General features: G+C 35.6%; 4 protein-coding genes across 9 annotated transcripts in view; 3 read left to right on the top strand and 1 right to left on the bottom strand.

Moving 5' to 3' along the window:
- Positions 1 to 9890, top strand: part of LOC141290531 (kinesin-like protein KIF1B) — a 15941-nt gene extending 6051 nt beyond the window's left edge. The window contains exons 6-16 of the mRNA XM_073822656.1: positions 2810 to 2924; positions 3022 to 3155; positions 3583 to 3644; positions 4770 to 4915; positions 5031 to 5273; positions 5739 to 5810; positions 5923 to 6023; positions 6114 to 6266; positions 6684 to 6876; positions 6961 to 7079; positions 9372 to 9890. Of these exons, the coding sequence (XP_073678757.1) occupies positions 2810 to 2924; positions 3022 to 3155; positions 3583 to 3644; positions 4770 to 4915; positions 5031 to 5273; positions 5739 to 5810; positions 5923 to 6023; positions 6114 to 6266; positions 6684 to 6876; positions 6961 to 7079; positions 9372 to 9414 (1381 nt within the window). The 3' untranslated portion in view covers positions 9415 to 9890. The remainder of the gene's footprint in view (positions 1 to 2809; positions 2925 to 3021; positions 3156 to 3582; positions 3645 to 4769; positions 4916 to 5030; positions 5274 to 5738; positions 5811 to 5922; positions 6024 to 6113; positions 6267 to 6683; positions 6877 to 6960; positions 7080 to 9371) is intronic.
- Positions 9891 to 14913: 5023 nt separating this feature from the next.
- Positions 14914 to 23347, top strand: LOC141291283 (6-phosphogluconate dehydrogenase, decarboxylating). Its single transcript, XM_073823460.1, has 13 exons — positions 14914 to 15053; positions 15317 to 15392; positions 15485 to 15664; positions 15757 to 15822; positions 15901 to 16019; positions 16093 to 16162; positions 16246 to 16380; positions 16557 to 16746; positions 18816 to 18946; positions 19187 to 19320; positions 19591 to 19690; positions 22582 to 22704; positions 22861 to 23347. The coding sequence occupies exons 1-13, from the start codon at positions 14962 to 14964 to the stop codon at positions 22978 to 22980; spliced, it is 1536 nt and encodes a 511-aa protein (XP_073679561.1). The 5' UTR covers positions 14914 to 14961; the 3' UTR covers positions 22981 to 23347.
- A 2295-nt stretch (positions 23348 to 25642) lies between these two features.
- On the top strand, positions 25643 to 27390 carry LOC141291691 (somatostatin-2-like). Its single transcript, XM_073823850.1, has 3 exons — positions 25643 to 26278; positions 26548 to 26726; positions 26925 to 27390. Exons 2-3 carry the CDS (start codon positions 26577 to 26579, stop codon positions 27117 to 27119), a joined length of 345 nt encoding a protein of 114 aa, XP_073679951.1. The 5' UTR covers positions 25643 to 26278; positions 26548 to 26576; the 3' UTR covers positions 27120 to 27390.
- Positions 27391 to 28499: 1109 nt separating this feature from the next.
- On the bottom strand, positions 28500 to 33579 carry LOC141290837 (TAR DNA-binding protein 43-like). 6 transcript variants are annotated; one of them, XR_012340228.1, is made up of 7 exons: positions 32937 to 33579; positions 32581 to 32744; positions 31252 to 31392; positions 30885 to 31055; positions 30724 to 30808; positions 29769 to 29915; positions 28500 to 29014 (listed from the first exon to the last, which is right to left on the bottom strand). XR_012340228.1 is itself a non-coding variant. In XM_073822968.1 (6 exons), the coding sequence occupies exons 1-5, from the start codon at positions 33175 to 33177 to the stop codon at positions 30332 to 30334; spliced, it is 1209 nt and encodes a 402-aa protein (XP_073679069.1). In that variant the 5' UTR covers positions 33178 to 33579; the 3' UTR covers positions 29085 to 29915; positions 30283 to 30331. The 6 variants fall into 6 exon arrangements, 4 of the variants coding, with proteins under 4 accessions (XP_073679069.1, XP_073679071.1, XP_073679068.1 ...); XR_012340227.1 differs by having other exon boundaries at positions 28503 to 29014; positions 30885 to 31070; XM_073822968.1 differs by lacking the exon at positions 28500 to 29014 and having other exon boundaries at positions 29085 to 29915; positions 30283 to 30808; positions 30885 to 31070.
- Between the last annotated feature and the right edge of the window lie 38510 nt (positions 33580 to 72089).

The following is a 72089-nucleotide window of genomic DNA, read 5'->3' as shown; positions in this document are numbered from 1 at the left end:
GAAAGAGATACAAGGATCTTTGAGGATGAGTCACCTGCACCAATCTCTTTCTGTTTCTCTCTGTCTCAGTGTCTGTTCATATAAATCGTACGCCTTTGCTTATAGTCATTACTGTGCTGTAGTCCTGAGTCACACACACGCACACGGCTTCCTCACAGTCTGCTTCAGCTCACACCAGATCACTAATAATGTAGCACCTGTCAACACTCTTGTGTTGTGTTCATCACTATGTGACACATCAACAAACTATTTAGGCAGAGATCTCCCAGCACCTTGTGATACAGCTGCCATTACACCTATTGTTTTTCACAGTGTTAGAGGAGATTGCCTGTCCATTAGCACCATCTGTTAGTTGAAAGTTTGTAGGCAGCATAAGTCATGTATTTACTCTGGTAGCCCGATGCTGTGATATGTGCACTTTAAAGTCAGCATGAAATCAATATTGCTTAATTAAGGTAAAATTTAAATGTGTTCATTTTAATAATCTTTCAGGTACTCTACTGTTTAAAAGTTTGGGGTCTGTAAGATCTTTTTTCTTTTATGTTCACCAAGGCTGGACTTATTTGATCAGAAATGCAGTAAAAATTGTAATATTGTAAAAAATTATTTCAATTTAAAAGCACTGTTTTCTATTGAAATATATTTTAAACTGAATTTATTCCTGTGATGCAAATATGAGTTTTCAGCCGTCATTACTCAGTCTTCAGTATCAAATGATCCTTCAGAAATCATTCTTATTTGCTGATTTGCAAGAAACATTTCTTATTATTACAAATGTTGAAAACATTTTATAATTTAGAAGAAACATGATAGATTTCCTCAAGATTCTGTGATTAATAGAAAGTTTATAAGATCACCATTTATTTAAAATATTTTTTTTTTAAATGCCTCACTGTCACACATGACTGTTTTAGTGTATCTTAGCTAAACACAAGTATGGATTTCCACTACTGAATAAAAAATAAAAAAGGTTATTGCGACTTTTTATCTCACAATTCTGACGTTTTTCCTCAGTGTGATACAAACTCGCAATTCTGACTTTTTTTCTCAGAACTGTGAGATATAAACTCGCATTTGCAGGCTATGAAGTCAGAATTTCAAGATAAAAATTAACAATTCTGACTCTTTTTTTTTTTTTTTTTTTTTTTTTTTTTTTTAGAACTGCATTATATAAACACAATTGTGAGTTATAAAGTCAGAATTGTGAGATAAAAACTAAAAACTTGACTTACGTTCAGAGAATTGCAAATTTATATCTCACAATTCTGACTTAACTCCCAATTTAAATTTGCAATTCTGAGAAAAAAGGTACAATTGCGAGATATAAACGTGCAATTCTGAGAAAAAAAAAGAACAGTTAAGAGATAAACTCGCTATTCTGAGAACAAGTCACAATTGCAAGTTTGTATCACTCAATTATTTGAAAAATAGCCACAATTGTGAGATAAACACTAACAAATCTGTGAAAAAACATCACATTTTCGAGTTTGTATCATGCAATTATGAGAAAAATAGCCATAATTGCGAGATATAAACTAGCAACTCTGTAAAAAAAAGTCACAATTATAAGGTATAAACTTGGAATTGTGAGAAAACTGTTAGAATTGCAAGTTTGTATTACTCAATTATGAGAAAAAAAGCCACAATTGCAAGATATAAACTTTGTTTGTATCATGCAGTTATGAGATAAATAGCCGTAATTGTGAGATAAACACTAGCAAATCTGTGAGAAAACGTAACAATTGCAAGTTTGTATCATGCAATTATGAGAAAAATAGCCATAATTGTGAGATATAAACTCGCAATTCTGTAAAAAAAAAAAGGGAAAAAAAAGGTCGCAATTATGAGATATAAATTTGGAATTGTGAGAAAAAAGTCACAATTGCAAGTTTGTATCACTCAGTTCTAAGAAAAATAGCCACAATTGCAAGATATAAACTCACAAATCTGTGAAGTCACAATTGCGAGTTTGTATCATGCAGTTATGAGATAAATAGCCATAATTGTGAGATATAAACTCACAATTCTGAAAAAAAAACTGACAATTGCGAGTTTGTATCACTCAATTTTGAAAAAATAAATAGCCGCAATTGCAAGATATAAACTTACAATCCTGAAAAAAAAGCCACAATTGTGAAGATATAAACTCGCAAATCTGTGAAAAAATATCACAATTGCAAGTTTGTATCATGCAATTATGAGAAAAATAGCCATAATTGCGAGATATAAAACTCGCAATTCTGTAAAAAAAAAAGTCAGTTATGAGATATAAACTTGAAATTGTGAGAAAAATGTCAGAATTGCGAGTTTGTATAATACACTCTTGAGAAAAAAGCCACAATTGCGAGATATAAACTTGCAATTCTGAGAAAAAAAGAACAGTTGAGAGAGATAAACTTGCAATTCTGACTTTTTTCTCACAATTTCATTGTTACAAAAAAGTCACAATTGCAAGAAGAACATTTTTTATTCAGTGGTGGAATCGGTTCCATATAAAAGTATCAGTTTGTTTAACAAGAAAAAAAATGGTTATTGACCCTAAATGTTTTAAACGGTTGTGTAACTTCACGATCCAGTCAATTCTTCTTCTGACTGAATATTATTTCTCTCAGAAATCTTATTACAAAACTAAAATGAGTTGTGAATGTCATTTCATGTTGTCTTTAAGCACATCCACACTCAAACACATGCATAAATAATAGTGTACAGCGCAATTAATCACTTCAGCACCAGTAGATATCTAAAGCATCCTTCCATGATTTCATATTTTTTCTAAAGCCTAATATTGAATGTGTTTCTTCCCGTTCAGGACGTTCTACCGGTTCGAGGCCGTCTGGGACAGCTCCCTGCACAACTCTCTCCTACTGAACCGTGTCACTCCATACGGAGAGAAGATTTACATGACCCTGTCAGCCTATCTGGAGGTCAGCCTCAACTTTTTTTTTTTTAAAAAGACTAGTTCTTTAGAAAGTGGTTTTACAATATCTAGTATTTACATGTGTGCTAACCACTCTCCTGCAGCTTGATCACTGCATCCAGCCTGCCATTATTACCAAGGACATCTGCATGGTCTTCTACTCCAGAGATGCTAAGATCTCTCCTCCACGCTCCCTGAGGAACCTCTTCGGCAGTGGTTACTCCAAAACCCCTGATTGGTAAAAAAAAAAAAAAAAAAAGTCTCTTTTACCACAAAAAATGTCAAATGTGTCTGAATGTTAATATACATAAAATACTTCTAGGACATGCTATACTCCATCGCTCCATCGTAAACTATTTTAAATAGCATTTTAGCAAGTCTTTTCAAATCTGGCCTCATATTAGGCCATGGAATATTTGCAATGTTAAATTAATTTCTTATACTGTAGGTCCATTTAAAATAATTAGTGAAGATAACGTGATTAAAAATGTTGAAAATTAAATTTCAGGACTCACTCTATTAAACATTCATATAAATTTTATATTCATATTCATCTTATGCATCAACTGTCTCAGAATGTGAGTCCTCTCCAAAAATGTGCTTTTTGTTCAAAAATGTAAGTAAAGACATTTTGTTAACAGTGTTTTCTGATGTTTCCATTACAGTAATAAGGTGACTGGAATCTATGAACTTAGTTTGTGCAAAATAGCTGACACAGGAAGCCCAGGTAAGATATTTCTGAAAATACTAACTCAATTTTTACTGAAAAACTAAAGTAAAAGTCAAATTGGGGCAGCCGTGGCCTAATGGTTAGAGATTTGGACTTGTAGCCCAAAGGTTGCAGGTTCGAGTCTCAGGTCCGGCAGGGATTGTAGGTGGGGGGAGTGAATGTACAGCACTCTCTCCACCCTCAATACCACGACTGAGGTGAGTCCCTTGAGCAAGGCACCGTTCCCCCAACTGCTCCCCGGGCGCCGCAGCAATGGCTGCCCACTGCTCCGGGTGTGTGTTCACGGTGTGTGTGTGTTCACTACTGTGTGTGTGCACTTGGATGGGTTAAATGCAGAGCACAAATTCCTTGTATGGGTCACCATACTTGGCCTCACTCACCCCCTTTCCTTTCCTTTCCTTCCTTTAAATTTTGAAATATCTTTACTATTTAAAATATCTGTTTTCTATTTGAATATATTTTAAAATGTCATTTGTTCCTGTGATTTCAAAGCTGAACTTTTATCATCATTTTTTTTAGCATCACATGATCCTTCAGAAAGCATTCTAATATTTCCTGCTCAAAAAACATTATTATATTAAAAAACAGCTGAGTAGATTTTTTTTTTCATTTTAGAATTGATCATAATTTTTTTTTATCAATTTAAAGCATCCTTGCTAAATAAAAGTATTAATATCTATAATTTCTTAATATCTATAGCTGACTCCAAGCTTTTGAATGGTATAGTGTATAATGTTACAAAAGCTTTTTATTTTAGATAAATGCTGATCATTTGATCTTTCTATTCATCAAAGAATCCTGAAAAAATGTACTCAACTGTTTTAAATATTGATAATGATAATAATAAAAATAAATGTTTCTTGAACAGCAAATCAGCATATTAGAATGATTTCTGAAGACTGGAGTAATGATGCTGAAAATTTAGCTTTGATCACAGGAATAAATTACATTTTAAAATATATTCAAATAGAAAGCAGTTATTTTAAATGGTACAAATATTTTTTTAATCTGGTTTTAGCAAAAATAAAATTGATGTTTTTCCAGTTTAGCCTGTGTAATGTTAGCAATTTTGCATATATGATATATATGATATATTGGGCCTGCTATATTGATATATTTCAGGTATGCAGCGACGGAGACGGAAGGTTCTGGATACATCTGTGGCGTATGTGCGTGGAGAGGAGAACCTGGCAGGCTGGAGACCCAGAGGAGACAGTCTGATCCTAGAGCACCAGTGGGAGCTGGAGAAACTTGAGCAACTGCATGAGGTGAGGACCGAAGACAAAAGCTCATGATTGAGCACTGCTTGTGTTCATCCTCATAAGAAAATCTGACAGAGAGCGGTGATCTCCAGACCCTGATATCCATTTCTATCCTTGTCAGGTGGAAAAGACACGTCACCTGCTGCTGCTCCGTGAGAAACTGGGTGAGACAGCTCCACCCAAATCCCTGAGCGACTCTCTATCTCCCAGTCTGAGCAGTGGCACCCTTAGCACCTCCACCAGCATCTCCTCCCAGATCTCCTCCACCACCTTTGAGAGCGCCATCACGCCCAGTGAGAGCAGCGGATACGACTCCACAGACATCGAGAGCTTGGTAGACCGTGAGAAGGAGCTGGCCACTAAGGTGAGGAACCATTTAAGTACTAGAAATCTGATATTAGGTTCGTAAACAGATGGTTCAACCAAAAATAAAAAAATCTGTCATTAATTACTCTCCCTCATGTCGTTCCAAACCCGTAAGACCTGTGTTCACCTTCAAAACAAATTAAGATATTTTTGATGAAATCAGAGAGCTTTCTGATCAGCCATAGACAGTAAAGGTCCTACCACAATCAAGGCCCAGAAAGGTAGCAACAATTCAACTATAATTTTACGAAGCTACAAAGCTTTGGGTTCCATCAAAAATATATTAATTTGTGTTCCGAACATGAATAAGGGTTTGGATGACATGAGGGGGAATAATTATTGAGAGAATTTTCATTTTTGGGTGAGCCATCCCTTTAAATACTGTGTGCCATTTAAAGTCAAAAAGGAGATATTTCTATTTGATATTATTTTTATTTTCATAAAATGTGTGTGTTTATTGCAGTGCCTCCGTCTCCTGACACACACTTTCAACAGTGAATACAACCAGATGTGCAACAGCATCAGTGACTGCAAGGTAATCTGGACCTGAACTGTGAAAACCAACCAGTTTTGTATGAATTGGAGTACATACGCTTGAATCAATTAATGAATTAAAAAAAAAAAAAACTGTTTTCTGTTTCTTTCAGTTGTCGGATATCTCTCCTATGGGCCGTGATCCATCGGTCACCAGTTTCAGCAGTGCTACTCTCACACCCTCCTCCACCTGCCCCTCTCTGTCAGACTCTCGGTACGATTCAGATGTAAAATCACAAATGATAGGCTCAAAATATAGTCCTCTAAAATTTGAGTATCCTAAAACATCATCTGTCTTGTCCAGAACCCCTGAAGCTAACTCCCGTGCCACCAGCCCCTCATGCTCAGACTATGAGAACTTCCCCATGGTGCCCATTCTGGAAACCTCCTACCTGGCCCGCGCCGGAAAACATGAGTTCCTCAACCTTGTGCCTGATATTGAGGAAATGAGACCTGGGTACGAGTTTTTATCGGGATGAATTTGAACACTGAAAGGGAAATTTACCCCAAAATTACTCACCCTCATGTCGTTCCAAACACTTAAGACCTTTTAAGATATTTGTAATAAGGTTCAAGAGCTTTCTGACCCTCCATAAACAGGATCCATGGTCAAGACACATAAACATAGTACATCATTAAAAAGGTCCATGTGACATTTAACCGTAATTTTGTGTAGCTACGATAATACTTTGTGTGCACAAAGAAAATATTAGTGTGAGTAATTATTGACAAAATTTTCATTTTTGAGTGAAATATTCCTTTAAATCATTCATTTAAGCTGTTTTGTGTGGCAGGTTTTCTCAAATGGGGTAGCAGAGATGTTGTCATTATACAGTAATATGCTAGACTGATGTGTCCTTCTGTGTTTATTCAGATCTGTGGTATCAAAGAAGGGATTCCTCAGTTTCATGGAGCCCCGCTCCAACTCCTGGGTGAAGCACTTTGTGGTGGTTCGTCGGCCATACGTGTTCATCTACAACAATGACAAGGACCCAGTCGAGAGGGGAGTGTTGAATTTATCCACTGCCCAGGTGGAATACAGTGAAGACCAGCAGGCCATGCTCAAGGTAAAGCTTCACCCGGAAATCAACTGTTTTTCCTGTTAAATATGTTGGTTGAATGCCTAAATGTTGCTGTTTGATGGCTTGCAGACACCTAATACATTCGCCGTGTGCACCAAGCACAGAGGGATCCTCCTCCAGGCCAACAACGACAAAGACATGAATGACTGGCTGTACGCCTTTAACCCACTGCTAGCAGGAACGATAAGGTACATTCCAACCCAGAAACTTTTTTTTTGATTACCTAGAATTAACCTAGTCTAGTCTGGACCAAACCTGGAACACAAATTAAGATACTTTTGATGAAATCCGAGAGCTTTCTGACCCTCCATAAACCGCAATGTGACTACCATGTTCAAGGCCCAGGAAGGTAGTAGGGACATTGATAAACAAACTACTGTATTTTAGTGCCATGTTAACAAAAAAAAAAAAGATTAAAGTCGTAATATTTTGAGAATAAAGTCAAAATATTTAAAGCAAAAAACAAAACAAAAACAAAGCTTATTGCTATTATTGGGTGGCTGGCGCACTACAAATAGGCTTAATGAATGCAATTTCATTGCTACAATTTAATTCTCGCAATTTTTATTTCATTCTCGAAATGGTCAGACTTTATTCTCAAAGTTTATTTTTAACAATCAATTTTTTTTATTAATTTTTGAAACATTTTGAGTTTATTATCTGAATTTCGACTTCATTCTCAAAACATTTCGACTTCATTCTCAAAACATTTCGACTTTATTCTCAGAATTTTGACTTTATTCTTAGAATTTCTACTTTATTCTCAGAATTTTGACTTTATTCTTAGAATTTCTACTTTATTCTCAAAACATTTCGACTTCATTCTCAAAACAATTCGACTTTATTCTCAAAACATTTCGACTTCATTCTCAAAACATTTCGACTTTATTCTCGGAATTTCGACTTTATTCTCAAAACATTTCGACTTTATTCTCGGAATTTTGACTTTATTCTTAGAATTTCTACTTTATTCTCGGAATTTCGACATTATTCTCAAAACATTTCGACTTTATTCTCGGAATTTCGACATTATTCTCAAAACATTTCGACTTTATTCTCGGAATTTCGACTTTATTCTCAAAACATTTCGACTTTATTCTCAAAACATTTCGACTTTATTCTCGGAATTTCGACTTTATTCTCAAAACATTTCAACTTTATTCTCAAAACAATTCGACTTTATTCTCAAAACATTTCGACTTCATTCTCAAAACATTTCGACTTTATTCTCGGAATTTCGACTTTATTCTCAAAACATTTCGACTTTATTCTCGGAATTTTGACTTTATTCTTAGAATTTCTACTTTATTCTCGGAATTTCGACATTATTCTCAAAACATTTCGACTTTATTCTCGGAATTTCGACATTATTCTCAAAACATTTCGACTTTATTCTCGGAATTTCGACTTTATTCTCAAAACATTTCGACTTTATTCTCAAAACATTTCGACTTTATTCTCGGAATTTCGACTTTATTCTCAAAACATTTCAACTTTATTCTCTGAATTTCGACATTATTCTCAAAACATTTCGACTTTATTCTCAAAACATTTCGACTTTATTCTCAAAACATTTCGACTTTATTCTCAGAATTTCAACTTTATTCTCAGAATTTTGACTTTGTTCTCAAAACCTTTCAACTTCATTCTCAAAACATTTAGACTTTATTCTCGGAATTTCGACTTTATTCTCAAAACATTTCAACTTTATTCTCTGAATTTCGACATTATTCTCAAAACATTTCGACTTTATTCTCAAAACATTTCGACTTTATTCTCAGAATTTCAACTTTATTCTCGGAATTTTGACTTTGTTCTCAAAACCTTTCAACTTCATTCTCAAAACATTTAGACTTTATTCTCGGAATTTCGACTTTATTCTCAAAACATTTCAACTTTATTCTCTGAATTTCGACATTATTCTCGAAACATTTCGACTTTATTCTCAAAACATTTCGACTTTATTCTCAGAATTTCAACTTTATTCTCGGAATTTTGACTTTGTTCTCAAAACCTTTCAACTTCATTCTCAAAACATTTCGACTTTATTCTCTGAATTTCGACTTTATTCTCAAAACATTGCGACTTTATTCTCGGAATTTCGACTTTATTCTCAAAACATTGCGACTTTATTCTCGGAATTTCGACTTTATTCTCAAAACATTTCGACTTCATTCTCAAAACATTGCGACTTTATTCTCGGAATTTCGACCTTATTCTCTTTTATTCTCGAAACATTTTGATTTTATTCTCGAAACATTTCAACTTTATTCTCGAAACACTTTAACTTTATTCTCGAAACATTTCAACTTTATTCTTGTAATATTTCAACCTTATTCTCGTGATTTCAACTTTATTCTCATAATTTCGACTTTTAATCATGTCATTTTCATTTTTTATTTTTTAACATGACACTAAAATGTCGCCGTATTCCTCAAAATGTTCACTGATAACTTGTCTCTTTCTGTGTTTTCCTACAGGTCAAAGCTGGCGAGGAGACGGTCCAGTCTGATGAAGAACTGAACGAGCGTGCACACGCACAGAAATAGTGCTCATTTCTCTCTGTCTACCTTTACAACGTACCGAGTGTGTTAACACTTCTAAATCTTTGTGGTTCTTGACGGTTTCTCTTGTATGTAGACCTGTGGCTCTGTTCTCCTCTCCAGCAAATGAACTTTCAGTTCCTAAACACCAACTGTCCCCTACCTCCCTCCTTCTTCTCCCCCTCCTCCCCCTCCTCCTCCTCTCCTCTCTATTGTGTTATTGATTGGAATTATTCTGTCTTCAGTTTTGTTCTTTGTCATAACTGAACCTCCTTCAAGTAGCATGTTGTAATAGTCTATTTGTGTGTGCACGAATCTTCAGAGCAGGTTCTGCTTTCTCTTGAGTTACTCTCGTCTGTAAACATCATCCTTACAGTGTTGTCTGCCAGGAACATCGTACCCTCAGGAGAAAGTTGGTTTGAGTAAAAAATAAATATATTAGTAATAATGAAAAAAATATATATATAAAATATCACGTATTTAATAATAACAAAATCAACTTTCTCTAAAAGAAAATATACAAAACAGCTTTGCTCCAGATATTGCTAAAAAAAGATTTTTAAATGGACCAAAGCACTTGAAGATGCTTAATTTTCTAAACAAGACAGAAATTGACCCTTAACTGAATGTTACTGCAGTATTGGCTTAATGGATTTGCTAAATCACAGCAAGCTGTGATTGTCAGAACGTTGACCATGTACATACAGCCGTTTTCTTCACCCAGCCTGTTGCAATGTATTTGCTTGACATTAATTCCACATATCAAGGACATAAAACCTACCATTAGCAAAGTACAGTATGTAATCATAAGACATATAATACCAGGGAAAGAAAATGAAGATGGTGATGATCTCTCACATATCTCTCTTTCGGTAGCCTACAGGAGTATTCTGCTCAATTTAAACAATTTCCTCAGTAGATTAGGTAAAAAAAAATGGTGCAAAAGAATTACCTTTACACAGAACAACTGACCGAATGAATCCATTTGTACATAACGTTCAGGATTACTGTGCTTAACGCTACTCATTATGAGACATGATGCATTATGGGTTACTGTACTTGTTACTGTATTACTGAAAGACCATTTTCAGGGCTGCTTTAGCAAGAAAAGATCTATTGAGAGACCAAACGGTTGAGTGAGATATTAATTTAATAGTTTACGGTTACGAAATGAAGGATTGAATATTTGTGTGGTTTATTTTTGCTGTCAGCAGGATCCTTAAACCAGCCTTTATTCCCCTTGAGAATGAGCAGAATCACTTTTTAATATTATTGAACATTTACCATGTATCTATAAAAGCCAGTTTCTGCCACTAAATAAAACATAAATGTATTGCGACTTTTTATCTCACAATTCGGACTTTTTTTTAATCAGTATTGCTGAACTGTGAGATATATGATGATATAAACTCACAATTGCGAGTTGTAAAGTTAGAATTACATGATATAAACTCAAAATTGCAAGAAATAAAGACTTTTTTCTTGCAATTGCAAGTTTATATCTCGCAATTTATTTTTTCTCAAAATTGTAAGATATAAACTCGCAATTGCGAGTTATAAAGTCCAATTTTGAGGGGGAAAAAGACTGTTCTCAGAATTTAGATTTTTATCTCACAATTCTGACTTAATTTGTAATTGCGAGTTTATTTCTCAGAATCATGACTTTATTTCTCAGAATTGTAACTTTATTTCTTAGAATTGTGAGTTTTTCTCGCAATTTATTTCTCAGTTCTCAAAGTTTATTTCTCAGAATTGTGACTTCGTTTCTCAGAATTGGAGTTTATGTCCCGCAATTTTGACTTTATAATTCGCAATTGTGAGTTTATATCACTCAATTCTAAGAAAAAAGTTAGAATTGCAGGTTTATATCTTGTAATTTCAACCAGATTTCATGGCAGTTCGTACATATTTTACAAGGTGGCTAATTTAAATTGTACGTATTTTACGAGTTCCCCAATCCGCCACTAAAGCTACACATCACTGCGGTCTAGACAAATCGTACAAAATCGTACGAATGAGGTTGTACGAATTTGTACAAATTAGCCACCTCGTAAAATATGAGATAGCGGTGGCAATTCTGACTTTATAACTCGCAATTTTGAGTTTGTATCACACAATTCTGACTTAATTTCTCAAAACTGCATATTTATATCTTAAAATTGTGACTTTACAACTCACAGTTGTGAATTTATATCTCAGTTTCTCAAAATTGCGAGAAAAAAGTCAGAATTGTGAGAGAAAAAGTCGCAATTACTTTTTTCTTTTTTTATTCAGTGGTGGAAAAAGGCTTCCACATGTATCTCTACTGATTATCTTAACTTATTTTTATTAACATGTTATCAGTGTTTTACATTATACGACGGAAGACAAGAAGGGCACTTTTCCTCATTTTTATTCAGCTGTTGTTCTTCACTTATTTGAACTGACCAAGTTTGACCACTAAAACAGTTTCATCACTGTCGGTAGAAATTGGGCCATTTATGCAGTTCATTGCAGTGCAGTGTGCATCTGCAGTGAAGAAAAAGGGATGGTAGTGTTCTGCTTTTTAATGGTTTTGTTTTGAAATCTTTGCTCTGTGCGTTTGAAGACATGCAGTCAAGACACAAATGCTGAAGTTTGCAGTGATCTAGGCGAATTTGAGCACATAACAGTCCTCTGGCCAGACAACCAGCAGGAATTACTGTTGCACTGTCAGACTGATCACCGTCAATCCTTATGAAGTCAATTCTTGCTGCTCACCATAGACTGCATTTTTTCTTATTGGAGCGCTTTAGCGCATTTTCACAGGAAACGCATGAAAATGGCTCGGAAAGTCAAGTCCTTGGGTCAACCAGCCTTTAGGCCTCATCTGAGCCATTTGATTGTTACAGCATCTGTGAAAATGTTCAAATTGAATATTCAGATTCGGCACATAGTGTTAGTGAAGATTAGCGTTGATCTAATTACGTGACAAGTTTTTGACAGAGCAAAGGTTTTTGCCTTTTTTTTTTTTTTTTTTACCATCTTTGTTGAGTGGCTTGGTTGACTAATATTATATTCATAATGAATTTCATTAACTGTATTTATTGTTTTGCAATGTATATATTAGTTTGCAGCTCTTTGCACATGTGTTTATACAACTAACGACAGAACAAATAAAGCTTGAACAATGTTTTGGTTGTTTTCTCAAATGGAAACCAAATGGTTTTTGGTTGTTTTGTTTTCCTCATTGAAGTGGACTTTGAATGTACCTTGCGTTTCACTTAAAATTTACAGATGAAAGAAGAAGAAGAATATCTTAATTAGCGACTGACATTTTGCTGTGCTTCTTATTTCTTGAAGAATCTGAGCATGTTACAAGGGCACTTTTTCACATTTAATCTAGATATGAGGGCAGAGTTATGATGAGGCCTGTTCATTTTGATTTCTAACATCAGGGATTATATTTTCTTGGAAGTATAACATGTTTTGCTTTACCTTTTTGTTTTTTGTTCTCACTCATGCATTTTTTTCTCATGCTGCCTCTGAAGCAACCCTGGCATTACTGTATCACCCCATCAGATGAGATGAACATCATTCCCTGTCATTGTGATGAAACAACAGAAAACAGTTCAGCCGTGGCATTAACACTGTACATTATTTGTCAGATTGGCTTCATTTTCATACTTATTTTGTAAATATTTCATGTTGTATCGAACTTGGATTAAAATGTAAATATGTCTCCTGTATTTGTAATAATTATAATCCATTCGCTGTATAGCCTAGACGTGTAATGCATATATCTTAATTCTGTGTATGGTAATCTTGCACCATTGACCTGTTTAGTGAATGAGGTAAAAATAAAATTACAACCAGTGCATTAGACGAAGAACTGATCTTGTTGTCTTTCTTTCTCTTTTATCTTACCTACACTAAAGCTGGTTATTGTCTTCCAAAGGCTGTTTAGTTAAAGTGACATTTTGCTAGTTATATTTCATATAATATTACATTGTTTGACTTCCTAAATTGTAATGCCACACTAACTTGTTTGTTTACTTATTTTTAATTGTTGGTTTTATTAAATATTTTAACCTTTTGGCAAAAGCATCTAACTATGGAAGCCCGTTTCCGCCACTGAATAAAAAAATAATCAAAAGGTAATTGCGACTTTTTATCTCACAATTTCTCGCAATTGCGAATTTACATCTCGGAATTCTGACATTTTCTCAGAATTGTGGGATATAAAGTCGCAATTATGACTTTTTCTCAGAATTGTTTGATATAAACTCGCAATTGCGAGTTATAAAGTCAGAATTCTGAGAAATATCAGAACGGTGAGATAAATATTGAGTTTTTTTCTCGGAATTGTGGGTTTATATCTCGAAATAGTGACTTTTTCTCAGAATTTTAAGTTTATATCTTGCAATTACGAGTTAAGTCAGAATTAAGATACAAACTTGCAATTTTGAGAACATATCAGTCTTTTTTCTGATCTTTATAACTGGCAACTGCAAGTTTATATCTCACAACTCTGAGGAAAAAATTCACTATTTTGAGATATAAACTCGCAATTCTGAGAAAAAAAATATTATCTTGCAGTTCTGACTTTATTTCTCAGAATTGTGACTTCATGTCTCGCAATTCTGACTTTATAACTTGTCATTCTGATTGGAAAAGTCAGAATTGTGAGATATAAACTTACATTTGCTAGAGAAAAAAGTCAGAATTCAGAGTTTTTACCTTTTTTTTATTAAGTGGTGGAAACGGGCTTCCATATCTAACAAATACTAACCACTGAGTTGAGTAGAGTACCTAAAATACCACATTTGATATAAAATTAATATGCTATTAAATAATATTCCTATCGTATTATTTATGATTATGCCTACCTTTATATTTTACTTCTTTGAAGTGATTAAGTAACACATTTTTTTTATCACTTACATAAAATCACCTGTACTATCTATTTATAAATAACCAGAAAATGTACTATATGAAATAAAGTACTGAGCTATGAAGAAAGATAATCTTATAAATAATTACGTTATTATTATAACTACATTATAATATTATTACATTATAATTACATTATCTTGCAAATAATTACGTCAAATACTTATAACTCTAACTTATTTTTATCAGATAGTATTACAAACTCCATATTTAAAAAAAAGTAGTTATTGCATATCTATTTTATATGCAGTAACTTTAACAATAAAACTCGTTTATAAAGGTATACTTTTCAGAAAATAGTCGTTGCGCCTAAATGTAGTAATCTATTTAATAATTAATCAATTTGATGAAATTTCAGACCTCTTACGTACATCAGTACACTGATGCAACGGTTCATCGTCTCAGAGTTCATCGTCAAAAATATAATTCTAACCCCATTTACTTCATTCGACACCGTGGGGGAGGGACAAAACCAGACAGCCAACGAACAGCCTTCAATCTCTGCTCAGAGTATCTCCGCCAATCACAGATGGCGATAAGGATGACGCCACGACCACTGTGGGTCTGTCAGGCGTGTTCATTGGGAGTTGGCGTAGTGCTGTGGATCAGGCCGTGAATGAGGAAGTTCAGCAGAGACGGTGCAGCAGTAGTGAAAACCTTGATAGAAAGTGTCATTTTAAGACGGAACCAACCTTCAACCATGGCTCAGTAAGTATACATTTGCGTTTCAAACGCTTGGTAATGTGATATTAAATTTCTACAGCATATTTGAGTGTTTTATTATAATTAAATATAATATAGTGAAAGTTCTTGCACATTCATACTGATCTGTTCAAACACAGATTGTTAAAATCTATTCTATGTCATCCAGTCAGAATTACATTTTTCATAATCACTAATTTCAATAAGTTAGCTCTCTGTATTTAAATATGAATGTTCTTTCTCATAATCTCCATATTTTGTCTCCACAGAGCTGATATTGCTCTCATTGGTCTGGCTGTGATGGGTCAGAATCTGATCCTGAACATGAACGACCATGGATTTGTGGTAAGTCACTTTTTTTTTTCTCTCTCTCTCCTTGCAAAACCTATTCTGATTCACATCAGGTTTAAGATTTTACAACTTCTGTCATTCCTCAGGTGTGCGCGTTCAACAGGACAGTGTCCAAAGTCCAAGATTTTTTAAACAATGAAGCCAAAGGCACTAAGGTGATCGGGGCTGAGTCCCTCGAAGACATGGTGTCTAAACTCAAAAAACCTCGTCGCATCATCCTCCTCGTCAAAGCGGGACAAGCTGTCGATGACTTCATCGATAAACTGGTAAACATCACTATGAATCGACAGTCCTAGTCTTAGTTTGCCTTGTCACCCTGCCAGAGTGATCAAATAACCCATTTTTCCGTATCTTGTAGGTTCCTCTTCTTGAATCTGGTGACATCATCATTGATGGTGGAAATTCAGAGTATAGAGATACAACAGTGAGTCTGATAATCCAAACTTATGATCATGTGAGGTGATAACAGTACTTGATCTAAACATTCACGCTCCTCACATAGAGACGCTGTCAGAGCCTGAAGGAGAAGAACCTGCTGTTTGTGGGTAGTGGAGTGAGTGGAGGAGAAGATGGGGCTCGGTATGGACCTTCACTGATGCCCGGAGGACATAAAGATGCTTGGTGAGGACTTAAAGAAGTCCACCTAAAATGTATATGTGTGTATATAGAATCTAACTTTATTTTATTCCTTCAGGCCACACTTAAAAGACATTTTTCAGAGCATTGCCGCCAAGGTGGGCACAGGAGAGCCTTGCTGCGACTGGGTGAGTATTAGTTATCAATAGATAGATATGCATTTATATAGCTTGTAAATGCACTTCTCAGAATTCTTTGTATATTTGTGTAGGTTGGAGATGAAGGAGCAGGACATTTTGTTAAGATGGTCCACAACGGTATTGAATACGGTGACATGCAGCTCATCTGTGAGGCGTATCATCTGATGAAGGATGTGCTTGGTATGGACCATGATGAAATGGCTCAGGTTAGATGAAAAGTCCATGATGTTGTAATTCTTCCAATCCCCTCTATTGTCTCTTCTGTTTCCTTCTTCCTTATTTTGTTTGGATTGTGAAATACACTGCACCCTGTTCCTTCTGAAGGACTGTTTTAGTCTGCTTCCTCTTAAGACTAAATTTCTTTGTCTGGTTTGCCTGTCAGGCCTTCGATCAGTGGAATAAGACAGAGCTGGACTCTTTCCTCATTGAGATCACTGCCAATATCCTGAAATTCAAGGATGGGGACGGCACTCACCTGCTGCCCAAAATCAGAGACAGCGCCGGGCAGAAAGGCACAGGGAAATGGACGGCCATCTCTGCTTTGGAATACGGCACACCTGTTACATTAATCGGTGAGAGAGAGTCTTGCATAATTTCAAGTTTGGGTGTGTTTTTCTGTTGTTTTAGATATAGAGGCAGATATGTTAGTTGGCCTTAGACAAACATGTTGAATGAAGCGTCTCTTTAAGCAGCTTTGCAGTTCACCTCCTCAGCTCATGTGACATAAGCGGGATTTTCTGTTCTGGCCTTTGATGCAGAGCTCAACAATAAGGATGACCCGCTGTCCCAGGGCAAATGTGAAGAGTTTTGGGCTAGATTTGAAATGAGAAAAAAAAAAAAAAAAACTGATCTCTGTTAAGATCTGGTTAAACTTGTAGACTTCTGGATCACTCAAGGCACAGAAACCAGTTACTTAATAGTCAACACTGATGCATGTTTTTCTAAAGCTAGAAATGTACTATTTAAACAAAAACTGACCTGGCTTGATGTAGCTGTCACATCAGGACATGGGCTTGTATATGTAGTGTCAGTTGAATAGACAAAAGGCTGTTTGTGCAGCACTAAAGCGTGAGAGACCAGCTATGATTTGCAGGGTTGTAGAGGAGGGTTTTCTTTTCTCAATAGGCTGCATTCCAGTGCTGAGTTCACCATGACTGGCTGTTTTCCACTTGATTTTTTTTTTTTTCCTTCCTTCACTTGCCTCTTCCCTTACTAGTTTGCATTGGGCTGGGTGATAATATAATACAAAGTCATGCTGACTTCAGGGTTTTGCTTCCAGCCTCTAAATTACATCTACATGTTTGTAGATGTAGTAAGATCTGCTCTCACAATAGTCTGGCTGATTACTCAGTACACCGAAGAGCATTACGTTACCGGTGTCAACAGTGTAAGGGTGAGGGTCTGGTACCAGATATGAAGTACATTATGCATTGTTACTATAGTCTTGAAGACAAAAGTCAAATGTTTTTCAACAGTAAGATTTTTTTAAATTAAGATGTTTTTTTGAAGAAGTCTCTTCTGCTCACCAAGCCTGCATTTATTTGATCCAAAGTACAGCTAAAGCAGAACAATTTTGAAATATTTGTACTATTTCAAATAACTGTTTTCTATTTGAATATATTTTAAAATGTAATTTATTCCTGTGATTTCAAAGCTGAATTTTTAGCAGTCACATTGATCCTTCAGAAATCATTATAATGTTCTTAATGTTCTATATGTGATTTCCGAAGGATCATGTGACAGAAGACTGGCGTAATGATGCTGAAAAATCACAGGAATAAATTATGATTTAAAATATATTAAAAATAGAAAACAGTTATTTTAAATAGTAAAAATATTTCAAAATGTTACTGTTTTTGCTGTATTTTATACAATAAATGTAGGTTTGGGGAGCAGAAGAGACTTCTTTTAAAAACATTAAAAATCTCACTGTTCAAAAACTTTAGAATAGTAGTGTATATTACTGTTTTATAGAAGTCCTAGATAAATTTGACAAATAAATATCCTGGTCATATTTAATAATTCCTGGATTTGGAAAAAACCTTTGCATTACAGTATTGGGAATGTGAGGGAAAATGTGCTTGATTTCATGAAAATAATGTCTGGTAATACAATAATGTAGTTTTATTTTGGATAAATAAAAGTATTTAAATAATAATAATAATAATAAAATACAACAGTATATCTAAAATGCAAAACATATCTGAGTCACCAGATTGCATTAATGATAAATTAATACTTCAGTGCCAATTAATAAATTAATAAATTAATTTATTTAATTTTAGTTATTTTTTATTAGTTTAATTGATTTCTTTTTAAGCATGACAATTTATTTACTTTATTTTGATACATATTATTGATGAACACAGTAATAAAAAGAGAGTACATATTCATTCAGACATCAAGTGATTTTATCTTATTGCACAATTTTTTTTCATTTATATATAGTTATTGTGATCAGGTTGTTCTGTGTGGGGCCTGTCTGTCTCTGTCATGCTTGGACTATCTAATGTTTTAATGTTTCCTCATGTGGTCTCTCTGACATGGTCTAACAGTGATTATAATCTTATTATGCGACCAGAGATCCAGACTTTAACAGGAGATGACTGTCTGTGTTGTTTGTAATGTCTTTCATTCACAGGGGAAGCTGTCTTTGCCAGATGTCTCTCCTCTCTGAAGGATGAGAGGGTTCAGGCCAGTAAGAACCTCAATGGCCCCCAGGGTGTCAAGTTCACTGGAAACAAGGCACAGTTTCTCGAAGATATTAGAAAGGTGGGATATACTCGGTAAAATTTAGATCATTCAAGGTCCACTGAATTGTTTTGAAACATGCAGCATTATTCTGTGTTGACGAAATTAGAGCGGTTCCGTCTCCTTTTTTAAATAGCCAATAGCGTTTTGTGTATCTCACAGCTTGAAATGGACTTATCAGAACAATGTTCATGTATTAAGGTGCATCAGTTAATGGAGTTGTTGTTTTTAACCTAATGTTTATTGTTATTTCTTTTTCAGGCTTTGTACGCCTCAAAGATCATTTCATATGCTCAAGGGTTCATGCTGCTCAGACAGGCTGCAGTAGAGTTCGGCTGGTCTCTTAACTATGGTGCTATTGCCCTGATGTGGAGAGGAGGCTGCATCATTCGCAGGTGAGCAGGCTTTTCTCGCAGTGATTTAAAAAAAAATATATGCTACATTCAGATTGCTTGTCAGAAAAGGCTGTGTCTGCTGAAATACTCAAGAATGAAATCATACGAAACTTCATCCTTTCTCCACCCTGTCGATGTTGCAATTGTGTAAACAATAGGAAGTGGTGATATTGTTTGATGTAACCATCCCAGAAATGAGGAAACAGTTTGATTTTATTATCATCACTACAGATTAGTTATGATTAAAGGTCATGAATCTTTCATTCGCAGTGTTTTCTTGGGAAAGATCAAGGAAGCATTTGACCGGAACTCAGAGTTGCAGAGTTTGCTGCTGGATAACTTCTTCAGTAAAGCTGTACAGGATTGTCAGGTACAGGAAATGAGCCAAGAGTGGCCACAAATTGTGCTGTTTCCTGTAATAGTGCCTCTAAATATATAGAGAAATCAGCAGCACTAATGACAGACTGTTTATGTGCATTTATATGAATGTATATATACAGTGTCTCTAAAAAGTAATATCCACTTAGTGCCTTCCAAATATATATGTCCATGATAGCATATCCTGTAATTAGTGACAGTTTTATGTTATTTTTTTTTATATGAATTTAAATTATTTAAAGGGATAGTTCACCCAAAAATGAAAATTATGTCGTTAATTACTCGCCCTCATGTTGTTCCAAACCCATAATACCGTGTCCTAACTACACACAATGCCATGACACACGATAAAAAGAAAAACAAATGAATGAAGTCTTAAATAATAATCTTAAAGATAAAAATCTTTTCCATGTTAATTCGAGTTTTTGTCCTAACTAGCTGTGATAGCGACACTAAATTTCTAACTAAGTTTCTATTTCCATGACACTGGAATGCCAGGAACAACAACAAACTAAGTGACAGTGATAATCTCAGTTGCTTTAATGTTAAAAGTGTTTAATGTGAGTTTGGATATAATATTGCGTGACATTTACAGCCATACTGAAAGCAACAACAGATAGTTTACCTCAGATCTTGAAAATAAGTTAATGCGTATTAATGCAATTAACGTACGTTAAAACTGCAAACCCAGTGTGAACCAGATGGTATTAGTCACTCAGTATGTAGTTTTAATACCGTTAAAAAGGTTTAATATTTATGAATTAGATTAAAAACATGTCCATTTCATTGGGAGTGCAGTGCGCTTCTGAATGGCTGTGATATTTGAGTGATTCTGTCACGCTGCGCTGTCGTGTTGTGTCTGGTGTGGACAGCCAAATTGCTTGTCGCTGGAATCTTGTTCTGTCGCGTTGGAACACGTCCTTCATTCATCTTCGAAATGTAATATATTTTGGATGAAATTCAAAAGCTTTCTGACCCTGCATAGACAGCAATGCAACTGACAGATTCAAGACACAGAAAAGTAGTAAGGACATCTTTAAAATAGTCCATGTGACCATCAGTGGTTCAACCGTAATTTTATGAAGCTACGAGAATACTTTTTGCGAGCAAAAAACAAACAAAAATAACGACTTTATTTAACAATTTCTTCTTTTCCATGTCAGTCTTCGTCGCATGTTCACGAGAGTATCACGATGTATGCGTGTGGTGCTGCTGTTGCAGGAGCTGGCGTTCTGATGTAGAACCTTGTACTGTCGGAAATGCACGATAAAAGCTGTCATGGAATAAAGGTGTTATTTTTGTTTTCTTTGTGCACAAAAAGTATTCTCATATTTTGATAAAACGGTTGAACCACTGATGTCACATGGACTATTTTAACATTGTCCTTACTACCTTTCTGGGCCTTTGAATGTGGTAGTTATGTTGATGTCTATGGAGGGTCAGAAAGGGATAGTTCAGCCAAAAAATTAAATTTGATGTTTATCTGCTTACCCAAGATCCAAGATGTAAGTGCATCCAAGATGTAAGTGACTTTGTTTCTTGAGTAGAACACATACAAAGATTTTTAACTCAAGCCGTTGCAGTCTGTCAGTCATATAATGGCAGTCAATGGGACCCAAGGCTTTGAGAGTAAAAAAAAAAAACATACACAGACAAAACCAAATTAAACCCTGCGGCTCGTGATGATACACTGAGGTCTTAACACACAAAACAATCAGTCTGTGCAAGAAACTGAACAGTATTTATATCTTTTTTTTTTTTTTTTTTTTTTTACCTCTGATCCACCGCAATGTCCAACAGTCCTGAGCGTGTTCACAACAGCCGATGTGTGACGAAGAGCAAGCAACCATAACTTCAGTTGATCAGGTTCAAAAGTTGGGAGTTGGTGAAAAGTCAATACTCCTGCATCAGTTCACAAGCAAACGTAATCTTTTAGTTTTTAATTAGTTAAGAAATTACCATTTTTAGTAGCCGTCATGCCCACAATCTCTCTGTGTAAACAATGAGTGGCGTATACATGCAACAGATCGCTTCTGTGCATGCGTCTGCTAAGCCAGAGCACGTTAACGTGTCACGCGTCGGCTGTTGTGAACGCGCTTAAGTTGGACATTGCAGTAGATCAGAGGTAAAAAATGATATTAATACAGTTTCTTTCACAGACCGATTGTTTCGTGTGTTAAGACCTCAATGTATCGTCACAAGCCATAGGGTGTAAGTGTACATTTTTTTGACTCTCAAAGCCATGGAGCCCATTGACTGCCATTATATGACTCACAGACTGCAATGGTTTAAGTTAAAAATCTTTGTTTGTGTTTTACTGGAGAAACAGTCACCTACATCTTGGATGCCCTGGGGATAAACAGATAAACATCAAATTTTCAATTTCGGCTGAACTATCTCTTTAATTTGTGTTCTGAAGATGAACGAAGGTCCTACAGGTTTGAACCAACATAAGGGTGAGTAATTAATGACAGAATTTTAATTTTTGTTGAACTATCCCTTCAAGTAGTAGTCATTGTAGTTAATTAAAGTGTATCAAATGTAATCATGTAGTTTAGCACTTTTTTTCACAAATGCTGTGCTTTGATGGTAATTGATTTGTATAAGCTGCAGTATTTAGCTATGATATGAAAGCAATTATTTGGCAACATAATAGCATGCATAGTCAGAATGTAACATAAATGATTTTAAAGTCATTTATCAGATGTTAAATATGGTCTGAAAATCCACAGACGTTTGGAAAATGTAATATAGATATAAAATAGAAATTATGTATGAACAGCAGTTTACTTTTAAAAATTGATCTAAAGGTTTGTTGGTATTAATAATGACAATATATGTAGAAAGAGGTTTGTTTAAAAGTACGTTGGTTGTGTTTTGCAGGATTCATGGCGTAGGGTAGTAAGTACAGGTGTGCAGCAGGGAATCCCCATGCCGTGCTTCACCACCGCCCTGTCCTTCTATGATGGTTACAGGCACGAGATGCTACCAGCAAACCTGCTGCAGGTAAACCTCTCTCTCTAGAACCATCATAGGGATTACTTCTGGACATTTATGGTTCTAGGCATTTGAAGCCCTTAATATTCATATAGTAGATATTCTATGTTATTTAAATTAAACTGACAGAGCTAATATCACCTCTAACATTGTGTCACTCTTCAGGCACAAAGAGACTACTTTGGTGCCCACACATATGAGCTGCTATCAAACCCTGGAAAGTACATCCACACTAACTGGACAGGCCACGGAGGAAAAGTGTCCTCATCATCATATAACGCCTAAACTACAGAGTGTTATTAGGTTGAGCAGCAGAGAACATCATCTCCTCTTGATGAAGGACCAGAGCAGCTGAGCACATTCCTCCTGAAGAGCTAAACTTCAGCCCACTGTAGAGCTCTTACTAAAGAGTGCTCCATTGCATACTTCTATTTATACTAAATCATAGTGTGTACACTATTTGTAAGCTCTGTTCTTGTAGTTTTAAGGTCCACCATTGCAAACACAGCATTTTCGAGTAAGAGTGTTGTTTCTGAGATTCTTCTTGCTGTAGACCGGTCATGCTTTGCCCCCAGAGTTTACAGTGTTAACCTGGATTATGGGTAACTATTGCACTGCATTAGGCTAAATAAAGCTTTCAATCCCTTTTTAATTAGCTTTTGTCTTCTTCGCTCACATGCCGTCTACTGCTAACAGGATTTACTCCTGCTTATTTTTAACAGTAAATGCTAGATATGTAACTTGTTTATTTGTATGTACTTCTAATTTGTCTCCAGGAGAGGGCAGAAAGGATTTTTTAGAACAGTGAGGTTGTTTACACTAGTATTGGGTTCAACACACACATATATAAGATCTATTACTTACTAACAGTTCAAATGTAATTTTTATGAGTAGTAGTATGTACATATCTTTACACTATCCTGATGATCAAGTAGTATTTTTGATTTTTAACATTAAAGCATCAGCAGCACCACATGTATGCATTGCACTCTTGTGAGTGCGCATCGAAAACTGACATGGAAGAAAAGAAAATGTTGAATAAAGTAGTTATTTTTGTTTTCTTTGGACACAAAAAGTATTCTTGTAGCTTTATAAAATTAAGTTTGAACCACTGATATCAAGTGGACTATTTTATCCTTACTATCTTTCTGGGCTTTGAACATTTCTGTTGCATTGCTGTCTATGCAGGGTAAGAAAGCTTGGATTTCATCAAAAATATCTTAACTTGTGTTCTGAGGATGAACAAAGGTCTTACCTGTTCGAAACGACATAAGGGTGAGTAATTAATGATAGAATTTTCATTTTTGGGTGACGTTTACATGCACTGCAAAAAACGCTTTTCTTACTTAGAATGTTTTGCCTTGATTCCAGCCAAAACATCTAAAATTCTTATATCAAGAAAGATTTTCTAGATGAGTAAAAATTATTTTCTTGTTTTCAAAAAACAAAACAAAAAAAAAAGTCAAAATTAAGTGAGTTTTTGCTTAGAATAAGAATAAGTAGAATTGTTTCAAGCAAAAACACTTAATTTTGACTTATTTTTTTGGAAAACGACAATTTTTACTCATCTAGAAAATTCTTCTCGATTTATGAATTTGTAGATATTTTGGCTGGAAATGAGAAAAAAATCTAAGAAAAGCATTTTTTGCAGTGTGACAGCATATAATGATCAGGTACTGTAGGTACTTACAACTAAATGACTGTTTGGTTCATATGAAATCTAAGTATAAATATAGAAAATACATTTTTACTATGATGCTTTCTGATTATGTAAGCTACATTTATTGTTGAACCAAACAAAGCAAGGAAAATAGCTGCAACAATAGGATTTTCCCCGTGGTTAGGACACACTACACCAATATCCTTAATTCACCTTCAACCTGTTTAAAGATGAAAGAGCTGAAAAGAGCAGCAGGTGTCTCTCATATATGTGTGACCAAAGACATCACTTCCATGTGAAGTTTTTCAAATGATCCAGCTACTGAGAGAGATTGTAATATTGGCCATTCTACAGAATTAGTTTAAAGTCAGACTTGGAAATGTATTTAATTCTCGTATTTTCAGAAAGTTCTAGATTATTTGTCCTCTCCCCAAAATGTGTCACTTATTGAAACACAGTAATATATAATTTAATAAGAAGTGAGCTACGTTTTTGCTTACATCTTCCTTGTAAATATATAACATTTAAATAGGTAAATCAATAACAATTACAATTTTAACTATTTCAAGTGTAATTTATGAGATCTGTTGTATTTTGAATCCAATTTTTCTTTGTAAAAGGCAAAAAGTTGATCATACTGATTTCAAACTTAAAAATTCATTAGTTATATACACATTGAACCAAACACTATCAAAACATCTTAGTTGATAATTCAGTATACTTTATTTTTGACAAAACATCCAATGTTTTGGTCATGACAGCACATTTTTTGGTAGTGATTTGGTAGTTTTGAACTACATCACATTACAGAATTTAAACTTGCATACTAAAACACTACTAAAACATACTAAAAGACAAAAAAAAAATGCATAACTAAACTAAACTAAATTAAAATTTATTTTATTTCCCCCAAAATAAAAAATTAGGTGTTTCCTTCTGTCACTACCGAAACAATGATAACATGTTTCGGTTGTGACACTTCCGGTAGTGACAATTTTATGTGATAAAACCCCAAAAAACAAAGATATCACTACCAAAACTTCACCAAATGTTTCGGTCATGACTGTTTCATCATAGTGACAATTTTAGATAATTTTGCTCAAAGATGCTAATCAGCACATGGTTACCTAGCACAGTTCTGAACATTTGTACCCCAAAAATGTGTTTAATTATAGAAAGATGGTATTCAGTAATGACATTCTTTAAAGTCACACAGATTTTTCAGACTTTTGAAGACATTTAGCTCAAATTGAAGAGGCCCATCTACTAGTCATGTAACTGTGAGAGAGAGGTATTTCCTAATCATAAATGCATAGGTGTAGTTAAAATTAGTCCTAGCCAATGGACTAAAACATACACTGTTTTGGTAGTGACATGGAAATGCGGGACACACGTGTGTGTGTTTTTTGGTTGTGGAATAGCAGTTTGCACCAATTCTGTAGAATGGCCCTTACAGCTCTACCCTAGAGTAACTGGGGTAACATGCAACCTTAAAATGCTACAAGAACTCCAGAGATGAGTGTTAATCTGTATTGTTCTGCTAAATATATTTTAGGTAGAATATGTTGTTTATGCTATTTACTATGAATCAAATAGTGGGTTTAAGTGTTCATGACTTATTTACTTAGGAAAAAACATCTCAGTGATTCAAAGCCACTTCAAACAGAGGACACACTAAACCTACGCAGTTTAGAATAGTATAGTGTAGGAGTCGTAGTCGAATGATGCTGAGTCATCATGGTGAACAAGGCAATTCAGCGCATGGAGAGCAGGACAGGAAGTGGACACCCTATTTTGAGCCGTTTGCTGATTAATTATGCATCGGCCGGGGAGGAGTCTGGCTGCAGATGTCTGACACAAACAAGAGATGCTGCAGTTTGAACCGACAAATACCAAAGATCAACACTTCCCCTAAAAGCTAAAGTATGTATATAATAAAGCATGTTTCGTCTTTATGCATGATTACGGTTGTGTTAAGGTGACCTTAAGGTGCCTTTTAGAGCATGTGGGGATAGTTTTTGTTGAAATAATATCAATTCCATATAGGAATTAAGAAATGAATTACTGTAGATTTGGCAAAGATATTTTTAAGTACTCTTATAAAAAGTGTGCATAAAATTGATCCAACAATGACCTACATATTACTAAATAAGGTAATTTTATAATGCCTTTCTTCCCTTGTACTGCGTCAGTTTCTTTTGTGAAGGTACCTCTCTAAAACATGACGATGGGAGTTAGATGGAACAATCATGCTGCGGTTGAGAGAAGCATGTTCATTATGCGGGTGATGCTGAGCCTGTTTCCTCTGTTCCTTGTGGTCTGGCATGGTGAGGCGTTACCTGTACAAGACAAACAATCACAAACCAATGAGGTGAATATCTTTTTAAACAATATTTAAAGCAATTTTAATTGGAAAATGAGGTGAATAGGTCCATATTTGTTAGTGTTTCCTATAATCTTTGTCACTGGCTAGGAATAACTGTACTGCAGTGTTGTAATACTGTTAATGCTGTATAAATCAATAGCAGTGATCTAATACTCAAGCCCACAGAAATGTCTTGTTGTCTAGATACTGACCAAAGACCAGAAGGACTTGTTGAAGAAGATGATGACGGATGTGGCTGAGCTGAACCTCACCAGTAAAGAACTAGCTGATCTTGACCCTGAATTTCTGAATGGCAAACTGGGAGAGAAGTCTGTTTTTGAACCAACCACTAAATCTCCTTGCAAGCTCTTCTTCTGGAAGACTTTCTCCTCATGTTAAAACTGGAAAACAAAACAGATATAGATGGGTCTGTTGAAATCTACAATCCTGCCTTTACAGTTGGCCAATCTTATCATACGTTGTATTGAAATGGATATGTATCTCTTGGCTTCTGCTGTTCCTGTATTGTATTTTATGTTGAAGGACTTTAAAAATGCTGAATGTTTGAGGTAACACCCAATCTCCAAAAATACAATGGCCTTATGCATGTACAGTTTATACTGTTTGACATCCAAGTCCAAAATACTGTAATAAAAGTTCTACAAATCCATTCATGTCAGTCCTATAACTTTACCTTCAAAATGATAAATAACACTGCTGTGCTACGTCTATGCTACATCTTTGCTTAAGAAAATCAAACAACCGTCAGTGTGAAGTGTAACGTTAGTCAATATTAAGTGAAGGTTTGGCACCACCTAACGGAAAGGAAAGAAAACTTGTTTCTAGATGTGGCTTATTCGGTAACCCAGTCACAAATAAAACTTGACTAACGAAGAAATCATCTGACAGGTATGTCGTATTTTTATACATATATGTCAAAAGCAAACGGTAACTTTAACATGGCTTTAAATGATTTTTGAATAGGTTCAGTCGACGGCGTTTGTATAGGCTACTTTATTATTCAAAGATAACTTAGTCTCATTAAATATTTTTTTTAAGAAAGGCACTTACAATAGCAGCAAACAGTACCCAGTAAACGGTTTCACTAAAAAAATATAACATCAGACTTCACTTGAGTCACGACCACTGATCCGCACAGGTGATCTGGCTTATTTTACTTTGAACGAACGGTTTGTCATACTGTTAATTTTATTCAGAAGGAAAATATAATTGTCTCCTTGTATTTGTCTGAATTTATAATTCTGTTTGCTACGTCTTCACCTGACACCAGCTGAGTGTACTGGTAGCAGTCATAGTACTTACCTGTATGACAAAATGTTCTTCCGCTCAGGACTGTAGTTCCGGTGAAAATGGCTTTCATTCAAATCAACTATTACTCAAATGATACATGTTTACGGAAGGATTTAACAGCTTAAAATAAGCTGTCTAATAAATTAAAAAGTTTATTAAATCGTTAAAGTTTAGTTAAAAATCCATTGTCTGATATTGTATTTAGCAGTTATGTACTTTTAAGATAAAATTATCCAGTTTTGCATGTTATACTGATATTCCACAAACAAGACAAACAGTAATAGTGTGTATTAAATAGTATATACTAGAAACTAGTACTTTTCAATGTACTAAACCAATGCATGTTTTTTTTTACATTTGAAATCACCAACATGAAATGTTTATAATTACACACTCTGAGGTAAAATGAAAACAGATACAATTCCTCTGTGTATGTTTATTAAGTATTTGAAAAATGGAAATCCTGCCAGTGATTCAAATCATTGAAAACACAAATACCATTCACAAAATCCTATCTGTTCACCCACAACAGGACACTGTATGAAAAATAGGCCTTTTCAACTTTCACTAAACTGTATTTACAGTGGGACAGATCATGTAAAAGCAATCAAACAGAAGAAAGACTTAAAAGCAAGATCAATGAGTGCATTGAGGTCTTGCGTAAAACAGAGCTGGAAATACACGAGCATGGACATGAAGTCATTTGCAATGGGACTGATCCATGAACGCACTGGTTTAACTTTGCTTTTAGATTGCCACGGACTGTCTTTAGTCATGCACTCCGGGCCAACTGGGAATTGTCCATTGAAATTTCAATAAGGGAATTCCAGGGGGACAGTGAAGTGACGTAGTCCCTTTTCAGGTTAAAGGCATACAGCAGCAGTCTCCACAGATGGACTGTGTGAACTTCCGTCTTCAGCTCTCCCATTACTGACTTCACTCAGGGTTCTGAGGTAAACCTGGGCCAGCCGAGTCCAACGTCCCTATACATGCGAATTAAATAAGCGTTTGCAATTCAATTAATGTCTTGAAGCAAATAAGCCACTATCAAAATAACTAGTCAAATTATTTTTTTATTTGAGTTCCCTTAGATTCACAAAACATATAAAAAGCATTCAAAACACATAACAAAAGCAACCTCTTCTTGAAGCATTCTTCGCTTTCATCATCAATACATCACCCCAGTTAAGCCACTCAGAGCTCACGCTCGCCCTCATTCACCGCCCACTCCCAGAGCCCCACCCACAGACAGCATCACATCACGTTCACACATATGAGTTCAGTAACAGCGAGATAGAACACACACCATACACAGCATTCACATCAAATTATTAAGCAAGAACACAAATACTTAGTAGATCACTTCAACATTCCACTACATATCTGTTTTTTTTTTTTGGTTATTTTTTTTTCTTTAAATATGATTGCAATATAAGAAAGGGAGGAAGGTAGACAGAACAAGAGGGACGGAAGAATGTAAATGAATGTCCTTCTGATGGTCCTACAGAAAAAACACTCGCTGCCTTCGTTCACACTCGCTCACACAGGTTCTTCTCACAGTCAGCACGTCGCTTTTCGGCATCGCACACTTGCGTTCAAGTTCTCTCTCTCTCAGCGCGTTCGCTCATTCAGTCTCTCACTCTTGGCGCACCAACAATCCATCACCATATCACTCTCAGCTCTCAAAAAAGCGGACAGATTTCATCCATGAAAAGGGGAAAAAAAGACAACACCCACCGTCTAACACAGTATATGCAGAGTGAAGCTGTGCTCTTTGATGGCAAAGCATTTACACATGGGAAGAGGGGAACTGATACTGAGATCGCTCGAACATTGCGGCCAACGAGGGGCTTCTTCCCGGGAAATTGGAAAAGAGGTGATGAACTGTAGAAGAGATTTATGAAGGCTTGACCATAAAAAACGTTGAGGGAAAAAAAACTGCAGAGAACACAACTCAAATGGCTTTCCACATGGAGCATCTTTAAAATGTACTGTACGTTGAGAGGGCACTGAAATGGTAAAGAGATGCTCAGATATGTGGGCATACTGAAATAATGCCTGACAAAATAAATTATATCCATAAGGAAAAAAAAAAACTTATAGTGTTCATTTCATTCCTAACAACCACTCGAAATTAATCTTAAAGAGCAATCATTATATGTATACGAAGAACATTCAGTTTTACAAAATCAAAGGCAAATATTTAAGGGACATAATATCTGACTAAACTTTCTTCTCTCAAAATACTTACCATATAATCTAGATATTAGGATACTTCGAGACCCAATTGAAATCTCCCTCTACATTCCCCAGCTGGACTTTGTCTCCATGCTAGATCCAAAACCGGAGTTGAACCCACTGCTCGAGCCCGAATTGGTTCCCGCCCCCCACCCGAGACTAGCTGTGCTGCTGGTGTTGTAGTTATTGCTGCTTGGGTTGTAACTCTGGTTCTGATCTCTACTACCGCTGTTCTGCCCGCTAGGGGTCGTGCCGGAAGCGGCTGTCTGATTCTGCTGACTGGCCAGCATTCCCATCATGCCCCAGCTACTCTGAAGGGCTGCCTGCGCAGCTGCCATCATGGCCGGATTCAAGCTAAGGGCCCCAAAATTCACATTGCTGTTGGGACTGCGACTACTGCCAAAGCCCTGCCCCCCAAACCCCCCGAACCGCCCACGATCCATCATTTGCCTACTATTATTGTGCTTAGGCTCAGCGTTGGAGATGTGCACGCTGGTTCCTTTAATGATCAGGTCCTCGCCGCACAGAGACTGGGCAACCTGGAGGAAAACAACCATGCGTTAATTTGAGAAAAGAATGAGAACAAGCCAAATAAAGACAATGAATAATACCAACCTGATCATCAGCAAAGGTGACAAAGGCAAAGGCTCGGAAAGGTTTGGGAATGAACACGTCTGTAACTTCGCCGTACTGCATAAAAAACTGTCTAAGCTCATCGGCTGTCATGTCCTCGGTACAGCGGCCCACAAAAACTTTCCTGCTTCTCATAGGCTCATCCGGGCCAGCCTGTTCCAGGAAATACTAGATCATTTAATAGAAAACAGGGTCTACTCATGCAATGTTCACAACAGCAGGGGCATCACAAAACATTTGAAATGTGAAGTGTGTGTATGTTTGAATTTAAAACCTTTAATACTTATAACTTATATATTAAAATGTGAACTATGTGTGGTATTATGTGGCATTAGTGTTGCGGAAATACCTTTGAGTTGGGGAGTTTGCAGTCGCACCATCTTCCATCAATCATATGCCGCTGGGACATGACTTTTACTTGTGTTTCGTAGTCTGTAAATCTTACAAAGCCAAATCCTTTGGAATTTCCAGTTTTTGCATCTCTTTTCACCTGAGGGAACAGGCCATGCACAACATTTTAGTAAAAGTTCACCCAAAAATGACAATTATTATTTAATAGTACTTGTATGACTTTTCCTTCTTTCATTTGTATTTGAGTATACTTTTTCTTATTTTCTTTGTTTTGTTTTTATTACTGTACTGCATTAATGGGTTGATGTTTTCTACTGTTTAAGAAAAAAAATTTGAGAAAAAGATTTGTGAAATCGCTCCGAAATCCTGATCTGAAACAAATGATTTGCGAAATAAGCTAGAACGTTTTTTTTTTTAATTGGGTTTATTTTGTGTGAAAAGATGTACTTATTGACAAAATTAAACTTTTTTTTTTCATAGATACATTGTCTTTCAATAATTTAAGCACTTTTCAAGTACCTCTTTAGGAATATTGCTATTTCAAGGTTTTTTTTCCTTAAGCCTTAAATTCAAAAAGTCAAATTCAAGTACTTTAAGCACCTTGTACGAACCCTGTCCAAAGGAGTTGTTTAAAGCGGAATTCTGCTTCTAAATCCTGCATATGTATAGTACAACAAACAGAAATGATCAAATACTACTCATTGTGGCTAGTTTGTAGTACCAGGGAAAAAGAAAACACTGTATATATATATATATATATATATATTTTTTTTTTACATTTCATTTTTGACTTTTATTTCCCATTTCCCAAGACCATTTAGCCTTTTTTTTTTAAATTGTGTTCATGTGTTTTTTTGTGTATTAGGCAAGTGCCACTAAAGTCACTAAGTTTTGTACCATTCCACTAAAGTAAAAAAAAACAAAAACTTAATTTACTTTTTCTAAAATGACTAAAAACGGGAATAATTCAGGGTTACAAGTGAGTGAAATAATTCAGGAAATTTTAACTTTCAGTCCGTTTTTTTTTTTCCAACACAAAGCTATTGTACAGTGAGTTTCAGAAGAATTATAGCATTGCAGAAAAGTATTATTGCCTACTGCCATGATGCTTTTTGTCATTTTTGGAGCTTGGCTGCCTAAAAAGCCTTTGAGAGGCCCCATCCACTTTCAATAAATGAAAGAGAACAACACAAACATTGTCCATACATAAACAAATCCATTATGCTCCACTGATGTAAACCCATCATACAACCTTTTGGAACATGAGGGCAAGTATTTATTATTTTTAGTGTTTGGGGTGAACTATTTAGGGTTTGTTTATACTAACCTGCACCATGATCACCTCTCCAAAAGTGCTGAAGTAATCTTTAAGGTCTTGCTCTGTTGTTTTCCATGGCAGCCCAAGCACAATCAAATCTGATGTCTTCTGCACACCTCTCTTGATCTTCACAGCCGATGCAGCATCCATTTCATCCATCTTTCTCTTGTTATCTGAAAATTTATATTTGATCGTTATGGTTATTTGCTTTATTTAAAGACAATCAACTAGACTGAATTTACATACATAATATGCATTAGCAGCGGAATAACTGGGTAACTGGCATAAGAGCATATTTTTATTTTTTGATGTTACTGCAGTGCAATCAAATAAACACAATACTAAGTTACCAGATCTGATGTTACCTTTTGGATAATTGACCACGTACACCAGATTGCCCCAGTCTGATTCGGGTGCATGGAGTACCCCCTCCACTAGTCGGACCCCTCTCATGCACTGAGACACGGGGCTACGGTATCTTAGGCCGCAGGCACCGGGAAACTGCGCTGCCACGGTGGAGAGCAGCACGGTGCCGTCCTCCTCGGACGGGATCTCCATCGGCTCCTCGTTCTCGTCCTCCGCGACGCGAATATAACACTCCGTCATGTTTACACAGAGAACGCAAGCTATGCTAACAGCTTCCGAACCAATCAATAATTCAGCAATAAGACAACAAACGGGGCTGAAAGCGAAACTAGTCCACCGGAAAGACCTCAGAAGTAAACGCAACCACAAATTGGTTGGCAAAAATTCTGATGTCTATTGTTTATGTGCGACTGTTATCAAATAATGCGGGGTACCATTAGCTAAGCTAAGCTACTTGCTAACCGCGCGGACGCTAGAAATGAATGGCGCGTCACGTCGCACCCTTTTCCCGCCAATTGTCACTACGTGCAAACACCAACTCATCGACTGAACTTGATTATCTGACGATTGTGATTAAAATAAGCGATGCAATGTACTAAAAAGAAAGAAAACGCGAGGACTAGTGCATCCAGTTGCCGTTCAGACCCCCCAAACTGATAAAATGGCCACCCAGATGCGTCACTAAAGGAATGACATCATCAGTTTGGAGCGTCGCATCACAGCACATGGAGGGGTTCGTAAATGTAAAATGTTCACTTTTTAAACTCATAACATAGTTTGTGGTATACTGTATCGAATGGTGTGATTTTGTCGTGGCTGTTTGTGATCATGATGGAACGGTGGGGTTGTTGTTTTCATTTAAGGAGGTTGAAAAAATGTCAAATATGCAGGAATCCACTGTAGTGTTGAAAGCTTCTCCTCATATAGCATCTTACATGTTTGTTACATCAGATTTAGAACAGACAAAAGCCCTGGAAAACAATGGATTTAAAGACAAAGGCCTCTGATATTACCAGTTGATTGACAAAAGTAATCTATATTTTTGACAAAACAATATTCAAACTAATAATATTAGTTATTACTAATAAATATTAAAAATCTTACTGTTAGTAAGATAAATAAGTGTGTTTAAAGAAGTCTTTTCTTGTTCATCAAGCCTGCATTTATTTGATACAGCAAAACAATAAGTAACAATTTGAAATAGTTTTACTGTTTTCTATTTGAATATATTTTAAAGTATATTATTATGTTGAGAACAGCTGAGTAGATTTTTTTCAGGTTTATTTGATGAATAGAAAGTTTAGAAGAACAGCACTTATCTGAAATACAAATCTTTTGTAACATAAATGTCATCATCACTTTTGATGAATTTAAAGCATGCTTGCAAAATAAAAGTATTAAATTCTTAACCAAAAATATATGGACTCAGTCTCCAAGCTTTTAAATGGTATAGTGTAAGTGTGTAATGTCACAAAAGCTTTTTATTTCAGATAAATTCTTATCTTTGGATCTTTCTATTCATCAAAGAATCCTGAAAACAATGTAGTCAACTGTTTTATATATTGATAATGATGATGATAATAATAAAAAGTTTCTTGAACAGTAAATCAGCATATTAGAATTATTTCTGAAGGCTCATGTGAAACTGAAGAGTTTTAGCATCATTACTCCAGTCACATGATCCTTTATAAATTACTCTAATATTCTGATTTGCTGCTCAAAAGCATTTATTATTATGTTGAAAACAGCTGAGCAGATTTTTTCAGGTTTCTTTGACGAATAGACAGTTCAGAAGAACAACATTTATCTGAAATATAATTTGAAAAATGTATGTATTTATCACTTTTGATCAATTTAAAGCATCCTGAATAAAAACATTTATCGGGAATAGTATAGTGAATAATGTCACAAAAAATGTATTTCAGATAAATGCTTCTATTCAACGAATTCTGAAAACAAAATGTATGCAACTTTAAATATTGATAATAATTATAATATGTTTTTTACTGAACAGCAAATTAGCATATTAGAATGATTTCTGAAGGGTCATGTGGAACTGAAGACTGGAGTTATGATGCAGAAAATTTAGCTTTCATCACAGGAATAAATTACACTTTAAAATATATTCAAATAGAAAGCAGTTATTTTAAATAGTAAAAATATTTCACAATATTACTTTTGCTGTATTTTGGATCAAATATATACAGACTTGGTGAGTATAAGATACTTGTTTAAAAAAAAATCTTACTGTTCAAAAACTTTCGACTTGTATATAGTTTTTTAGATTTAATGTATTAATTTAATTTATGTTGTATTTAACATTATAATGTTATGTAAGGAGCTCCAATCCAACTGGGAAAATCTGTGATAATTCTGTCTGTGTTGTAATACTATAACATTGTTTCCAACATTCAGACAATTGAAAGGCTTCATCATACAATGTCTGGTTTCACTTATGGAATCCAAAATAATTTGATCAGCCATCTCATGGGTGTTGTTAGGACCTACAATTGTTTTTATAGTTTTGTAATGACACAGCCAGGTTTACATCATGCTGCCAAACATGATGTAATCAATATTCATTCCACCTATAAACATGCCTTTTTTAATTACAATCACAATTGAATGAAGGTTTACTGTGCTGTAATCTTGCATAGTTCTTAGTAAACGGTTAACTTATGAAGCAGCCATGACATTTATACTGGAAAAGGTAAAACCTCATGTTAGAATGAGTGAATGAAAGAAAGGAAGAGGGATTTTTATTGCCTTGCAGGTGCAGGTTTCCCTCCTTCCTTTGCTTGTACGTGTTGTATAATTTTATGATGAGGTGGGTCAACCTTGTTGTCACACTCACTTGTAACCTAAAAGGCCAAACACAGCTGAATTGTTAGCGGTATAAAAGCACTTGTATCACCCCTCTGTGCACAAGAACCAAATGAGTCATGGCGTTGATGCTCACAGGGGTTTTACTTATTTCAGTGTAAGTAACTGTATACTTATGCTTTAAGAATTTTCTACTGTAATATTACTAAAATGGTTATTTTGGCTCCTTTGCTTTACGTAGACACTTCATTTTGCCCATATGGGGAAATGTTTTGCAACTTCAGAAGAGAGACTGGGTGGGCAGTCCATCTGCAAGCATGACTGGTAATTATTACTTTACAGTATGTTACTCTTTACACTGTAGTAAAAGAATAAAAACTGACTGATTTTTACTTTTCTAGAAGGTGATGTGGAATGTTTCTCAGAGTACATGGAACTTTGGATCCACAGAATGAGAATTGAGGGATTGAGGCTTTGGCTTTCTGGAATATTAAGGATTCAAGGTGAGATGGACATTGAATTATTTTAACACAAGAGAGGAAAACTAACAGATCTGTGGGTCACCATTAGGGTTGTAATGGTATGAGATTTTGACAGTATGATAATCGTCTCAGAAAATATCACCGTTTTAAGGTATATATTAAACAATAATTCTTAGCAATAACTCTTATCAGAATAAAAAAGTTATTTAAGTGTACAATTCCTTTATGCAACAAACTTGAAACCATTTTAATGGAAGTATTGAAGTCTCCCTTCTAAAAAAAATAATAAACATAAGTAAATTAGTAAAGATATAAGCCTTATATATAACACTTTAACATTTTAATTAATGTTTTAAAATGTTATCAAAAGAAAATTTAACCACATTTTAATTTTTGGCAAAGGTATACTAAGATAAAACATGGACCTTGATATTCCCTAAAAATAATGTTTAAATAAATGCATTATTATAAAGAACATTTTTATTGTTGTAATTATTAATTTTAAGTACATTGTATAATGCTAATATAGTTCTGTCATAACTTCAGGTTAAATCGAAATTTTATTTTGACGAGTTGTAGCAGACCTTTAAGTTTCAGAGTGTATTTGACAATGGTTTTTCTCAAATAAAAATAGAAAATGTTTATTTAGGTTTTCTCTCCGAGCAGCTCTGAAAACACCATTAGCGTCATGTAGCCTATGCGTACTCCAGTATGTAGTATAAAACGGCGCCACTCAGAGACAAAGAAACAAGCAGAATATTCCGTCTCTTTGCGCTTTCATATACACAGACACATAAAATTGCGATTTAACCATTACGTTTTACGTGACATCCTCGTTTTAGTGTAATTTGCATGTTCAGGACTGCACCGGGATTCTCTCTGAATCACGTAAATCATACGGCCTAAACTTATAACTTGCTATAAATGCGACATACCTTTATCTGCGGTGAAAGACGGATGGTGCCCGCGGATATGATTAAACATTTTTTTTGTGGATATGATCAAACATGTTGGATGTATTTGACTGCTTTTACAGCCACTTCGTGTCCACATGTTTTTGCAAATTGTACCTGTCCTATGGACAAAGTCGCGTTCGTTTTTTTTTTTTTCAATTTCAGAAGTATTCACTTACTGCAGATTTACACTTTTTTTTCGGCAGGGGATGGAGATTAGATATATCTCTGTCTCTGCCATTTTTTCCGCTGTATGTAAAGCAGCCAAGTCAATGAAGAGTGAAGCAGCCGAGCAAAAGTAAGTTGCATATGCATGGTGAGATTTTATTTCATTCATTTGTTCATAACCGGTAACATTATATCCAAATGTTTACGGTATGATAACCGTACACGTTCAAACCGCGATAGACCGTCATATATCGTTACTTACAACCCTAGAATTTCAACTGTAAAATAGATGTTTTCTGAAAAAACAAAACGAAAAAAAAAAACATTATAGTATCCACATTAGCCACATATTTTACATTTAGTTATAATTAATGTTTATGCTAAAAGTAGGATAAGACAAGACTAGATTATTCTTTATTGTTTGGTTAAGGTTCCCCTTTATGTACTTTATGTCAGAATTTACCATTTTGCAGATTCTGCAAGGTGTATGTTATTAAATTTTGACCTCAACTGTATATATTTTAACCTCTTTTTCCCTTTTTTCTTTTTGCCACCAAAAATTGACTGATGTTAAGAAACAAACAAATGTAATTTTATAGCAGAAATAATAATGTTCTTTCAAGCTGTTGCACAAAGTAACTTGAAATATTATGAAACATTTTTAATGTGTCAGACACACAGTAAGACAGACAGTGTAAGGTCTAAGTATGAGCGTTTTAAACAGCAATAAAAAAAAAGAATTAGCAAATGTTAACTTTTCTATGCACTTGTATTTCAAAATATGTTCTGTGTACTAGTTTTATAAATCTCTTGCTCCTTTCAGTGGGTTTGGTGTCCATGGAGAATCTAAACCATCAACTTTCTTCATGTGGGTTTGCCCTGCACAGAGATCTAGAAAAGAACTATATCTTCAGAGTCATGTACAGTGGATGTTTTGTCCAGTTAGAGGTCAGAATTTTTTTTTTTTTTTTTTTTTTGGTTACTGAAACTTATTCGCTTCTGCAGTGTGTTGCTGATAAACATCTGTTCTTTTTTATCACTGTATCTCAGAATAACATGTTGTTGTGATTTTTCAGCATGGCAATTATGTGATTGTGCTGAACCTGCTGAAGAGAGTGAGTCGTTTTGGAGGCAGAACTCAGAAGTTTATGATGAAGTGTCCAGCAGTGTTAACGCCTCCTAACAGAGAGTACATCCAGTGTGATTCAGACTTCATTCAGGTAAGAATAGCATGATGTGTTGATTCTTCTTTTGCTTCTTCTTTTTTTTTCTTATTTTCTTAAAGCTTTTTTTTTGTATTTAAGGTTACCAGAGAGATTCCTGTGGATAACTGGAATAATGAGGTAATGTCTAATAAATGTGTTGATCACTGAGGTCATGATGAGATAAATGCATCTAATGTGGAATATTTTTCCATTCAGCTTGACTGGTCTCTGGCCTTGAGAGGGAGTCTGGTGGTGGCTTTGGAGGATTCCAGTCTTATTCAAGTCAATGTTGAAATGCACAAACCAAACATAACAGTTCAAGGAAGGAGAAACACCATCTTAAGTCCTGTGCAGGTAAGACTGTGCTGTCAGTTTGTGGCTATGAAAGTTTCTAATAGTTTAGCAACAGAACATGTATACATCTTTTATATACAAAAAGGAACATGGGGAATTCATTACTTTCATATTGAGTTGTGTTTTTGTCTCTTTCTTTTGCATGATTGCAAGAATTATTTACTAAATTGTGTCACCTAGTGGTCTGTAATTGAATAACATTTTTGGCCCGGCTTGTACAGGACCTAAAATGTTAATTTGAATCCATTGTGCTTAAGTTGAGTTAGAAATATCCAAACTGTCTAAAGAATTGCATGTCAATTTCTCATTTAATATAATTTTAAACAGTGCAACAAGAGGTTTATTTTTATTAAAAGTTTACATATTTTTTAGGTTTTCAAATCTGAAGGACATTTCTTACCTCTCAAGCTGGTCAGTGGCCATTATGCCTACAGCATGGAGGCGACCTGCCCAAACGGTTTGTGATTATTGTCATATCTTAGCATCTTCTTTATTTTGCTGTTCTTTATTACTTCCATATTTGAATAGCCATTCTGCATGTTTCTTTCAGTGAACCAGTCGTCATCTGAAGACACGGTGCTGCATGTCTATAAACGGCGTATGGGCTTGACCAAAAGAGGTGGATATCAAAATGAGACCCTTTCAGTAAGCACTGTGATTGTTGAACAGACTGACACATTCACCTGGTCAGAGACGATTGACTTTGTGCAGCTTATAATTCCCACATCCCACATTCAACAGAAAAAGGTTAGACGTTTATAATTTGTAGAAATATATACACTGTCAGTCAAAAGTTTTTGAACAGTAAGATTAGTTATGTTTTTTGAAGAATCCCCCTTTGCTCACTAAGCTTGTATTTATTTGATCCAAAATACAGCAAAAGCAGTAATATTGTGAAATATTTTTTAAATTATTATTTTAAAATGTAATTTATTCCTGTGATCACAGCTAAATTTTCTGCATCATAACTCCAGTCTTCAGTGTCACATGATCCTTCAGAAATGATGCTAATATGCTAATTTGCTGTTCAGGAAAAAATATTATAATTATTAATATTTAAAAAAGTTGTGTACATTTTTGTTTTCAGAATTATTTGAATAGAAAGATCCAAAGATCAGCATTTATCTGAAATAATTTTTTGTGACATTATTCACTATACTATTCACTAAACATTTTTTTGAGAAAGAAATTATAGAAATGAATACTTTTATTCAGCAAGGATGCTTTAAATTGCTCAAAAGTGATAAATACATACATTTTTAAAATTATATTTTAGATGAATGTTGTTCTTCTGAACTGTCTATTCATCAAAGAAACCTGAAAAAATTCTGCTCAGCTGTTTTCAACATAATAATAAATGCTTTTGAGCAGCAAATCAGAGAGTAATTTCTGAAGGATCATGTGAAACTCAGCTAAAACTCAGCTTTAAAATCAGAGGAATAAATTACATTAAAAAAAAATATTCTTATAGAAAACAGTTGTTATAAATAGTAAAAATATTTCACAATTGTACTATTTTTACTGTACTTTGGTTCAAAATAAGTGCAGGCTTTGTGAGCAGACGAGACTTGGAAAAAAATATCGATACTTTAATTTAGCAATGATGCCTACAATTGATCAAAAATGACAGTAAAGCTATTTAAAATGTTACAGTTTTTTAATTAATAAATGCAGTCCTTTTATCTTTGTATTCATCAAAGAAAACTGTTTCAACATTGATAATAAGAAAAAAATGTTTCTTGAGCACTATAAGAATTTCTGAAGGATCATGTCACACTGACACTATTTATCTATATATATTCTAATATAAAGCCATTTAATTTGAAAATAGCTTTGCATTTAAGAGCTTTGAAATGAGGATGTTTGCATTTTGAATTAATTTTATTTTTAAATTATTAATGTCTTTTTTTATATGTATTCTGTTTTTTAGGAGTGCATTGGTCTGGCAGGTGAGAAACGTCAGCAAAATTTCTACAAGGTAGATGCTGTTCTCACCTTTAAAGAGACAAATCACAAAATGCACTGGGCCATGGAAAACACCTCACCTTGTTCAGGTTAGTTAATTTTCAACTGTCTGAGTCCTCACTCAGGTATTCAAAACTTCAAATTGCTGCAACTGTTTTTCAGAAATGTTAAAATCACACCTACACTTAACACATGATGACCCACAAGAAGCTAATATGACAACACATTCACCCGAGAGGATTACAGACAAGCCACAAGTTTCTGTTGATTCCAACAAAGAGTTTACTACTCCTGTGCCACCAGAGATGTCTACATCATCACAGACAACAAATAAAGAAACCAGTATAACCTCAGTACAAAGCCAACAACTCCAAACATTTGAGGCTCTTAGCACATCATCTCGTCTTTCACCATAAATGGAGATAGTGAAACAAAAGTATTTGCAGCGACACTTCCTGGCCCAAAGCACAACAAAAATCTCTCGAGAAGTTCATCCGTGCATCATTGACTGTGAGGGGCCGCGATGCAGAACGTATGGAAATGCAGGTACCAACCACACACGTGTCAGTGATTTTTCCAAACAACACTATTACTATTGCTAGTCCATTAATCACAACAGATGTAATCACAGTTTGAAATACAGCTACACATTTAAGCACCATTTTCACTCAGACTGGGATTTACAACACAACAGTCAAGCGGACCAATGCATCTTTTCTGTTGACAAGCAAAGTGCCGTTGGAGTCACATGTGGGGAATGATTACATCTAAGACTGTGTTGGTAATGCCATTTAAATACGAGCTACTGTCTCAGAACTCCCTCAGCTGTGTGCGTCACATCTCAGGATTAAATATGGTGTCTAGCATAAAAAAGGGTGTTAATTCCCAAGTTGCACTATAACTATCCCTGTTGCTTCCCTAAAGGACAAAAGTGCCTGGCAGTTTGGCAACTGAAGCGAAATTTCCTGTAATATTATAGTATCTTTAGTACGGATTCTATTATGTTTTGTATTATGTAATAATTTAGATGTTTATTTTACTATGCTGCAGTGGTCCTAATACTTATATATTGCTGCATATCGGTTTGATCATCTGGGTAACTGAAAATCATGTCTCCATCAACTATAGTTATACTCAATACACAAAAAATGACATTATTTCCAAATATATACAGTATTGATTATACTGTAGTACATAATAAAACAAATTAGACATAATGCAATTTCTTTCACTTGACAGACTTTAAATAATAATAAACAAATGATCATTCTTTCAATTATTTAAATGTTTGGACATTAAACAGTTACGTACTGCATTACTTTCATGTCTTTTGTATCACACGGACTGGCAACTGGCACCATCTTGCATCTCATTTATCGATTCTAGTAAAGATGACCTCATTAATATTACTGTAATATTGTTGCAGTGCTCAGCTTGTTGCTGATTGTTTTGTACATTTTCATGGACTTTTTTTGTGCATTATCCCTTACATAGAGTATGTATATAGATATATAGGTGTATTAAATGCTGCAGGTTTTTTCTTGGAAAATAAAACAATGACGTATGATCTTATGACTGAGATATAGTTTTTGTGGTCTGGATGATCATACTGTGGACCAGAGGTGTTTTAATTAACATTAGAAAGAGTTTTTTTTTTTTTTTTTTTTATTCAAAGATGTGATCTTTGTGTACAGTGGAGATCAAAATTAGAGAACAACCTGCAGTTTCCTATATTTCAGGGTCACTGCTTAGTCCTATCTGAAGTTATCCTAATAAGAGTCGAAGGGCAGTTTAAGCATATTTCATGAATTAATTGTATTCTGAAGCACAGTATATAAAAAATTTAATGAGATGTTTGAAAAAGAACCCTGATAAAAATTAGAGAACACTTACAGATAACTCTTAAGTAATTGGTGTTAATCTGGCACCTGGTGCTAATTTCCTTAATTATCTGACAAACCCTATTTAACTGGCAGCGTTCCTTCAATTTTCACTGAGATTGCAAGATGGCAGGCTGCTCTAAGGTGACTGAAACCCTGCGACGGGAGGTTGTCCAGATGAAGGCCAAAGAGATGACGCTTTCATCCATTGCAAGAAAAGTCAGTTATTCAAAATCTGTTATTTCTCAAATATTGCAGATTTACAATGACACTAATTCATTCAAGTCCCTCAAAAAGGCTGGTCGTCCATGTAAGACAAATGCATGAGAAGACAGGATAATGCAGAGACTCTCAATGGGGAATTCAACACTGCAGCTGGAATTGCTGGCCAGTTCAGTGCTGAACAGAGTAAGGATCTGTCTCGGATATTTAAGAGAAGTCGGACTGAAAGTGCTTGCTGCAGTGACCAAACCTCTCATCAGCAGAAACAATCAAAAGACTAAAGCTCACTTTTTCTGAGGAGCATGTTGTGTGTGGAGAAAGAACTGGTCCAAAGTTCACTTTAGTGATGAGAGCTACATGAGTTAATTTTTTTGGGGGGCTGATGGGAACATTCTGTTTGGCGTCAAACTGAGGAAAGACTGAACCCCAAGTGCTCAAATAAGTCTGTCAAAGTAGGAGAATCCAAAACAGCCTGCAATTTTCATGCAAGACAATGCCCCCGCCAAACTGCAAAATTGGTAAAGCAGTTCCTTGAAGCTAAGAACTCTGAAAAAATGAAATGGCTGGACCAGAGTCCTGATCTAAACTTGACTGAAAATCCTTGGCGAGAAAGTTATGGCTAAGAAACCCATTACAGTTGCCAAACTATGGAAGCGAGTGAAAGAAGAGTCTGGACCAAGATCAAACCTGCGCAGTCTGAGAAACTGGTATTGTTCTGTGGCAACGGATGTGCTGAAGTCATTCAAAACAAGGGCTTTTACATTTCCCACTAATTTCTGACAGCTGTAACCCTCCAGAATTTTAGTTGTAGTCTTTTTTTTGTGCTATAGTGGTTACTTTTCTCTAATTTTGATCACTGCTTTCCACAAAATAAAGGTTTTTGTTAAAATGCCTTGGTTTTTTTTTTGTCAAACGTGGTAGTAGAACATACAGCTAATATTCCTTTAAATTTTGAAGATGAACAATATTTCAGAAAAAAAAATCAAGTATTTATAGATTATTTAATTTTGATTTGCACTGTGTGTCTTGGTCTCTTACGGTAGATGTCGACTAGCTCTCAGTGGCAGTATGAGGAATAGCCAGAAGATGTCAGTGTTGTTCAATGTTTGGCTTTTGTAGAAGATTTAAGGTCGCTCCAAAGCAATGAGCAACGTGTCTAAAACTTAGAATTTGAGGTCAGTGTGAGTTGTTTAAAACGCATATATATGTTTTATGGATAAGCATGACTGACACTTTGTGTTTATTTATTTTTTTTATTCACAAGACATAAATACTGGCCATTGATGTAGTTGGATTTAGTGGGAAAACAACCTCAGATGTGAGGTTAGTTAATTTGCCTTTACTACGCAATTTCCCATGCTTGAATGAATTCAATTAGACTTTTGAAAGGGCAGGCCATTTTAATGTAACCCAGTCAAGATATTCTTCTAAATTCTGAGCATCTGGAAGAAAGACCACTGACACTCATAAAATTTATTGTGATTACAGTCTTGATATTTGAGCAAACCAGAGAACACCCTTTCTCATCCTGATCGTGTTTGTGTCTAACAGTATGTGTTCTATATTAAATGACAAAACAAGTGCACATTTGTATGCGTTGGATATTGTGTCCTCTAGAGCTTTGTACTCCGGCACAGTGTAATTCTCACCCAGGGGGTCAGAGGGGGGCCACACCGCCTGAGTTTTCTTTGGCATCTGTTGCATGAACTTGTGAACAGGAAACACAATAACAGCACAAAGTACACCAACATCTCAAGTCTTTCATGTGGCTGTTTTGAGCCATTATGTTATTAGTGTAGGCTTCAAAATTCCTTTCATGTCCCCCCTCTTTTTTTTCATACGAGTTGCACATCTGTGAGATGTTTCAAACCACACACTGGTTAAATTTTGCATTGCTTTCAGAGATGTTTTTAATTGTCATAATTGATAACGATATGAGCTAAACATTCACACATTTGCAAAACTTTGTTCTTCTAGTGATAGACAGATAGATAGATGGATAGATAGATGGATGGATAGATTTAAAAATGAAAAATCTTCACAAAAAGAAACATTTATTCAGTGTAAGTTTTACATATAAAGTCTTTCTAAGAGCCTCAGACCATCAGTGATGAAATTTTCTTTTAAATTATAATTTAACAGTTGAAATTTGAAAAAATAAAGTATTTTCTGTAATTGAAATGGAAAAATTAAAATAAATAAAATTGAACCCCGCTTTTTTAAATTAAATATAACACAAAAAATAAAAAAATGTATATTATGTGTAATTGTAACAATAAAAATATTATATTAAAAAAATATTATCAGTATATCAAATATTTAGTATGTCCCATTTGACTTTAATTGGAAAATAAAGAAAATATTCTGTAATTAAAATAGAAAAATGCAAAGAAAAAAAGTATTACTGTTCAAATCTATTTCATAATTTATAATTGTAATAATAAAAAGGTAACATTTATAAAAAGTTACAGTAACAAACATTTATTATTTTCCCCTTAACTATAATCAGAAAAAAGTGTGTAATTATAATAGAAAAATGCAACACGCACAAAGAAAAAAAGAAACCCATTTATATTAAATATAACTAAATAAATCTCATATTCGTACTGTGCAAATCTCTTTTTATAATGTATAATTGTAACAATAAAAATATAATATTTATAAATATTAACAGTAGCAAACATTTATTCTGCCCCTTATTTAATTAGTAAAATAAAGAAAATCTTCTGTAATTAAAATAGAAAAATGCAAATGTATTTTTATAATATAATTCATATAGATTTTTTAAATCTAAATATATAAACCTACATTTTAGGTGTGTGTGTGTGTGTGTGTGTGTGTGTGCGCGTGTGTGCGTGTGTGCGCGCGTGCGCGTGACAGAGTACACTGTAAAAATAATAAGATTAGTAAATTATGGAAACTTTGTTTTTACATTATCTCATAAAATATAAGTTGAGCAATTTTAAGTTAATCAAATTTAACTTTAATGTAATTTAAATTCAATTGACTTGTACATCCAAGTTGATTATACTTAAAATGTAAGGCATCCACTGAAACGGGTGGAAATTTTTGTCAGTGTATTTCTTGCTCTGATTTGTAAAAGCAGTGTTATTATTGCGGCTCAATTTGTTGAACCAATTCAGCAATGAGCTTTCCACAACAGGACAAGAGCTGGCAGAGAAAAGAGGTTCTTGGAAGGGAAGGGAAGGCTTTGGTGGTTACGCTCTGACTCTTTATCTTACTTGCTGGGCAATTACAGAATCATGGGTCAACCATGCATGTAACCACAGCTTCGTTGCACAGTAGCAGATGTACTCATGGCATTAGCTGGTAGGAGCGTGAAGGTAAACATAAACAGATGCAGCTGGTTGCTAGGGACACTCGCCAACTCGTGTGCCCTAATGATTCCCATGTGTGTGGATGCAGATCTACAGCAGTGGGCAGAAAGCAGGCATACGCTGGGTTTCAGCACTGCTAGAGTTTCTCAATGGGATATTTGTGAATGACTTTAGCAGCAGTGGTTTTTGGGAGGGTGTTCCCTATTGGCATCGTGCCCCTCCTAGTAAGTTAAAGCTGATGAAGCAGTTTTCTTCGTGTATTCAATTTGCCATTGATAATAATGTTTTGAAATTAATGGAAAAGTCTTTTTTATTAGCGTGCCACATGAGTGGTATGAAGAGATTGCTCTTAAAGCCCATTTGCTTTCGCAGATTTTCCTTCTATTGCATACATCATTGTATGATGAAGATGAATGTAACATCTATTTGTGGTTGTGCATTAGGCCTAATCTTCAACTTCTCATTTGTGTATCATACAAAGCAATTCCAAAAATAGCCCAAGACATATAATGGATACTTCATGTTATTGTATAACATAACCGTGGGCTCCAAAAGTCTGAGACCACATTGACAATTTGAGATTGCAAATCTTATTTAAACCTGTAAAATTTATAATAGAATGCAAATAATGTAATTTCTAACAGAAAAATTAGTGTTTTTTAGGGCAGATGCCGATATTAATTATTACAGATCAAGTAGACAAAAAATATTTTACACTGATATATCTGGTGTAAAAATTTAAATTAATATCAAAATTAAGAATAACAAGGACTGTGACTTTAAATGCTTTGAAATAATTTTCAGCAAATCGGTTTTGAAAATGACCCATACCAATAACCATAAAAATGCTTAATAATGGCGACGATAATTGGTTGACATCTAGTTGACTGTTGAAAACCCACTCACACTACCATTTGAAGGTTTGGAGTTGGTATACTTTTTTTAAATGGTTTTGAAAGAAGTATCTTATGCTCAACAAGAATGAATTTAATTAATTTGATACGTTTTATACATAATGCATTGAACCGATATGTCTGGTGTACAAATGAAAGTGAATATCAAAATTAAGAATAACTAGGGCTCTGACAAAAACTTTCTTTAAATGCTTTTAAATTGTTATCGGCAAATCTGTTTTGAAAATGACCGATATGATAACCATAAAAATGCTTAATATCAGTGACAATAATGCAGGCTGATAATCGGTCAACTCCTAGTTGACTGCTGAAACCCCACTTACACTACCATTAGAAGATATGGGGTTGGTTATTTATTTATTTTTTTATGTTTTTGAAAGAAGTCTTTTATGCTCAACAAGAATGTGTTCATTTAATTTTAAATGTTTTATACATTGTGGATTGAACCGATATGTCTGGTGTCAAAGTGAAAGTTAATGTCAAAATTACGAATAACAAGGGCTCTGAAAAAAAACTTTCTTTTAATGCTTTTAATTATTTTATCAGCAAAAAATGCTTAACATCTGCACCGATAGTCGAGGCCAATATTCGTTCAACCCCTAGTTGACTGTTGAAACCCCACTCACACTATCATTCGAAGGTTTGGGGTTGATACGATTTTTATTATTTTTAAAAATGTTTTTGAAAGAAGTCTTTTATGCTTAACAAGAATGCATTCATTTAATTTTATATGCTTTATACATTATGCATTTAACCAATATGTCTGGTGTAAAAATGAAAATGATGTCAAAATTAAGAATAACAAGGGCTTTAAATGATTTAAAAAAAAAAAAAAAAAGAACGGTCAACCCCTAGTTGACTGTTGAAACTTCAGTCACACTACCATTCAAAGTTTTGGGGTTGGTCCGATTTTTTTATTTTATTTTTTTTTATAATGTTTCTGAAAGAAGTCTTTTATTCTTAACAAGAATGCATTGAGCCCGATATGTCTGGTAAAAAAAATGTAAATGAATGTCAAAATTAAGAATAACAAGGGCTCTGACAAAAACTTTTTTTTAAATGTTTTAAAATTATTTTATTGGCAAATCGGTTTTAAAATTGACCGATACTGGTAACCATAAAAATGCTAATATCCATAAAATGCTAATATCTTTTAAATTGATATCCATAAAATTAAAGTAACTGGTAACCATAAAAATGCTAATATCTTTTAAACAAACAAAAAAGCTTTTTAAAGCATTTTTTAATAATAGTAACCATATCTTTTAAATTGAAACACATTTTACAATTAAAACTGAAAATTTGAAGGGAATGTTTATTTTTTATTTTTTTACATTTCTAATTTATTTATTTATTTATTATTTATTGATTATTTATTCATTTATAATCAACTAACAAACAAGAAAGCTTTTTAAAGCATTTTTAAATAAAAGTCTCTGACTTAGGAACTCCAGTTATATCAAATAAGACAAAACAATTTTTTTTATTATTATAACCCACTTTTTAATTTTCTCTATCAGCAAGCTCCTTTTCTCAGTGTAGGCTAAGAGAACATAAATGTTTTTCAAAGGCAGCTATTGTAATCGGTAAAAGGTCAAATGATATATATAGACACAGTACAGCTATAGGTGTAATTCCGTGAAGATGAAGAATCACACATGATCAGTTGGGCTCTAAAATTGCAGCCGATCCTTCATCTATTTACACTTTTTCATCATCTTTGCTGATTGTGACAGGCCTGCAGCAGTAAGCAGGATAGGCAGACAGACTTGCGCACCTGACAGGTTTAGTTTGGAGATTTAGATTTAATTGTGACACATATTGCACTGTCTTGTCCTGGTCTTGTAAGCTAAAGTCCATTAAACAGTCGATGTTTGCAGTAGGTGAATCGTTATAACTCACCAAGGCCTTCTTCTGGCAATTGTCAGTTTGAACCCATTTCGTATGTGCCTGGGGTTGCAGTGTCTGGGAGGTCCCTTTTTGAACCGTGTCCAGGCCTGTAGCCCAGATGAGATCTTTAGGAAGGGGCTCCGTCTTTGTGATATCCTGTGTGTGTTCACCATCTGATTACACACAAGGCCCGATTCCTCTCTGTGACTGTGTTAATGACATCCAGGTTAAACAGACTTCCAAAGAGCTCAGTGGAACTAAAGCGAAGGCTGATATTTCGATTAGAAAATGATTTCGCTTACATCCAGTGCTTCTGTTCGGCTGGAATGAGTTGCTCCAGATCCCGGTGTCAAACTCCCCCACTCTCCCTCCCGTTCTCCCAGCATCCTCTTTGCCGTGAAGCCCTCTGCCAACAGCCTGCGCCTTTCCTCTCTCTCTCATTAACCACAACTGTCAGATCCTCCAGATGATGAGCAATTAAACCAGATAATAAACGCTTGCCATCAATTCCTGTTTGTTTGTTGTTGTTGTTGTCGTTGGCGGCAGGGGCTCCTCTCATGCCACCTTAGCGCTAACTAGTACTTCTGTAATGCACCACCGGTAGCAGGATCGCTCTCTCAGAGCCTTCTGCCAACACTAACAAAGCTCTAACTGCTCATTGTAAGGCACCAGATTGATAATAAGGCACACTGAATGTTAACAATTAGATCATAATCAGAGCCAGCACGCCAAGGCTGCTCTTTTATCCCCTGCTTGAAAGAATGGCAAACAAAGCTCTGCAAACTGCTAAGATAAAATATTACCTCTGAATAATCATGTCTCTCAGCTACCAAAAGCCACGTAAGCTGTACAGAGTTGCTCATACGACACACGGTAAAGACTCTTCTGTTTGCTCACGTATTAGCACGATAAGACAGTCTTACTACATTGTACTAGCCGTCTCATCCTGGAAAAGAGGTTAAAGGTGGAGTGTGTGATTTCTGAGACATTAGCATGGCCAAACTAAATTTTACACTGTCGTTTAAAAGTTTGGGGACAGTACGATTTTTTTTATTTATTTATTTTTTGTAAAGGAATTTATTAAGTATGGACACATTAAATTGATCAAAAGTGACAGTACATTTTTTTTAAATTAATTTTTATATAAAATATCTATAATAAATATAATCTATATAAATATGGTCATAAGATTTTTTTGTGAAATGTCTTTAATTATACATTTTATATTATTTTTATTTTATATATTTTTATTATAAATTGTGTTTTATAATTTTTTATATTATAAATTATACAGTTGCAATCAAAATTATTCAGCCCCCTTGACCTGCAAGACATTTTGCTGCAGAGAACATAATTTTGTGAAAAACAATTCAACAAAGGCATCAGTACACTATTGCAGAAAGTTTATTAAAACACATTTAAAGGAACACTCCACTTTTTTTGGAAATAGGCTCATTCTCCAACTCCCCCTGAGTTAATAAGTTGATTTTTACCGTTTTGAAATCCATTCAGCCATTCTCCTGTTCTGGCGATATCACTTTTAGCATAGCTTAGCATAGATCATTGAATCCTATGAGACCAATAGCATCGCGTTAAAAAAAGACCAACGAGTTTCAATGTTTGTCCTATAAAACTTGACTCTTCTGTAGTTATATCGTATACTAAGACCGGCGTAAAATGTAGGCCGATAAGATTAGGAACTACACTCCCATTCCGGTGTAATAGTCAAGGAAGTTTGCTGCCGTAATATGGCTGAAGCAGGCGCAGTAATATCACGCAGCACATTGCAGCACAACGTGACCAGCTGCATGTACAGGGAGCATTCCTCGTTGGAAGTTACCTAGCTGGGAACTAATTTCAGGCGCTGCGTGATATTACTGCGTCTGCTGCGTCCATAGTACGGCAGCAAACTTCCTAGACTATTACGCCGGAATGGGAGTGTAGTTCCTAATCTTATCAGCCTAGAAAATTGCAGCTTTACATTTTCCGCCGTTTTTAGTACACAAAATAACTGCAGAAGAGTCTAGTTTTAAATAGAACAAATATCGAAACTCGTTGGTCATTTTTGAATGCGATGCTATTGGTCTAATAGGATTCAATGATCTATGCTAAGCTATGCTAAAAGTGATTTCGCCAGAACAGGAGAACGGCTAAATGGATTTCACAACGGTAAAACTCAACTTATTAACACAAGTGAAGTGTTCCTTTAAGTAATTCAGATGAATAATGAAAAAAAATCTATTTGGCTCTAAATGTTAATGTTCAAAATGATTCAAGCCCTAAAAGTAAAATTTGGTGCAGAATCTTTTATTCTTTAAAACCACCGATAAACGCTTGCTTGGAAGTGCCTCTCTACTGCAGTCTTTGCCCATTCCTCGCCTGAAAAAACTTTCAGATCACTACGAATCTTTGGTTTTTACATTGCCACTGCTTTATTCAAATTTAACCAAATATTTTCAATGTGAATTAAATCTGGAGACTAAACAGGCCACTCAAGAACATTCTATGACTGATCCCTGAACCAAGCATGAGTAGATTTGGAATGTATACTTTGGGGTGATTGTCCTGCAGGAAAGTCCATTGATCATTAGCTTTAGTATTTGTACCAAAGGCGTCACAATTCTTGCCAAAATGGCCTGATATTTAAAAAAAAAAAATCAAGATATCCCTCATACGTTATGCTATGGTAAAACAACTCCATATTAGGACTGGCCCACCTCCATGTTTGACCATGAAGATGGTGTTCTTCTGCTTATAAGCTTTGCCTTTTTTGCACCAGACATACCGCTTATCTCTGGGTCCAAAAAATTCCAGGTTGGTCACATCACTCCATAAAACATTTTTTCGGAATTCCACAGGTCTATCCAAATGAATTCTAGCATGTTCAAGTCAGCCTTTTTGTTCTTCTTGGTCAAGAGTAGTATTTGGCAAGATACCTCAACATTAAGGCCATACTTGACTAGTGTTCTTCTTAAACACTGCATTGAAATATTTTTCCTCCTTTCGTTGCGTCATCTTGCAAGTCTTTGGCTGTACAATGCAGGTTTTTCTCAGTTGCTCTGATCAAACATTTTATGATATTGTGCTTTTTTGTTTAACACCCTCAAAGGTTTTCTGGTACAGCAACTTTAAACTAAGGAATAAGGCAGCCAGCTGTGTCTCTAGGATCTTTTAATGTCTTGGAAATGGTCATGTAACCTTAGACTTTCTAATATAATAAAACTATTTATTCTCTATAGCTTTTGTAAGAGCTCTGTTGACTTCAGCACATGCATGGGCTAAATGTATGTATGCATGTATGTGTGTGTAACAGCCCAAGCATTTTTTTTTTTAAATAGAGTTTCTAAAAGCTTAATTGTGTTTTAAGACAATTTTGTTCCCTACCATAAAAATAAGTGAATTATGTTGAATAATTATGACATAGCGGTGTTATTAAAAAATCTATAACCCAAAAACATTACTGTCAGAGTTCTACCCTTACAAGATGCACCAGCCACGCCCCCTGAAGACACACACACACGTTCACTATCACCTGACTACTGATTACACACCTGTATCTCATCAGCTCACCTACATATACCCGGACAGATTCATTCCTCGTTGTCTGATCTACCGATCACACCCCGGCTTTCCTTCCGTTGGACTTCATGTTCTCCTGGTTCCAGATTGGATTACTTCTTCCGTGCTCAGTGGACATTCCAGATAAGATATTCATATCCCCTCTACCTGTTAATAAACTTACCTTTTTACCTTATACTCTTACCTCCGTCTCTGTCTCCCTCTGTGCTGTGACAGAAGATCAGACCTTCAAACAAAATGGACAACGAGGAAACACCTGCACCAGATCAGCTCACCGAACTCATCAAAGCCTTCAAAGCGGCGCTACAACCATCTCCCGCGCCGCCATCTGCCTCAGGAAGTCCCATGGCTTTACCAAACACATACTCCGGTGAAGCGGCTGAGTGTAGCGGTTTCCTCCTACAAGTCCAACTTTACATCAAGATGCAACCACAACAATTTCTCACGGATGAATCTAAGGTAGCGTTTCTCATTTCACTCCTCACTGGAAAAGCTCTACAATGGGCGAAGTCTATATGGCAAGCCAACACTCCGTTAATTCAGTCATTTGAGCAATTTACCAGTCATTTTTCTGAAGTTTTCAGTTCAAACACAGATGTACTCACCACTTCTGATCAGCTCTTCCGACTGCAACAAGGTTCCTCATCCATTCAAGAATACACACTCCATTTCCGGACGTTGGCGGCGGCTAGTGGCTGGAACGAAACTTCACTGCTGGGTGCCTATCGTCATGGTCTCCACCCAGATATTCGCGCCGCTATGGCCATCTATGATGACAACATCGGGTTGGAGACCTTCCTACTACGAACGACGAGGGTATCTCAGCGCCTAGCCGCCTGCCAGCCCACTGAAACCGCTCCTCAGTCCGCTACGGTGGCAGCTTGCTCTCCAGTACCAGAACCCATGCAACTTGATTCCACTCGTCTCACATGGTCCGAACGTCAACGCCGCCTCAGAGAAAAACTCTGTTTATACTGTGGACAGCCCGGCCATATTCTACGTACCTGTCCTGTCAAACCCCCACGTCCGGTGGTGAGTACCATTCAATCAGACATTGAAACTGCTCATCTCACTCTGATACCCGTGACGCTGCGTACTGCTAAACAAGATCTTTGTGTTTCTGCTCTCCTTGATTCAGGCTCTTCGGGAAACTTCATATCCCAAGAATGCATAAATCTGTTACAATTGTCACGTCACCGCCATAACCCGGAACTAGCTGTTAAAACCATCCAAGGGAAACCACTCGGACGTGGGCGGATTCGATACTCATCTCCATACATCACTCTACAAATTGGCCTGTTCCATCACGAGCAAATCAAGTTTCTGGTACTGGAGGATTCCACCGTTGACATCATCCTGGGACGTCCTTGGCTCCACCGTCATCATCCGGAACTCCGCTGGGATCCTTGTGACATCATCGGATGGAGTAAGCATTGTCTTAAGAACTGCTTTACACGTTTACCCTCGCCAGTTTCTGATCCTGTGACCATCGCATCAACCAAGATCGAAAGTCCTGAGACTGACACCCAGGTGGAGATCCCAGCGGAGTATGAGGATTACGAGGACGTCTTCAGTAAGCAAGCTGCCACCCAACTTCCTCCTCATCGGCCATGGGACTGTTCCATCGATCTGCTACCTGGGGCTCAACTACCTAAAGGACGCATCTATCCCTTGTCCAACCCGGAGCGCCAGGCGATGGAGGAGTACATCCAGGAAGCATTGAAACAAGGATTCATTCGACCATCCACCTCACCAGCTGCTTCAAGCTTCTTCTTCGTGGGTAAGAAGGATGGAGGTCTCCGTCCCTGCATTGATTACCGCCAACTCAATGCCAACATCACCCAACAACCTTATCCACTACCACTCGTTCCTGCCACCCTCGAGGAACTCCGTGGGGCTCACATCTTCTCCAAGTTGGACCTGCGGAGTGCTTACAACCTCGTTCGTATTCGTGCGGGAGACGAGTGGAAAACAGCATTCATTACACCTGCTGGCCACTACGAATATCTGGTTATGCCTTACGGTTTGTCCATCAGTCCCTCTGTCTTCCAAACGTTTATGAACGAGGTGTTCCGGGAGTTCCTCCACAAATTCGTGGTTGTCTATATTGACGATATTTTGATTTACTCCCGGAACCAGGCCGAACATCGCCAGCACGTCCGTCAGGTCCTTCAAGTCTTGCGCCAACACAAGCTATACCTCAAGCTGGAGAAGTGTGAGTTCCACCAGACTAAGATGCAGTTCCTGGGTTATAACATCAGCCCCGAGGGTGTGCAAATGAACCTGGATAAGGTCCAATCCATCCTACAATGGCCCAAACCCAGTACAGTCAAGGAACTTCAACGTTTCCTGGGGTTTTCAAACTTCTACCGCCGGTTCATAAAGGACTACAGTCTCATCACTGCCCCTCTGACCTCCCTCCTACGTGGTCGACCTAAACATCTGGTCTGGACCTCCTCTGCCCACGAAGCATTCCAACAACTCAAGAAGATTTTCAGCACTGCTCCTCTCCTGCACCATCCCAACCCGGATCTCCCATTCGTTGTTGAGGTAGACGCATCCACCATCGGCGTCGGAGCAGTGCTGTCTCAAGCAGCTGGTGAGTCCACTCTCCTCCATCCCTGTGCCTACTATTCTAAGAAACTGTCTCCGGCGGAGCAAAATTATGATGTAGGCAACCGCGAACTACTAGCCATCAAACTCGCCTTGGAGGAGTGGCGTCATTGGCTGGAAGGGGCTAACCACCCGTTTACAATCATCACGGATCATAAAAACCTTCAATACCTTCGAGAAGCTAAACGACTTAACCCCCGCCAAGCCAGATGGGCATTATTCTTCACACGTTTCCAGTACAAGATTACCTACCGACCAGGATCCAAGAACATACCTGCTGACGCTCTCTCCCGACAATTCTCCCACGACGCAGTGGTCGAGTCTGACAACATCATTCCCTCAGAACTCATCGTTAGCCCCATCCAGTGGGACATCGACACCTGGATCCACGAAGCCACTCTCCAAGAGCCTGCTCCGCCGGAATGTCCAGAAGGTAAAATCTACGTACCCAGCTCCCAGCGTCAACACCTTCTGGACACAGTTCACCAGTCTCCGGGCTCTGGACACCCAGGTAGCAGACGGACCCTCTCGCTCATCCAAGCTCGGTACTGGTGGTCCAGTATGACCCAGGACACCATCAGGTACGTCCAAAGCTGCTCAGTCTGTGCTACCTCTAACACTCCTCGTCATCTACCCACAGGAAAGCTGATGCCACTACCCATCCCGCAGAGACCCTGGTCCCACCTCGGGGTAGACTTCGTGACGGACCTCCCAGAGTCAGAAGGTAATACTTGCGTGCTGGTTGTAGTTGATCGTTTCTCCAAGGCCTGCAAATGTATTCCCCTGGCAGGTCTACCTACGGCCATGAACACGGCCGAGTTACTCTTCCAGCACGTATTTCGTCACTTTGGTCTCCCCGAGGAGATTGTGTCGGACCGGGGTCCACAATTCATCTCACATGTATGGAAGTCATTCTTCAAAGCACTTGGTATTTCTGTCAATCTCTCATCAGGATATCACCCACAGACCAACGGCCAGACTGAGAGGAAGATCCAAGAGCTTGGACGTTACCTCCGGTCATACTGCTCCGCGGACCAACACAGCTGGAGCAGGTTCCTCCCGTGGGCCGAGTATGCACAGAACTCACTACGTCAGGAGACCACCGGACTTACTCCCTTCCAGTGCATACTCGGTTTTCAGCCCCCGCTGTTTCCCTGGACGGAGGAACCCACCAACGTTCCAGCTGTAGACTACTGGTTCCGAGAGAGCGAGAGAGTGTGGGACTCAGCTCATCAACATCTTCAACGAGCCATCCGACGCCACAAAGAATTCGCCGATGTTCGTAGAAGACCCACCCCATTATACCACCCTGGAGATAAGGTGTGGTTATCTACGAAAGACATCAGGCTAAGACTACCCTGCAAAAAGCTGAGTCCCCGCTACATTGGTCCATTCGAGGTCCTGAGGCAGATCAACGAAGTGACATATCAGCTTCAGCTCCCACCCAGGTACCGAATTCATCCCACCTTTCATGTATCACTACTCAAACCCTACTTTCCCTCTGCCACAGATGAGCCTGGAGCTGAAGCTGAAGCCCCTCCTCCAGAGATCCTGGATCAACCCTCTATCTACACCGTGAGGGAGATCCTGGATTCCCGACGTCGGGGCAGCCGTCTGGAATACCTGATTGACTGGGAGGGGTACGGACCTGAAGAAAGATCATGGGTGGCTAGAGATGACATCCTGGATCCTCAACTTCTGACGGACTTCCACCAGAGCCACCCAAATCGTCCTGCCCCTCGCGGTCGAGGTCGTCCTCGACGTCGGAGAGGGGCGTCGGGAGCCGCCCCTGGAGGAGGGGGTAATGTCAGAGTTCTACCCTTACAAGATGCACCAGCCACGCCCCCTGAAGACACACACACACGTTCACTATCACCTGACTACTGATTACACACCTGTATCTCATCAGCTCACCTACATATACCCGGACAGATTCATTCCTCGTTGTCTGATCTACCGATCACACCCCGGCTTTCCTTCCGTTGGACTTCATGTTCTCCTGGTTCCAGATTGGATTACTTCTTCCGTGCTCAGTGGACATTCCAGATAAGATATTCATATCCCCTCTACCTGTTAATAAACTTACCTTTTTACCTTATACTCTTACCTCCGTCTCTGTCTCCCTCTGTGCTGTGACAATTACATTATATATTGACATTATCACATTTTTATATGCCAGTAAACTCTTGCAATTTTTATAAAGTCCCGGATCTTCAGAAAAGCTTATATTTGTAAAGTACTGCAGTCTCTGGTGGGGTTAAATACACAAATATACAAATATACCTGTGCTACTTACGCCGTTTTGTGGTCCAGGGTCACATATAAAAAAAATTGAATATGAATTCTAAAAGTCTTAAAGTAAATATCACATTTTTACTCTAGTAAACTTTGTAAGATCAAAATTAGGTCGGACTTGTTTGGTTTTGTCAACACGAAACCAAGTCTGTAACCCTGAATTTGTTTAACTCTCTTTGTGTGTCAGGCTCAAACAAACACATAAATGTTTTAATGTAAAATCAACTGTCAAATGGCTTTCATTCATTTAGTATACTATTCCTGCCCATCAGGTCTCGGATGAGTTACTTTTTGTCTGTGTTACTGTTTAATTGTGGTGCGTCTAAAGTTAACAATTTCAACATGTTTCTTCAACCCTTGTCCTGTAGATCGAAATGCTCTGAATGGCGCTCGCATTTTGAGCGTGGGCCAAGTGATAGTTTCAAACATCTTGAACTTTGAAACTTCCTTGCTACAGAGCCCTAAAAACAGGTTTTGTCATACTGGAAGTTTCTTGACAGAATAACAAAACAGTATCCATATATCTGTCACAAAACAAGGGAGGCCTGCCAGGAAAAATACACGGGCTATTCACTTGAAGAAATAAAAAAAGAAGCACAGAAATCTCTGAAACATCTGATTTCCCCTTCTCCATGGAAAAAATGTAGGTGCCTCTTTGTTTTAAAATAGAATTTCCCTCGAAAACACTTTGGAAACTAAACAAAAATTGACCATCATTAGATTTATTGTCTTTTCGGCCTTTGTTTCTGCAGGCTGTTTATGACTTTGCTATGGAAACGTAGGGATTATTTACTCTTGAGTCGGTTTACAATAACCTTCCCTTTCCTGACCAAACAACAAAGGAAATATCAGGTCAGGCGTCTCCCTGCTAACTTCATCTGGCAGATTCTGTCTCACTTTCAGTGTGTATATACAAACCCCGATAATGATGCGTTTAAGCGTCTATTTTTGAGCTGGAGCTGATGAAACTCTTGAACCTATCTGAGCACTCATCCTGTTTTGCCCACCTTCTGGAGTTTAGTGGAAACGGTGAATATAGATTTTACTAAAACACTTCTATTTAAAAGTACAGTCAGCATCCTGGACGTGAGGCACATTTGCGTCATGGCAAGTCAGCGAGTCGTCAGTGATTGGGACTTTGGAATTCTCCGTAGGGATTTGGGAAGAGATTGTTAATCTTGAGTGACAAAAGACCAATTTCCGCTGCAGTCTTGTGTATGAGGGGCTGATTTGAATAGATGTGGCATTGTGACCAAGAGGCAGGCTGGTGGTTTTGTGGGCTTTTGGGGGATGGGCATGATGTTCCAGGGGACAGTATGTGCTGATAAATTCTAATGGCTGGAGATGCCCCTCTCTGACATGAGATGAGTCCGTGTGATGCTGTGTGGAAGTGCTGTCTGACAGCCACCCAAAGGGTCCCGTGGCCTCAGGAGCCAAGATTTCAGAGCAAATGGAAGATTGTTTTGTTTCTTTAGACAGATCAGTGCCTGAAGAGTTACTAGTGAAAGTGCTGGGTGAAAACAGTGAGATATCTTGTAAATATAAGTGATTTGCTGTCTAGATGTTGATTATTTGACATTTATTTATTAATTTTTATATATATACAGTTGCAATCAAAATTATTCAACCCCCCAGAGACTGCAGTACTTTACAAATAAAAGCTTGTCTGAAGTTTCAGGACTTTATAAAAATGCATCTACAACAGTTTACTGGCATATTAAAAGTGACAATGTCAATATATAATGTAATGTGTTTGAGTTATAGGATTTTTTTTAATAACACAGCTATGTCAGAATTATTCAACCCCTGTTCAACATTGCCATTTTAAGTCATTTATTTTTGTGGTAGGGAACAAAATTATTCTAAAACACAACACAAAGGCTTTATAAACTATTAAATAAACTCAATCAGCTTGAGATGTTACACATCTATACATTTATCCCATGCATGTGCTGAAGTTGAGTAGCAAATATGGTAAAGTCAACAGAGCTTTCACAAAAGCTATAGAGAAGAAATAGTTTTATTGTATTAGAAAGTCTAAGGCTACGTGAAGATTTCTAAGACATTAAAAGCCTTATTCCTTAGTTTAAAGTGTGTTGTACCAGAAAACCTTTGAGGGTGTTGAACCAAAAATGCACAATTTCATAAAATGTTCAGAGCAACTGAGAAAAACCTGCAATGTACAGCCAAAGACTTGCGAGATGACCAGACGAAAGGAGGAAAAATATTTAATTCCAGAGTAGAAGATGAACATAAGACAAGCATGGCTTTCATGTTGGGGCATCTTGGCGAATACCATTCTTGATCAAGAAGAACAAAAAGGTCAGCTTGAATATGCTCAAATTAATTTGGATAGACCTGTGGAGTTCTGGAAGAATGTTTTATGGAGTGATGTGGCCAAACTAGAACTTTTTGAACGTATAGATTAGCGGTATGTCTGGTGCAAAAAAGGGAAAACTAATGAGCAGAAGAACACTATCTCCATGGTCAAACATGGAGGTGAGCTGATCCAATTATGGGGTTGTTTCACTGTAGCATGAAGTGGAAAACATGAGCGTATGAAGGAAACCATGGATTCTTTGAAGTGTCAGGCCATTTTGCCAAGAATTGTGATTTCTTTGGTGCAAAGACCGAAGATGATGATCAATGGACTTTCCTGCAGGACAATCATCCCAAAGTAAACATCCAAATCTACTTATGCTTGGTTCAGGGATCTTTTGGTTTTGTGATCTAAAAGCTTTTTCAGCCGAGGAATGGTCCAAGATTGCAGTAGAGAGGTGATCAACGCTTCTAAAAACTTTCAAACAGCGTTTATAGGTGGTTTTAAATGATAAAAGATTCTGCACCAATTTTTACTTTTGGGGGTTGAATAATTTTGAACATGAACGTTTAGAGCCAATTTGTTTCTTTTTTCCATTATTTATCAATTTATGTTCTCAGAATAACTCAAATGTGTATTAAAATACTTTATCTAATAGTGTACTAATGCCTTTGTAGATTTGTTTTTAGAAAAACAAATTATCTGGAACAAAATGTCTTGGGGTTGAATAATTTCGATTGCAACGGTGTGTGTGTGTGTATATATGTATATATATATACAACTATTTCAAAATCTTGAATCTAAAAAATCTAAATCTTGTGAAAATCACCTTTAAAGTTCTTAGCAATCTAAAAAGTATGTTTACAATAGGAAATTTACTAAATATTTTCATGCAACATGATCTTTACTTAATATCCAAAAAAAAAAAAACGATAATCTTGACCAATGTATTTTTGGCTATTGCAACAAATATACCTGTGCTACTTAAGACTTAATACTTAAAAAAGACTGAAATACATGTGTAAACATTTAACTAAAATATTATTTAATTATTATGAAATTTTATATTATTTTTAAATTGTATATTTGATATTATAAAGTATATTTTTGTATTATATGCTTATATATATATATATATATATATATATATATATGCATAATATTTTTAGTGAAATGTTTACATGTTTGTCTTTTTTATTTATTTGTTATTAATTATTATTTATTTATATTATTTTTAAATTGCATATTTTGATATTATAAATTGTTTTTGTATTATATTTTTTTTTATTCCAAATCCTTTTTAATATATGCCTTTAACACATACATTTCTGTCTTTTTTTATTTGTTATTATTAATGATTATTAGATTTATATTATTTTTCAAAATTATATTTTATATTATAAATTATATTTTGCTTTGTTTTTATATTAAAAATTATGTAGATTTTTAAGCATCAAGTTTTTTTTAATATTTATGAGTATATGTATTAAAAAAAATAAGTGTGTGTGTATATATATATGTGTGTGTATATATATATATATATATATATATATATATATATCAAGGTTTTCTGTTTAATTTAATTGCATTTTGTAGTTTACAAAAGTAATTTTATGTCTATAGAAAACACATTAAATGCAAGTAAAGTGTCTACTTATAAGGTTTCAAATACGTTTTTGGAGAATAAAATGTCAAAATATGGTTAAAATAATGTCACATTGTCATTCAGTGTAACACAATATTTATGTAAAAATTCGAACAACATTTTTCATTATTCTGGCTTGTACATATTAAAACATATAAAAGATTAAGAAAGCATATAAAATTTTATTGCGTTTATTGCGAGTAAAAAAATCTTACAGACAAATGGGCAAAACCGAATATAGTGGCAAATTTAAAAAATGTAGAATTACAACTGATTAATATTTAGGGTGAAAGTGTCTTTTAATATAGCATATATTGATTTTTGTTGTAAATATGCCTGACAAGATTGTTACACTGAATGACATTTTAGTGGGTGTCTTCTGTTAATTAGGAAAAAATGTATGATTATTTTTTTTTGCTCAGAATAACAAACACAAAAATGCAATTAAATTAAACTGAAAACTTGTACTATGTAAAAATAAACTTAGTTTCCTAGATTTTCAGTGTTGCAGTTTGGACCTGTGTTAATGTCAGGTGTTTGTTTCACATCTTGAAATGTTTATGTTTTTTTAAATTCGTAATTACTTATTCTTACTTCGCAAGGTAATATTTTAGACACAAGCAAAAACTGTAATGACATAGACAAGATAAAACCAGAAAGAGCATGTCATGAATGTACTTAATGGGCGACAGTCCCACAGTAGATCAGGTACGATTTACATCAAGAGCTACTTTAATAAAGACTTTAAAATGTACATTGAAATTCAATTAGAGTGTTGAAAGCATAACCAAAGCCGTGAAAAATGAACTCATGGGGGGTCCGTCCTCCATTTTGCCCTTAGGCAAAACAGCCCATTAATTTACTATAATCTCACTTTATTCACATACGCGTTTTAGTGTTACTGCACATTTCTGTGCTAATGTACTAAATACAGAACCCTTGTAAAAGCCTGACAAACAAGTTAGAGGACAGAGAAGAGAAAAACTGTAAAAGAGAAATACACTGATTTTGAAAGGCACTATTAATATATTCAATAAATTGCTTCACTTTGGTTGTTAAATGGCCCCCATCTTAATTAGAAGATTGTCTAAGTTTTTTTTTTTTTTCTTCTCCATTCTTGCATCAATGGGTATGAAGCTCTCCTTTGACTCCTGTACAAAAACAAAGTGTGAGGTCTGGGATCCTCATCCTCTAAGAGAGGAGCTAATCAAAGCTTTAGTCATTAACAGCTGCAAAGTAAATATAAGTTTACCTGGAGGTCATTCCACTGCATCTGTTGAATTATGTAGCAATTACAGTGGATGAAAAGTTGTTGTTTGTAGGTTACAGTGTGCCCAGTAATGACAAGAGCAGGGCAGCCGTGTCAAAGAGGAGGACCTCCATTCCTGATTCAGATTCGGCAAGCTAATCATTTGAAGTATGCTTGTTAGGCCACTTAAAGTTTTACCATTAATCCATCCAGCACCTCTGATCTAAATAATGCAATGTTTTGCATCCTTTACAGCTTGAAGGAATGCAGGTGTTTTTAAAATCTTCTTTACAAAAGCTTTATGAGAAGCAGGATGTCTAGAAATGATTTACAGCTTTATCTTACAGAAATGATTTAGCCTTACCTTACCTTATTTTTGGAGCATTTAAAAGTAAATATAATTTAAATGAACAATAAAAAAAGGTAATTACGACTTTTTTTTTTCTTTCACAATTGCGAGTTTACATTTCACAATTCTGACTTTTTTTTTCTCAGAATTGTGAGATATAAACTTGCAATTCTGAGAAATAAATTCAGAATTGCGTGATATAAACTCACAAATCTTACTTTTTTCTCAGAATTCCATGATATACACTTGCAAATCGTACTTTTTTTGTCAGAATTGCATGATATAAACTCGGAATTGTGAGTTATAAAGTCAGAATTGCAAGACAAGCGCGCGATTCTTTGAAATGAACTTGCCATTCTGAGAAATATAGTCTTAATTCTGAGAAATAAAGTCAGACTTGCAAGATAAAAAGTTAGAATTCTGAAAAAAAAATTCTCCAAATTGTGAGTTTGTATCTTGCAATTGTGACATTTTTTCTTAAAATTGCATGAAATACACTCACAAATCTTACTTTTTTTCTCAGAATTGTGTGATAGAAACTTGCGATTCTTAGAAATTAAGTCAGATTTGCCTGATGTTAACTTGCAAATCTTACTTTTTTCAGAATTGCATGATATACACTTGCAAATCTTACCTTTTTTGTCAGAATTGTGTGATATAAACTCGCAGTTGCGAGTTATAAAGTCAAAATTGCAAGACGAGCTTGCGATTCTTTGAAATAAACTTGCCATTCTGAGAAATGTGGTCTTAATTCTAAGAAATAAAGTCAGACTTGCAAGATATAAAGTTAGAATTCTGACTTTTTTCTCCAAATTGCGAGCTTGTATCTTGCAATTGTGACTTTTTTTTCTCAGAATTGTGAGATATAAACATGAAATTCTGAGAACATACCAGTCTTTTTTTCCTTTCAAAATGGGACTTTGTAATATCTCAAAATTCTGAGAAAAAAAATCAGAATTGCATGAAAAAAGTCAGAATTGTGAGTTTTTATCTCACAGTTCTGAGAAAAAAAAGTAAGATTTGTGAGTGTATATCATGCAATTATTTCTCAGAATTGTGAATCATATAATGGCGAGTTGTCAAGTCAGAATTTGCAAGTTTGTATCTAGCAATTCTGAGAAAAAAAAGTCATTATTGTGAAAATATTGCCTTTTTTTGTTTTTATTCAGTGTCAGAAATGGGCTTTCTTAATAATGAAAAGTAATGTGAAAAAAAACAAAAAAAACATGATTTCAACAAATGATTTCTCTATCAATATTGTTATAGTTGTGGTGTAAACTTCCCAAATCTCATAGAATTAGAATGATTATTGATTTTTAAATTATTTTTACAGTCCTTTTTAGGTTTTATGGAATTCTGCTGTAATGGCAAAGTTGCAAAATTGGGTATAACTTAAAACAGAAAAAAGTTACAACATTGTTTTTTTTTTTTTTTTGAGTTTAAAGACACAGTCCACCTAAAATGACAGTGCCATTATCATTTATCCGCCCTCATGTCATTCCAATTCTGTGTCATTTTCTTTCTTCGGTGGAACACGAGAAGATATTTTAGCCCCTTTCACAAAGTAATACCAGTAAATTTCCGTAAAATTACCAGAATGACTTTACCGGTAAATACAAAAATGTGCTGTTCACAACGATGTTCAGGCAACGCTGTTCTGACTTTATCGGTAAAGCACCATTTACACATCGGTTTCAAATTTGCCAGCAAATTCTGTGACATTCACCAGAAATGATCTCTTAATAGCTGCGCCTCCAGTGTTGGGTTTGTAAACATGGAGGGATATACTCTGTCACTGTTTTTGTTAATGTTTTCGTTTTTGTGTCAGACGTTCACTGTCTTAGGGACAAAAGCAACCATAAGAATTTGTCTTAGATGACTTCAAACTAAACTACACGGCATGTAGTAAATGCGTCATCTGTGTCAGAATGTTCTAATTGGCCTAGAGTAGATGTCTTACATCAGTGCAGTTTGAACTTGTATGTGTTCATACTGGTAATCTTGTTCTGCGTTTACAGGAGATTACCGGTAAATTACTGGTAATGTTGCAACTTCTCATACCGGTAAATTGGCGGAACAAATTTACCAGTATTTTTTAAAAGAGCTTGTTCACACATGATCTTTTAAAGGTAATTTACCGGTAATTTACCAGTAAAGTCTGTATGTGTGAAAAGGGGCTTTTGAAGAATGTTTGTAGCCAAATTGTTTCGGTAGCCATTGATTTTCATCATATGGGCAAAAGCAACACAGAGACAATTTTCAAAATGTATTTTTTTTATGTTCCACAGAAGAAAGAAAGTCTGGTTTGGAATGGTGCGAGGGTGAGTAAATGATGGCGGGATATTTATTTTTAGGTGAACTGTCATTTTAACTCATACTAAACCCAGAATATTCCTTTAATGTACTTCCTACTGCCCGTTCAACAAGTCTTTTTTTGTATTTTTAATAAAAACACCACATTCAGTTTGACAGATCTCTCAAAAATTTAAGATGCACAATGTTGAGAGTCATAAATTACACAAGAGAGGCAAGAAAACAGGACAGAAGTTGTTGGATGTGAGAGATATAAATAATTGATTGAAAAACTGTGTACGCAGTTCTGCTTTTCCTTGTTTCGGCATGCATTTCTCCATTTGTCTGGTGTTGCTAAATTTTTAAGTTTTTTCATGTCAGATTGATGCCGCTTCTGATTACAGAATTTACACCCCAATCGCAACTGACAGGACTTGGTTGGCACATTACGGCGAAAAATCACCTGGGTATTGAAAGAGTAACAAGTAATTTAAATATTAAATACACTTTCTCAGAAAAGTGGCAAAATCATTTGAATTAACAGAAAAGATGTGAGGCCCTAATTGCAAACGTTTTGATTTATTCATTCATATTTAGAAAGCGCCGCACATTTCCTGCTCTTCTGCAAACACACGCATTTCCTCTCTCTATAATAAAGCGAGAGGAATCTCTAAGTGCCCGTTTTATTTATTTATCCTAAAACAGAAGGATTCTTCAAGCTTAATGCAGATTTTGCCGTTCGGAGACGGAATAATGGATGGTGGCCTCATGTATTTTTAATGGCTGCATGTTGTGTGGCAGATAAACATGGTGTTTGAGATGTTTTCTCTCCGCTGAGCTGTGTATTCCCAAGATGTGGCTGTACTCTATACACCGGGAAACTGCAGCCACAAAAAGGCCATTTATACGACCAATAAAAAAATGACATTTTCAGTGAGTTTCAGGAAGTCACGCTGGTGTCGAATGGTTTGCTTGATAAAGCACATGAAATATATGGCTTCATATCACAAGAAAGAAACTTAATTTCCCCCGACCAATATCTGCTGTAATCCGGCCACTTTGCCTTGTTTCTCGACCTTTCAGAGACGTTGACACATTGACGGATGTTTGCGCTCCCCAAAATCTCTCAGGATTTTACCTGTTGCCGTGGGCTTTCACTGATGTCTCGTCTATTGTGCACAGCTTAAAAATAGAAGCTGTTTTAATGAATGAAATAATTTTGGCCACTGAGACTAACTGCAGTCTTACTAATAATGTGTTTGGGCTCATTTTTAATAAGTCATCATAATTACGTGGAGAATTTGATTGGGCATCTGTGCCCAGGAAGATGAAATATGTTGTGTGGGCATGACGGTAAAGGATATTGCTTGCTGTTCATACATAATTGAGAGATCTTGAATGTCAGACCTGCGGGAGCAAATGCCGGAAAAAGCATTGGAGTTCACCAACATCAGACGCATGGCAACCGCCGCATGCTGAATATCTGTACTAGAGAGACGTATGTCATAGATGAACTAGCTTTAGGATTTCATATGACAAGAGATGTTTGTTCATTATTGCGTTATATGTTGGCTTATAAACCCAAAGGAAAACTTTATTGCTCATGGATGCAAAAGAAATACATTTTAGTTATCGATTGTATATATGTTCTTTTAACCCTCTGGGCCTCTTCGGTCATTTTTGACCGAAAAATTTTGTGTTTTGAATTTTTAAAAATCGTAGCTTCATCAGAATGAGATGACACTTGGTGACTTTTGTTGCATTAGCTATGTGAGTACAAAAAAAAATCAGTGACATGATTTGGATATGTTAAAGGGTCAAAAAAAAAATAGTCACACTTGGCTCCTTCGCGGTCAAAAATGACCGACATAGGAAATGAATGGGAAATACGAAAAAATTTGATAATTCAGATAATCTTTTGGTAATACAAGCTACAAATGAGCAACTGTGCTGAAAAGAAGTGTTCAGCAAGCAAGGACTGACACTCTAAAATAACAAAAGTACAGAACTGACACACACACGCACACACACACACACAGACACACACAGAGACACACAGAAATAAGCTGAAAAATGCAAAACCTGATATTTATCCAATCAAAAAAATATCTAAACCTTGCCAAAATTTATCTTTTAGAATGTCTGAATATATTTCTAAATGCAAAGCCTAATAAAATGAAGAAACAATAAAAAGAAAAAAAACAATATGAATCCCAAAGCCCCTGTATATATGTATATAGGGAGATACAGGAGTTTACATGGCATTATACAAGTTTTTATTTTTTATGCCACTAGATGGTGCAATTTTCACTTTAAAAAAATGGATTTTAAATGTTTTTACTCTATTTTAATGTGAAATGTTGTATTTATTGAAAAATAATAAATACATAATTAATTAAAAAATATAATATAAAATATAAATCTACTGGGACAAAATTGCTCATTAAAACTGTATATATATTGCATAGATTCATAAAAAATGCTCAAAATTCTAAATAATAATTACAAAATATTATTGAACAAAAATATATTTAATTGATTTTCCTGAAGAAAAAAAAAAGTTAATTTTTAAGGCTTCGGTCACTTTTGACCGCGAGGGAGCCAAGTGTGACCCCTTAATGAGGAGGCCCAGAGGGTTAAAAAGCCATTGTACTACTGTATAAATGCACTTTTAACATCCATTGTTAATTTATTCTGCAAGTGGAAGTGTTTTGTTTTATAACTAATATAACAGCTCCAAAGGAACTATAATGCTTAACAACCCCCAATGAGCAAGATAAAGACAATACATATTTTCAAAAGACTGTTTGTAGATATGGTTTTAAAAGCTACGACTGTCAGAAGAATATCCATTATTACTGTCATGATTTTCAGTTCTTAGAAAACCAAATGAAATTGTAACAATATGTAATTTGGTAAATGTAACCCATATTTAACATAAATGTATCCTAAACTTTATTGACTAAATGAAGCTACATTTTTAAATTACATTTTTACATTTTCTGTTTACTATTTAAAATAAATAAATAAATAAATAGTAAAGAGAATTGAATGTAAAAAAAAAATGTAAATTAATAATAATAAAAAAAATAATAATATATTTTCTTATTTTCGCAAAATGTTTAAAAAGCCCTAGTCTTGGAGAAACAACATCGATAATAACAAAATATTTCTGTATGTATATATTTTCTATGTGTATATATAAATTTTTTAGGTCTTTTATGTTCACCAAGACTGCATTTATTTGATCAAAAATTAATAATAATAATACTAAATAAATAAATATATATTTATACATTTATATATTTATGAAATATTACAATTTATAATAACTACTTTCTTTTATATAATTAATTTACAATATATTATTTGTATACAAATAATTTTAAAATAATTAAATACTATAATTTATTTCTGTGATGACAAATCTGAATTTCCTGCTTTTAGAATTACTTCATTCTTCAGAAATCATTCTAATATGTGACCCGGGACCACAAAACCAGTCATAAGGGTCAAGTTTTACAAAAATTTAGGATAGGGCAATATTTGGCCAAGATACAACTATTTGAATATCTGGATTCTGAGGGTGCAAAAAAATCCAAATATTAAGAAAATCGCCTTTAAAGTTGTCCAAATTAAGTTCTTAACAATGTATATTACCAATCAAAATGATTTTTGGCAGTCATTATCATTGGCTATTGCTACAAATATACCCGTGCTACTTAAGCCTGATTTTGTGGTCCAGGGTAACATATGTTGATTTGGTGTGCAAGAAACATTTCTTATGCTGAAACAGATATGCTGTTAAATATTTTTATGGAAACAGTGATGTTTTTTCAGGATGCTTTTTATTCAATTATTTGAAGTAGAAATCTCTTCTAACATTATGAATGGCTTTACACTTACTTTTGAATAAGTGCATCATTCTTTCAAGTGGGAAATGATGCCTTTTCTTACTTTGCCTTTCTTGATTTTGAGGGTGTTCCTGGCAAAGTATCTTGAAGAAGCATGTCTATATTCTTTCCAATCACATCACCATACAAACAGCTTCTTTGGCATCACTCCTTCAACTTAGCTGACCTTTGTTTTCCAGTAGTTCACGTCCAGGATGGCGGTCAATCATCTTTCAGTCCTAGCCGCTCCCTTGCGGTTAACACGCCACATCTGTCTACCTTGCCTGCTTTCATTTCATGCATTATATATGACCATTTGAAATCATGATAAAAGCAGCCACTGACACTTTTCTCTAGTTTTTGTTTGTCTGCAATCTGATTTCATTGATCTTCCACTGTGAGCTTGAACTGCTCAGTTCTTGTAGTCTCTGACTCCATTTTTCATAACACTCTCTCTCTCTCTTTCTCTCTCACAGGCCTCTTAGCTTATGCGTCTTCTAGGAGGTCTCTGCTATGAGAGTCGTCCATAACACGAAAACCTGACTGTGTAATTCAATGAAATACGGGAGCTGACAGGATGCTATTTATTTCCTGTTGAGCCACAGTCTCCACTAAGATGAATGGAGGGCCTGTCGTGCGAGCGAAGAGCCAGCTTTATTTTTCTGACGTTTTCGTGTTTAATGCGATATATATTTCATATGAGCCATCTTTGTGCTCTCTCCCCTTTTTGCATTTTCTTTTAAAGCTCAGATGCAGTTATTGATGCGCTGGCTTGAGTACATTATGCTTTATTTGTCGGTAAGCACCATTTTTGCATATTGACAGTAACAAGCAAATGCATGTATGGAAATTCTAATATAAATTGACTGATGTTTAGAGGCCTGGTTTCTGCTCACTAAGCTCTTCTGAGACTTATATACAGTTCTTTATTGCTAATCCTTGCAAGCAGCTTTAAAGAGTCCAACTTTTGACTTTTATCTTGTATTACAGTATATATGGCTCCTCTCTCTAATGCGTATAAAGCAATGAGGGGAAAAAAGCCACCAACATGATGAAAAGGGAGCTGGGTCTATCTTGATATTTCGGAATGGGGTGGGTAATCTTTCTATAATGGCTTTAGCTTTATGATGTCACTATTTCATCGGGTTGGCACACCTTTTATGGAATTTTTGTATTCATGACAAAATAAATACACAGACAAACTAACTGGGTAGAGTGGAAGGAAGACACCATTCTGTTTTTTTTTTTTTTTTCTTTGTATTGGACACGACAGCCGCATTGTAGTATTATGTGGAAAAATGTGTATTACACAATGAATCATAACAAGAAATGTCTAGGTTACATTTCACAAAAAAGGGAATCATATTTATTTCAAGCCTATTTTTAGTGACAACAAGGCAGCATTTGCAGCAATTCTATTAATATATGTGACCCTGGACCACAAAACCAGTCGTAAGGGTAATTTTTTGAAATTGAGATTCATACATGATCTAAAAGTTGAATAAATAAGCTTAGGGCAATATTTGGCCTCCAGAAAATCTGGAATCTGAGGGTGCAAAAAATCTAAATATTGAGAAAATTGCCTTTATTGTTGTCCAGATTAAGTTCTTAGCAATGCATATTACAAATCAAAAATTAAATTTTGATATATTTACCGTAGGAAATTTGCAAAATATCTTCATGGAACATGATCTTAATATCCTAATGATTTTAGGCATAAAAGAAATATCGATAATTTTGACCCATAAAATTTTTGGCTATTGTTACAAATATACCCGTGCTACTTAAGACTGGTTTTGTGGTCCAGGGTCACATATTATGTATACCAGGGTCAGAAATAAACGTTTCCATTAAGGTGCAGTATTTTGTACATTTGTGAGGGCGATTTTTAAAAACCACCTTATTATAAAAACCAGATGTTGTCTTTAATGTCAAATACTTCAATTTACTCAATTACTTCAATATTTTTCAATATATTTTTTCAGCGCTGACTAATCTATGCGCCTCTTATTGGCCAATGCATTCCTACATTCAACAGAAGCACGTTTGATTGGATATAAGGCTCAACGCTGCACAAAACAGCGTGTAAAAGCTATTTTATGCAGTGTGATGAATATAAATGTAATAAATCAGTAATTAAAAGTAATACAAATTTAACTAAACCAGCCATATAGTAAATTTTCCTGTTTATTTTAACTTTCATTTTAGTCATTACATTCATGAGTTGTAATACATTGTTTGGTAGCGCATGGGCATTTTGGTTAATTTTGGTGGCATTTTTGCCACAAGCACTTATTAATTTCAGACCCTGATGTGTAAACTCTAAAAAATTAAAAATGTGAAATATGGACAAACCCAACGATTGGTTTGTGAGCCAGTGGTTGGGTGTAAATATTAAACTACACAGTCTTCTGGGTAGTTTCATTTAACTCCACTATTGATTTATTATTATATATTCATTTATTGAACATATTAGTAAGTTCAATAAATAATAAACATGTTTTAAATTGCTTATTAATAAATGCTCACCTTTTGAATATTGCTGATGCCTCTAGTAATTATGTGTCTGATTTTTAATTTACAACCTACTTTGGGTTCATTTTAAACCAGCCATATAGTAATTTTTAAACAATATTTAAGTTATATAAAAAAAAAAAAACTACCCAAAAGCTTGGGTTAAATATTTAACCCATCCTCTGGGTCGAAACAACCTACTCGCTGGG

Source organism: Garra rufa, chromosome 18 (assembly GCF_049309525.1).
Source record: "Garra rufa chromosome 18, GarRuf1.0, whole genome shotgun sequence".
Classification (NCBI taxonomy): Eukaryota; Metazoa; Chordata; class Actinopteri; order Cypriniformes; family Cyprinidae; genus Garra; species Garra rufa.
The sequence above is the reverse complement of the archived record's forward strand: the minus strand, read 5'-3'. Positions and strand labels throughout refer to the sequence as shown.

Excerpts from the sequence above, each read along its gene's own strand:
- LOC141291283 (XM_073823460.1), top strand. The coding sequence starts at position 14,962 with ATGAGGAAGTTCAGCAGAGACGGTGCAGCAGTAGTGAAAACCTTGATA. Across the intron at positions 16,163-16,245 it reads GAGAGCCTTGCTGCGACTGG|GTTGGAGATGAAGGAGCAGG; the intron begins GTGAGTATTAGT and ends ATATTTGTGTAG. Across the intron at positions 19,691-22,581 it reads AAGCTGTACAGGATTGTCAG|GATTCATGGCGTAGGGTAGT; the intron begins GTACAGGAAATG and ends TGTGTTTTGCAG.
- LOC141291691 (XM_073823850.1), top strand. The coding sequence starts at position 26,577 with ATGACGATGGGAGTTAGATGGAACAATCATGCTGCGGTTGAGAGAAGC. Across the intron at positions 26,727-26,924 it reads AACAATCACAAACCAATGAG|ATACTGACCAAAGACCAGAA; the intron begins GTGAATATCTTT and ends CTTGTTGTCTAG.
- LOC141290837 (XM_073822967.1), bottom strand. The coding sequence starts at position 33,177 with ATGACGGAGTGTTATATTCGCGTCGCGGAGGACGAGAACGAGGAGCCG. Across the intron at positions 32,745-32,936 it reads CGTGGTCAATTATCCAAAAG|ATAACAAGAGAAAGATGGAT; the intron begins GTAACATCAGAT and ends ATAAATTTTCAG. Across the intron at positions 30,809-30,884 it reads TCACCTTTGCTGATGATCAG|GTTGCCCAGTCTCTGTGCGG; the intron begins GTTGGTATTATT and ends GTTTTCCTCCAG.